The 72,089-nt window shown below is 43.3% G+C and overlaps 2 protein-coding genes and 2 long non-coding RNA genes across 4 annotated transcripts; 1 reads left to right on the top strand and 3 right to left on the bottom strand.

Annotated features, from left to right (window-relative positions):
- Positions 1-17,194: 17,194 nt before the first annotated feature.
- Positions 17,195-17,828, top strand: LOC124688924. The gene is made up of 4 exons (XR_006998671.1): positions 17,195-17,244; positions 17,356-17,475; positions 17,560-17,679; positions 17,769-17,828. It is a non-coding gene; the product is annotated as an uncharacterized LOC124688924 (long non-coding RNA).
- A 1,814-nt stretch (positions 17,829-19,642) lies between these two features.
- LOC124691030 (wall-associated receptor kinase 2-like) lies at positions 19,643-22,560 on the bottom strand. The gene is made up of 3 exons (XM_047224318.1): positions 21,633-22,560; positions 21,364-21,537; positions 19,643-20,838 (listed from the first exon to the last, which is right to left on the bottom strand). The coding sequence occupies exons 1-3, from the start codon at positions 22,558-22,560 to the stop codon at positions 19,643-19,645; spliced, it is 2,298 nt and encodes a 765-aa protein (XP_047080274.1).
- Positions 22,561-24,103: 1,543 nt separating this feature from the next.
- On the bottom strand, positions 24,104-27,116 carry LOC124688925 (wall-associated receptor kinase 1-like). Its single transcript, XM_047222546.1, has 3 exons — positions 26,219-27,116; positions 25,898-26,065; positions 24,104-25,457 (listed from the first exon to the last, which is right to left on the bottom strand). The coding sequence occupies exons 1-3, from the start codon at positions 27,114-27,116 to the stop codon at positions 24,256-24,258; spliced, it is 2,268 nt and encodes a 755-aa protein (XP_047078502.1). The 3' UTR covers positions 24,104-24,255.
- Positions 27,117-65,446: 38,330 nt separating this feature from the next.
- On the bottom strand, positions 65,447-66,855 carry LOC124693546. Its single transcript, XR_007000076.1, has 3 exons — positions 66,722-66,855; positions 65,840-65,914; positions 65,447-65,694 (listed from the first exon to the last, which is right to left on the bottom strand). It is a non-coding gene; the product is annotated as an uncharacterized LOC124693546 (long non-coding RNA).
- Positions 66,856-72,089: the final 5,234 nt, after the last annotated feature.

Below are 72,089 nucleotides of genomic sequence, written 5' to 3' on the forward strand. Positions count from 1 at the left end.
TAGCTGGCTTCCTAGATGAATCGATCGGAACAGGCGAGGGCTGAGGCCAGGTCGCGTAGCTCCGTGAGGCCAGGTCGCGAGGACGGTTCGATTGCTGCTGGCTGTCTCGTGCCTCGTGCGATTGAATTAGTGGCGAAGGACGGAAAAAAATTTGAGGTAGGGCAAACTAAAAAAATAATGCAAGTACCAAAATAGTCGTAAGACATGAACGTTATATATGACTCTAACGAAATAATTTAGTACGATAAAAACAAAGACATATTTGATATACATAGAACCAAAAAACATAACAATGATGCCACCTCAATGCAAAAGCTTTACTTTTTTTTGTAAAAAAGAATAATTTTATCGATTAAGACTTTTAAATATCCATCGTGATCAATTAGGTCTTAATAATCGTTGTCGCCAAGAAACCCTTTCAATTCACCACCTCAATGAGGTGATAATGTCTTTGATGAAATCATGATGTGTCTTTCAAATATCAAGAAATCTCTAAATTTTCAATTTATACACGTGCATATACTAAGATTCATGATAAATCTCTACAATAGAAATATACTAAGATTCATGATAAATCTCTATAATAGAAATATAGAATCATTATTATTTACATTGAACCTAGAATATGAGTCTATGTTTCCGGTTCGTAGTCGATTTTACATAATGTTCACTAAAATACGCATAACTTTCTCATATGGAGTCTGTTTTCGACGCACAACCACTCAAAATATTCAAAAAAAAACATGTGTAACTAAATGTATTCACCAAAAATCAAGATAGGGCGGCTGCCCTGCCTTGCCCTAAGGGGAGCTTCGCCCCTGGATTGAATCACGAAGAGTCTCTGTGTGCGCGCATTGAGCTAGCGTTCCAAAGCAGCGAGACCCATGAAAGTTTCCTTCCTATTCTCTTTTTTTTCCTATGTAAGTACATCGGCCAATACAGGAATCTGGGGCCCCTAAAATCGTGGGGCCCTGTGCAGCTCGCACATGCGGCACATGCGGCCGCCCGGGCCTGGTAACTTTTTCTTGGAGCGGAATACGTATTTGCTTGGGAATTATATAACGGTACCGTATTTGATGTCACGAATAACGGTCAACTGAGTTGCGATTTGTAAACCATTCATGTGGACACATGGCTGGAGTGTGTCATGGAAATTGTATGTGTGGTTTTTTTTTTGCGGGGGAAATAATTCGAGATTTTATTACTCAGTTATAGAATTACAATCAGCTAGTTGTGACACACACTCTGGAGCAGAACGTACGCAACAAGCAGTACAATCTCCACCTCTACCCAAGTTTGCTAGGCTATGTGCAACTCTATTTCGATCACGATCTAATTTCACGAGTATAATTTCTCGAAGATTCATGAGACGTTTCAGTTCATCAAACAACTGACCATATACTGTTCTGTTGCATCCACTCTCCTTCAAAGCCGAAAGGACCACATCACAGTCCATTGTGCACGCAATTTAAGTTGGATTTTGGATAGTAAGAAATTACATAGGATTATCTTAAGCGCCCATCGAGTGCAAGATCAACGTCATGAGAGTGAGAGAGCTGTGGCTATGACACTATGTTGCACTCATTGGGTGAACAATAATGCGTTGTTAAGAGGGGGCTAGCTAGCACCCGGCCGGGCTACGCATGCACACAAGGCAAGCTCTCGGTCATTTAAACTTTAAATCCGTGCAGCTAGAAAATTTCGTTCAATCTCTCGTTTAGCTCCATGCAGATTGGAAATGAGTGAACAGAAAAACACAGTATTACGACCAACTACTATAAATTACAATAACTATAAGTTTGTGACTCTTAGTTTCAGCTTTAGATTAATGTTGTACATATAATATTTTCTTCTATCTACAATTCGAACTATACATTTAAAATTGTGACTCATTTAGGAGAATGGCTACTAGTTATTTTAATAAACTACAAATGCCTGCACCTTGTCCAGATTTATCAGCATTAAAGTCACTGTAGAATTGTTAGAGTCAATCGCAAAACCGGCAGGTGGATTGTCCATCTCCAATCTTATTCGTTATCTACCTTAAAACTGCAAATCTACGATGCGCTAATTGACATAAATTTCATAATATTTTCATGGATTATGACATGCATTAATTTATTTTTGAAGACTGAAAATTTTACTAAATCCCAAAAAATGGTTGACCCAATTCATCAAAGTTAAAATTAATGTTTCTAGTTATTTATATTGAACATTTTAACTTCTTGTTAACATGTTATACCACTAAACATGCATATATTAAATTTGATAAATGAATGATTGCACTGCTTCATTCTTTATTATAAATATATACTATTAAACATGATGTCCACTAATGAAAACCAATATATCATATTATTTCTTGTATGTTTCTTGTATTTATCATTACAAATATTTTCACATTAAATTGATATTCTATTTTTAAATAATAACTAATCATATATATTTTAAAATCACCAAATATAATGAATGAAATCAAATTTACATTCATCTCTAAATTAATGTGTCCCACCTAATGATATATAGCATTCTATATATGCCGGTATCCATAGTATTCTTACATATATTGGTATAATGTTTTAAAATACATGAGTAACCCCACATGAAAACATGAGTAACAATCTTGATGGATACTTCTAGAGTATAAGATTGTTAAGATTGTTGGCCGTAAGTAGGGAGTTTACTAGTTATAAGTTGTCAATATGTACACTTGCGGCTCTTGTATGAAAATGAAGTGAAGCTAACGTAAAATTTTACGAAGCTATTCTAGGTCGTCATTGTAAGAGCTTTCTTAAGTCTTAACAATGTAATTTCCAATATATTGGAAGGTCCAATGCCCTTACCCCGTTATGGCATGTGGGTATCCTCGAACCAGTTCCTATTGCCCTCTTTTAATTGGAAGTGCCTATTTCTTGGTAAGAAAAATCTTCCGTGTTATTATGGACTCAATAGTTGGCCAAATGTCGCATGTGTGTCATTATTATGTTAGACCACGTTGAATTACCAATGGAAGGTTTGTCGGGACAAGATAATGCGGAGGCAGATGCAAACATGGGAGGAACTTTTGCGTTGGTTGGGCTATGCAGTATGCAAGTGACACTAGCTGGAGGCTGATTGACGAGGATGTCGCAGCCGTACGGCGTCGCCACATCTGAAAATTGGTATGGAGTTGGCATCTGGCTAACAAAAACCAGGCTCGTGATCGATGAAACAAAACGTACGTGCATCTTCAGGAATCACCCGTGGGGCCGCACTATGTTCTGGACTTCCGCTGTGTACGTACCTCTGAACTTCCGCTGTGTAGGTACGCTCCAGCTGAAGCGGCTGCCGTCACGAAAGGCGAAACTCACCGCGCAGCACACGGCAACAACGTGCGGAAATCATAGTCCAAGACAACATCTGGAATCCTGAATCCGGTGCTGGTTGACAAAGCCGGCGGCGGCGACTTTTGCCGGGATCGCCACACGGCTTCACGTTTCCAGATACTACTACTGCCCTGAGCGCAGGCATATTCTCTGCCTGTGGAATTTGCATCTGGATATTCTGGGATCTCTGCCTCTGACGTGTGCCGATGGATGCAGAGGCGAGACCTGACTGACCGAACACCATCGAGAGCGACACAAGGCCATAGTTTTGGAACAACGAGAGGTGTGCATCCATGATTTCTAGAGTTGATTATTTTGGAAATGGAATCGTGGGTTGGACAAGGAGTATATACCAGTACTGAATATGCTTTTACGTGGGACCCGAGAGAAGGAAAATAATACGTATTCCTGCTAGTTGAATGCTAAAATGGTCCGCCTCCTCTCTGTCAGGCATCACGATTAGAAGAACGCAACGAAATGTCTCTTCAGACAAATACAGGGTTAATTATATTACACTGGCCGGTGCATTACTCTATCAGCTAGCTCAGTTTGGTCCAATAATCCATCCAGTTTAATTTTTCGGGTGATTACAGGTTGCAAATACCTCCATTCCATATAACAATACATATAAATTTAGCTAAAAATAAACATTCTGCAAGTTAGACTAAGTTTAGACACGAAAATACAAACGCTTGCAATATAAAATCTATATCAGTAGGTTCATCATAAGATGTGTTTCATTAGTATATTTATCAACTGTTATAAACATTATTGTTCTGTGTATATTTTTAGTCAAACATAGTATTAATAGACAATTATGCAGAGGAGAGAATCAGATAAGAGAATACGGTTAACAACCCGGTCGTCGGCCGATAATTCGAGGAAACAAATCTAGCATGTTGCTGTCGCGCGTGCTTATGTAGATACGTGTTGCCAAGTTAGCTAGCATAACACCGGCATGCTCCATGACGCCACCACAGCCGGATTTTATATATTTATTAGTGGATGCTTAGGCTCGACGCCGGTTATACTCAGTCTACGCTATATTTGTCGTGCAATACGTATGACACTTCTATTCAAATCCGCTGTCATGATCAGTAGAGCTGAGAATCATCTAGACAGGGCAGAAGCGGGGCAGTGATCATCTGTCTCGTCTCTGCCCCTGACTCCATTTTATATCCAAGTTTCGTCTTGAAACGAGAATAATCCAAGGAGAATATTTGATGGCTCATTGTCAAGTGAGAGGGCCATGCGTGTGCTGCACAACTTGTGTTGCTCTCATTGGAGGAGCGGCCGGGTTTAAGCGGCGGATAGCACGCCGCAGGGCCGGTCATGAGATTTCAGGGGTCCGGGGCGAAACGAAAATCTAGGGCCCTAGATCAAATAATTATTTATACACATATACATGAAATGAAACCAATTAACATTTAGAATCTACACAAGCAATATTGATATCAAATATTATACTTGTTATTTTAAGAATATCCAATATTTCTAGATATAAAGTCACTAATGAGATGGTATGTTAATAATTTACGTACTCCCTCTATTTAAAAAAATATCAAAAATTTATCTAAATTTGGATATATCTAAATTTTGATAACTCTTAGACAACCTTCCATGAGTAGAGGAAATAAAATACATGATATTGATAATAATTAGACAACCGTAGTGGTTGAGTTGGCTTTGAACAACTAATTATTAACATGTTGTCCCCTTATATTTTGGGCAACTATTTTATTCACGCGGATTTCCTGATCATTGGTTCATGTGGATGTTTCATGGATCGATAGTAAAATAATAAACGTTCTAGATAAAACTAAAAATACCACATAAATTATGTGTGTGTACAACATATATATGTCATGTTTACAGTTAAAATTAAAAAAGCGTATAACTTGTACTCCCTACGTCCATGTGATGGTACATGAGCCATATTCTTACCGTGCAAGAAAATGTAACGTTCCATTTTCTCGTTCTTTTGTAGGCCACATGCCATCATACTTATTTAAAAAAATCACGAGACAATATTAGTGTAATATGTACAAGTTTGATTTTAAAAATATATATTTAAAACATTAAGATATGACCTATGATTTAAAAAAAAATGAAATCAGGTCGACCTAGGTCCATGTTCCCATGTGTATTATTTGCCTTCTTCACTCAATCAATTAATTAATTAACTACTTGCTTGTCGCACTCCTTAAATCAAGATCAAGCACAGTTGTTGCCATGATTTCCTCCGTCCTAAATTAGTTGATTTAGATTTATCTAAGTACACATGTATAAAGATTAAAAACATGTTTTAATGTATAGGTAAATGTGAATCTAGACAACCCACATCAACGTCTCTTCGAGTATATGCGCATAAGCGCATTTACATAAATATAAGTCAACTAATTTGAGACGAAGGCATCAAAATAAGTTCGTGTGCATGAACCTCCCGTTCCACTGTGAAGTCTCGTCCTAGACCGCTGGTACCCGAGCGACCCCATCGAAGTGACGCATACGAACAGTACTCGCGGAAACGCACAACCGACGACTGTAGATGAATGAAACAGTAGGAATGTTGTACTACATATTCCAGTTGAGCTTGAGCCGACCGCCCACCCACTGAGACCTTGTGGCTTTTGGAATTCAACGGGCCAACCTTCTGTTGCACCGTTGAACATAGGCCCAGCCGCCCAGGAATGTACGTGCCAGCTTTGCAAAATCGTGCGCGCTATCACAATCGCACACACATTTCAGCATGCGGCTGATCGACGGATACGGCAACAACCATGTGCCGGGACGTTGCCGATCTAGTGTTTTGTTCGGCTGACCGCGCGTGAGCAGCAGGTTGCTTTGCGTGACACGAAATCATAGTCCGGCAAAGTCCATCTTCTCAAAATCCTCAAATCTCAGCTTCTAACCCTATGGCTAGCTTCTCAAAATGGATATGATGAGCTCGAAATGTTCGGTGCAGCTTCTTGGGCCAAAAGCCTAAAAGCAAAGAGATTTGGCTCAGGTGCAGATGAAGAATCTCATCCCACTTGTCGTAAGTGTGGTCATCTGTTAGGCTGGTTACTAGATTAATTTATAAGCTTAAATAAGTTTGGGAGATGAGCTTCTTGGAGAACCCAAGGAGGGTAGTAGCTTATGGAAGAAGCCATTCTATTAGCCGAAAAAGTGGGCCTAATACAAGCTCTCTTTGGAGTACACATATGCACACACATTTATTCATGTTTATCTGAACACCCCTATATATGAACACAACTAGTACAAGATCAAAGAAGCAGGGGTATGTTTTTCCTCATCGATAGACCTCGAGCCTCGTACATAACGTGGCAATAATGTACATAGATATCTACGCAGCCTACTCACATGATTCACCTCTCTTAGAGTAATTCCAATAGTGTAGCCAGCTGTTGGTTATAAGTCAAGTGACATGTCATCTATAGCCAACTTAGAGTCAACATATACAATAGTAAGCTATAAAAATGTAGTACTTTATTAATGTATGGTCCACCTTTCACTCTCACAAACTGCCTAGGAGCACGTGCTAGAGCTGGCTCTTGCATGAGAGCCCACTCTTCTTCTCTCTCCTCCTCTCTCTCTTCCAACTAAGCAATAATATACTATTTTAATCCTTATAGCCAGCTGATTAGGACTTATTGTACTTGCTCTTAGCCATCACACATGGGGCTGATGTTGGGAAAAACCCCACAACACCCTTCTTCCTTAATCTTCTTTTGTACTAGCCATTAAGAGAATTATTTATGTATACTGAATCTGGGCATACGTTGATCAATTTAGACCTGTGTAGTTTCTTGGCTTCACTCGGGACATACGAATTCAGTGTGTTACTTATGTGTCCATTGATAATCTCGATTCTAATAAACATCGATCAACCACAGCATAGAATATTACTTATGTGTTCATTTTAGTTTTCATACAATGTAAACTTATGTGTTAATTTTAGTTTTCATAAAATGTAAATTTTATAAAATATACATATTTTTTTGTAATCAAAATTATGTGAGTTGATTCTTATTTATGCATTGGATCTCAAGTTTATTAATTCAAGTTCACTAGATATGAGAAAAAGGGTGAACGAAATGTCTTTCCTGATCAATGTTTGTCCCGTAAATGAATGGTAGCGTTCATGCATGTGTTATAGTCAATTTTAATAAGTATGACACATATATTAGCATGTAGTTCTCAAACTAATGTACATGTACATCTGCACATATTTCCATAGTATATAGTGTATGATTGTCTATCTTATGTGCAAATAGAAAATTCTATAGCGCACAAGTTTCTAAAAAGGGACTTGTCGCCCAATCTTCGGTGTTGCTCACTTATGATTTTTTTCATCGTCATATATGTCTTTCATGTTCTCGCGGGTTAAACATAAATCGCTAGCTATCCAACAATAGTTTTTGTTTTTGTTTTTGAGAAACCGATTTATTTATTTTGTATATGGGTTGTGTTAACGGGTAAATAATAGAAGTACGGGCTTCATAAGGTTAGAGAAACCTTGCTCCTAAATTCGGACTTTATTGATATGAAGATCACAAGTACAAGGTTACAAGTATCATGGCGAGTTATCCAAGTAACTCGACGATATGAAAAATGTTGGGTGTAAGGCAATATGGTGTACTGCGATGATGGATAGATTTGTCATGGCGAAGTTTAGATTCCTTTCGGGGTATTTCTTTCCGTCGTGGAATTCTTCTTTATATAGGCGTAGCTTTTAAAAAATCTCACCTCGAAAAATTGAAAAATCTAGCATGTGCTATACAAAAATAACAAAATATGTTATCTAAAATAGTTAACTGTGCAATAATGAACCTCCAAAATTTATCAAATTCTTTTTTATGATCAGAATATAAATTATTTTAAACTAAAATTTTATATGTTGGTACAGCACATAATTATCTATAGCTAGACAAAAATAAAGTATGCGGTCGTGTTGGCCTCTCGGTTCCAGGTTCGGCTCAAGCAATACTAGTAACACGTTTGAATAAGGGAGATAAATGAGTTTTCTAGGTGAGACCATGGAATAAATACAGGTTGTTTCAGTACCATCGCAACATAGGAGTACTTGCAGCATAAACTTTGACGAGCAACCTTCAACAGTGCGTCAATTGAAAAAGTTTTCCCTCTCTCTGTGAAACATGGTAGGTTACACTATGGGGATAGTTCATTGCACTAGGAGATTTGCAGATGTGACAGGACATTATACTTTGCCTAGCTACGGGGGGAGTGAATCTATATGCTTAATTGAACGGCTGGGAGAAGGGGGCACTACCCACCGGTGATAACACCATATTTACCTTCCACGTTACTTGATTGGTTTTTGCAATTATTAGGTTGATCCATGTCTATTACACTTACCAAAATTAAACTCATAGTGCTGATAAATATTAGGATATAATTTTAATTTTTAGAAAATATAAATTTTATTTTTAGTAAATTTTATAAAATATACATTTTTTGCAATCAAAATTTATGTGAGTTGATTCTTATTTATGCACCGGATCTGAAGTTCATTAATTCATGTTTGCTACATATGAGAAAAAAGGGTGAAAGATAATGTCTTTGCGGATCAACTTTTGTCCCGTAAATGAATGGCATCGTTCATGTATTTGTTATAGTCAATTTTAATATGTATGAATGTACGATACATATATTAGCATGTAGTTCTCAAGCTAATGTATATGTACATCTACACATATTTCCATAGTATATAGTGTATGATTGTCTATCTTATCTGCAAATAGAAAATTCTAGAGCACACAAGTTTCTAAAAAGGACTTGTCGCGCAATCTTCGGTGTTGCTCACTTATTGATTTTTTCATCGTCATATATGTCTTTCACTTTCTCGTGGGTTAAACATAAATTGCTAGCTATCCAACAATTGTTTTTAGTTTTTGAGAACCAGTTTATTGCTTTTGTATATGGGCTGTGTTGACGGGTAAATAATAGAAGTACGGGCTTCATAAGATTAGAGAAACCTTGCTCCTAACTTGGCACTTAATTGATATGAAGATCACAAGTACAAGGTTACAAGGATCACGACGAGTTATCCAACGAACTCGACGAGATGAGAAATCTTGGGTGTAAGGCAATATGGTGTACTGCGATGATGGATAGGTTTATCACATGTCAATGTTTTGATTGTTTTCGGGATATCCTTTTATGTAGTAGCATTCTTCTTTATATAGGTGTAGCTTTTGAGAGTCCACCTGATGCACGTTGAGAAATTCATGTCTTGTACGAATAAGCCTTGGTGTAATCTCCCACATCTTTTCGGCAGGCGTGCGGCATGGACCATTTGGCTCCCAGTGGGCCTAAGGGAGTTGCATGTGTGGCTCCTCTCCATTAATGAGGTAGAAACTGAATCTTTATAGGACAAATATGTTAGATTGAACTAATATGTTACAACAAAATTATATTTGTAGCATCTTCTCTGTACAAATTATTTACACAAGATTTTGACATATAGGATATATCTAGAACTTTTTTTTTTACGATGTATGCCTCTAGGCATACGAACATACTGAAGTCACGCATATGAACAGTCCTCGCTCAAACGCATGACCGACGATCGTACAAACCGTACAAAGGTGGTGAGCTCCAAGCCCCCCCCCCCCCCGCGGAGACCTCGTTGCTTTTCGAACTCGCCGGCAAGGCGAACACAAGTTCAGGCATGTAGGTGCCGCGCGCGCGTGCACGTTATCGCAATCGCACGCATTGCTGAGCACGCGGCGCACCAAACTTGTGTGGGAATGACGACAGGTTACCGCAGTCGCGAAACCATAGTTTAGAGCATCTCCAGCCGTTTGAGGCCCCCGCGCAAAAATCCGGATATAAAGAACGCCGGATTGGATGTAAAAAGGGTGTGGGGGCCAATATTTTCCCAGTCGCACCCCCGACATTCGCCCATCAGCGGCGATAGTTTTAAAAAATCGTCTTCCCGCTACACAAAAGCATCGCCAAAGTCCGGCGATCGGATAAGCCACATTCCAGCGATCGAAACATAAACTAGAGAATTACAGGCTCATCGGCGGACCCGTCCTGAGCCTCATGTGGCGCGGCATCGGGCGGCGAAGCATCGGCGTCTGCAGTTATCGCAGCGGAGGGAGTTGACGTCGAAGCGCAGGACGAAGCAGCCGACGGGGGACGGAGGATTTCTTGGCGATGGGCGTCGTACCAAACCCTCGTCTCCTCGTCCATGTTGGCGTCGTTGCCACCGATCAGAAACGCTAGGTCGGTGTTCCTCTTCTTCGCCGCGGAGGTTTCCTTGAGCAAGGCAATCCAGACGCCCTGGTTGGCGAGTATCTCCTTCCACCACATGTCGTGCTTGTCTTCCCTCCCGGTGGCGCGCGCCCTCGCGTCAGCCCAGCACTTGTCGAAGGACGCATGCAACGTGTCGGCTGGATGGCCGGCCTTCTTCTGTTTTTTTAGCTTCTTCTGGCCGAGCTCGGGGCGGCCCGCCGACGCGGCAGGGGCTGGATCGTCGGGGTTGTACTGCTCGCCCTTGTTATTGGTGAGATTCTTGCGTACCTCCTTCCACTTCTCGCACTCCTCGAAGCAGGCGAAGACGTTGAGGTACTTGAACATCTGGCCGTCGTTATCGTTCGCGTAGATGATGAACGACCGCTGCACCTGAAACAATTCAAGATTAAACCTTGGCGATGTAGAGTCAACGGAGGAGCCACGGCAAGTGAGCATACCTTGGCTTCAAAGTCCTCGCCGCTCACCGGCCGTTTGTCGATCTCCTCCTGTATGCCGTCGCCTCTCATTGCGCGTTTGTCAAGCCCGACGGCCTCTCTTTAGATCTCTAGTAATCGCACACATTTTGGAGGGAAAACGAAATAAATGGATGGAACAAGCCGTTCTGTCGCCGACAACACGGGCCCGCTCGACGCTTCAACCATTTTTTTCGTTCGGAGTCCCCGACCGGGCAGCGGCTGAACCGAATAACACCGTCCGGATGTAAAAAACGGCTGCCGGAACTTCGTCGGGGAGACTGCTGAAGATGCTCTTAGCAACAGCGAAATGGTGTTGTGGTCCGTGGTTGTGCCGCTTAACTTTTTCTTGGACTACCTACGTGAGGACCGTCGATCGATTCTGCAGTGCGTTGGCCTGATCACGCGACGAAGCAAACGCCGACGTGCTCTGTGGAATCTATGCTCTCCACTCTCCAGAACTGTGGAAGCCATGTTCAATTGCTCATGTCATGGATCACACGAGCGCTCCAGCTGCCTTGTTAAGCACAGAGGAAAAACCGGAAGAAACCCCCAGACGAAAGAAACCGAAAAAAGGAAAGGAAAACGCTTTCCATCCGGTGACCGATCGCTCGCCAGCGATCGGTAGTCATCCCTCGCTCCCGCGCGGTCTTATGTGGGCCTGGTTTTTCGGCCCAAACTGGAGTGTTGCTTTTTTTTTTTAAGAATTGTACCGTGTTGTTTCCAGATTTGTAACAATTAGATAAAAAAATTATTGTAAACTCACATGACATAATTTGTAAGATTTTTCTAAGTGATATGTTACGAAAATGTGTGTTTCTTGATACGTTGTAAACGGATGACTTTTTTGTTGTAATTATTTGTGATTTTTGGTGTAATTGTTTTAGTCATGGACACTTTTTTCGTAGAGATGTTGTATATGTTCGTTAGTTTTGTAACAAATGCGTATAAAAGTTATAGAGAAAGCATATCAGATATTGTAATGTTTAGTTGTAAATTATTTCTTAACAACTTTTGAATTATTTGCAAAAATATATTTTTTAGTTGTAAATAGTCTGTGGTTTTTGTGGATGATGTTTGCGACTTTTGTTGTAAACACCCACATTATTTGTGGCATGTGTTGCTAATTATTGTTGTAAATATTTTACTAGTTTGTTCTAAAGATATTTTTGGAATGAAAGCAGACTTTTATTGTAAACATTCAAATAAAATAATGTTGGTTTTTGTTATTAATTATTGTTGTAAGTATGTTTCCGATTTGTTGTAAAGATATTATTGCATGGAAACTGACTATTATTGTAAACACCCAAATAAAAAATATTGTTTTTGTTGTTAATTATTATTGTAAATATATTGATAATTTGTTGTACATATATGTGAAGATTTACTGTGAAAATTTTGTTGTAATACTTTTTATTTTTTGTACACAAAGCGGCGGGTTATTGTTGCTATACTAAACAACGGGTTTTGTTGTAAATATCTGAAAGTTTGGGGGCAAAGGGAAACACGTGCGATTTAACTGATAGGTTTAGGACCGTGGGTTGATTTTCCAAAAACCAGGGCAAAATGCAAAAATCGAAATGCTGCTAATTCTGGAGGCCGGATTACGATCGAACGGCGTTGATACGACCGATCCCCGCGCGCGGATCGGCCGACCGACGGCCAGCGCGCTCCAAAAGGAAAACAGCAAAAAAGGCCAAGTCTAGCTAGCGCCCGCATCGGGTGGTGAATAGGGTTCACCGCTTTACATCGCAATTGCTTGAAGCGAACACTGGATCGTGTTCTCTCATTTTTTCGGAGGTGCTCATAGGGGTAGGGTATGCGTGTGTGCGTTCATAGGGGTGAGTGTATGCGCGTGTATGTTAGCGCCTGCGTTTGTACTGTGTTTCTCAAAAAAAAAAAAAGATCACATCCAAAAAAACAAGAAAATCAATATCAGCTCTCGAGAAAAAAAGAGAATTCCCATGTCAGCTTCAGACAATTGCGGAACTGGTGGGCTGAAACAGAACGTTTACAGCGTGTTTGGTTGGGGGGAATTGAAGTTAAGGAATGGGAATTGGAGGGTTGTGGGAGTTAACAGCCCTTGTATGGTTAGAGGGAATGGGAGTTATCGAGGGAAGGGTCATGGGAATTGAGGAGGCCAACTCCCCCGTATTTCTTCCCTGGGGGGAGGTGGTAATTGAGGCGAGATTGGGAGTTCGCTTTTTTTTTCCTCTCCGTATCTCCCGCGATGGAAGGCAGCAAAAAACCCCGCGAAAATCTTCGCTACTTCGCGGGAAAATCCTGTACGTAAGAGCCCCAACCGCGTCCTATTTTTCTCGTGAATTCGCCAGACCTAACGACCTCCCGATCTGCGCAGAGGAGACGCCAGGTCCAAACAGCGCCAAGGTACGTTGTTCATCCTCTTGCAATCTCAATTTCTCGGAAAATTCCATGCAAATCAGTTGATCTAGTGGCCGATTTTACTCCTTCTGCACTGATCTAGCTATGTCTGATGCGAAGATACTCTGATGCTTTGTAGCTATTGCCTTCACATATCGATCTAGATCTGTTCCCCTTTCAATTTCCCTTTGCTTCCTTCACAAACTCACACTTCAGAGATCGATGGTGTCCCTAATTTCTGTCTTTTCTTTATAGATCACAAGCAAGAGGCACGAAAGGCCAGAGGTGTGTAGCGATGCACTGTTTTTTTTTCCTCCCTTTGTTTTCTAAAAAATTGTGTGCCTCTCTCGCTTTGGTATCTGTTTCCCTTTTGGCACATAGTTCTGAGACATAGATCTGAATAAGTAGTGGATGATCTCTTGTATAAATTTATTAGTTATAGAAATTGTAGTATTAGGCTGCAAATGTTGAATTGCTCTGGTTTGCTGCTGCGCCCAGTACTGCTTGTTGACTGCACATAGGTGACTGCATATATAGAGAACCAGCTGTCTGTTACTTGCTTCCATATTGCATCAGATTGTTTTTTACAAATAGATTGATCAGATTACGATCTCCTTTGAGAATATGTTGACACACTTTAAACAAGCAGCTAGCTGGCATGTACATTTTGTTCGACATGTATTTTGTATATCAATAAATCATGGTAGTGCAGGTCTGCTCATAACAAGGATAATTATTTCTATAATAAATATTGCATTTGATTCATGTATCTAAGTGAGTATATATACAGCATGGAGGGCGACTTAATGAATATCAAAATGCATCACGGAGGTTCTTTTTCAATGGAAGGTCCACTTACTTATGATGGAGGCGAAGTATCTATTTTTCGAGACTGTGATAGTGAGCGCGTATCATACTTTCGGCTAGTTCGCATGGCTAAAGACGTAGGTTTCCAGGATGGTGATGAGTTATACTATACCATCCCTGAGTGTAGCCTTGATGTCGGAATTGATCTACTTCATGATGATAATTCTGTTCTTAAGATGTTGAACTTCGCAAAGAAAAACAACTTTGCTGAGATATATATTAAGCATAAAGGTCATCAAAGCATTCCTGTTAATCAAGGATCTGGTCGAGGCAACAAGGAGAAAATGGCAGAGGAGGTACTTTACTTGAAATTGTTCTTTTGTACCCAGATGATGAAGCAGCTGAGTTAGGACTTGTAAGTGTATCTAATACACTTGCAAAGTTCTTAGAAGCGGAGCAGGAGAATGCAAAAACCATGAGTGGTTTACAGAAGGCATTGTTTCATGAAGCCGAAGTTCATGAGCAAACGTCAGCCAACAGAACCAAGTTACTTGATGTTCTGCAGAATCTGAAAGGATCTCACAGACGACGAAGTCGTCATGGCTGTTCGTGTCATTGGTCGTGACGCTGGACAAACAGAACTTTTCTTAAAGATGCGTGAGAAGTACCAAGTGGTGTTTGTTCGTCAGGAGCTCGAGGCGGCAAAGAAATAAATTATTCATGATTAGATTTAGAATACTTCACTATTGTTTGTTTGCTTATTTTAATTCTACAATGGTACTAGTTTTGTGCTTTTTAGAACTCATCAATGGAGGTTATTTTCATATGTTGATCGAGTGTATTGTTCTCCTGTTATGTCTTATTTTGTCTCATTTCTATCTGCCCAGGATTGTACCGTGGTCAATTTATTGTGGTATGACAACATGTCGGTTTATTTTGCTGTATGAACTTTTCTTATTTTTCTTTGAGATCAACTTTTCTTGTTGGCAACACCAAATGTTGCTGAGTGGTCACAGGTTTCATGTGTCTTGATTTAATGGGTTAGTATACTGTCTCTTCACTTGTTTGATTGACCGAGAGGCTTGCAAAAATTGAGTTTGCTACATTCTGCACTTTTAATTTCTGATACTACACTTTGCTCTGTGGCTGCTGCAGTGTCGGTTGGGCAAAAGAGAAAGAAATCAATCTGATGGGTCCATACAACAGAAGAGAAAAACGATTGGGCAAATCCCCATACAATTCCCATCAAATAACAAACAGTGGAATGGGAGTAAATGACAACTTCCTGCCCAGTACCCATCCGAACTCCCTGCCTCTAACTCCCATTCCCTTGCCCTCCATTTACCAAACACGCCTGCTAACTAACCGCCAGGCCCGAATTCCACGGCGCGCCAAATCTGCCGCTTGATACCAAATACAATACCTGACGCGGCCGTGCAGTTCTCCTTCTTCATCCTCCGCTTCTCCTCTTCTCCTCCCAGAAAATTACGGAGAATCAAATGCCGCTCCTATCTCGCCCGGCGACTCGTCGGAGGTTTTGTCATGCAGCCCCCGCGACCCATCCTCGCGAGCTCGCCGACGCGGCGCAGCCCCGGCCCGCTGACTCCGCCAGACGCGAAACGTCGCCACTCCTTCTCGCGCTCGCGCGACGGCCCTCGAATCTTGCTTCTCGCCCGGTGATCCTGTTCCAGGTACCGACGGCTCCTTCCATTCCATCACGCCGCGCGCGCGCGAGGCTTGCTCGGTGTTTGACTGCGTGTCACTGTTCGCTCGTCACGTCCCGCCAAGTGTTTGCGTGTTTGCCGCTGTGGCTTCTTATTCGGTTCGATCACTCAATCTGTGTGTCATCACCCGTCATGCCATCAGGGACGGGGAAGGCGCGCGACGCCCGTGTGGGGATTTGTTCCAGGCTCGACGTCCACGAAACGGAGATCAGGTCTGAAATGGTAACCTGACAATGTCAAATCTGCATTTGCAAGCTCGTCTAGCCAGGCCGACAAGGGGGTTCTGAATTTCGTGTGTCTGCTGTTGCAGGTAACCGACCTGGCTCTGGCTGGTGAACAGTCCAAGGGTGGCATATCTGGGAGCTCTTCGGCGAGGCCCATCGGAGTAAGTAATTAGCTAATCTCTCCTTGTTTTTAATCAAATTTAGTGTCATGTCTGGGCTACAAGCTCACGATACTGCCTGTTACGACTCAATGTGTTTTGGTTTGTGCTATGATGTGTCGATCAATTTTAGTAACAGTGGTGTATTCCCATAGCTTTGTTCTTCAGTAATGACGAGTTGGGGTATCTGTATTGGTGGCTTGTGTCTTGCACATGTCCTGTATCTTCACAAACAGTGGCTTGCAGGCTGTGCCCATGGAGGAGCTGAAGAAATTGCAAGATGAAAATAAGCAATTCTGTTGGAAAGGCAAGCGGTGAAAAACCCTATGTTGGCAAAAAGAGAATGAAGAAACTATTGTAGGAACTGGAATGTCTGGCCTAAAAAGGGAACCTGAAAGTGAAATTGCATGATTTTAGCACTTCAATTCTGATTGGTATTGCTATATTTAGATGAAAAAAATATAGCGCACTACCTAAAATGGTATCCCATTCGCCTTTCTCTTCCCTTTATATATTTGTTGCTCTCATCATCTCTTGGGACCCCTTTGCATGGTCATCATAAATGACTGTGGTCGACATTATCTTCTGCATCACTACTCCATACGACCATCAATACAACCGATGCAATCAAAACTTATGTCGCATCGGCAGTAGCTACATCAACATGGCATCTGTCTTAAGCTCTAGATGTCCTCTACTAAACCGCTTTTGATGACCTACTAGATGATACATTTCCAGGGAGGGATTGTTTACTCAAATAGAGTTGCGTTGATGGCCTCAATCCATTCGAGGGGTGTGCTTATCCAAGGTTTGGGACATGGATTGGAAGTAACATTAATTACGCATAGGTAATCATTCTTGTTTAGCTTTCTACATGAATTTCATTGTTGCAGGCTAAGAAGTCTCCAATCACAGCTAGGAATTGTTTGTTTCTTACATGCACTTACTTTGCTATCCAGAGAGAAGGTATTGGTTGCTTCGCATGGTTTGGCTGGCGAACTTTGGGATCCATCCATAGACATTTATCTTCCTCGGCGGTATTCTCTTAATGATATTGAAGGGAAATCACTTTGCAAAAGGTACTTCAGCAATGCCTTGGATTCCATAGTTGTTCGTCTGATGTGGTATGTAACTCACCGCTTTGCAATGAATCCATTTTTTAGCTGTTTCAGTGAAATCTCACGAAGCACAAGCCATTTTTAGGTAGGATGTATCCGGAAGTTGATTCAGTTATTGACAATCTTAAGAAAGCAGTTCATATTGCTCAGGGCAGAGGATCCCAGGTTTGTGTTATTAACCTGCACTTGCATTCTGTATGACCTTAACAGTCAGGTCTTCTATTAGCATATTTACCAGAGCTTATCCTCTACAGGTAATGGGAAACAATGTGTCTGCCGTGAACTCAACTGTGCGCACATCGAATGAATTATAGGTAAAAACATGTTATGTCTAACATAAGAAACTTGTTTAAGATTGACATCTCATGTCATACAATATATATAGGATCATTCAATTTATTTATCATTTGGTCCAGTCTACCAAGTAGGGAGAGGGAATAGCATTTATCGATACATACGGTGAGGCACTGGCACATTTAACATTTGCAGATTCTGATATCATATTTGTTCTACCTTTGATGATACAGTGCTGCAAATGGCGGTATGCAAAACAAGTTTGTTTTCCAGTTTCTGTTAGCAAGCTAAGGCTCAATTCATAAGTGTGCCCGGGATTCAGAAAAGTCAGTATCAAACGATTGTGATAGAACAAGGGAATAATCAAAACAGTCTATAGCTGTTTCAGTATCTTCACCTGCTTAGGTAGATCAAAATGATATATGCGCACCATGACCAGCACTCTCTCATACATTTAAGATGGCATACTCATATGTAATATCAATTGATAAACATATCATCGATGGCCATTATTTTTATGTGCATACAGTGGTTTATTCCGCTTCTGCTAATATGCTCTTTGTGCATATTATAATCATCTTACATAAAACACAATGTTGCTGTCATATGTTTCCACCCACCGCTATGTCTCTTTGCAGGCATATGAAGGCAATAAAGTATGGATCTGCCCCCCAATACAGATAAATTTTCCCAGTGATGGTTACAGGTAACAGCTAACAACCACACAATATTTACTTGGGCAGTTCCCTCCCTCCCTTGGATATAATTTACATGAAATGGTTTATGTGTCAATAGGAAGTCAAAAGGGCATGGCTACAACAGAAGGTCATTTTATGGATCAATGTAAGCTTTTACATCAGTTGATTAGCATTTATATGTTGTAACATATGGTTTAGAGCTTTAATTTACTTGTGACCAGAAAATCTGGCCGTCATGCACTACCAAAACTAGCAATGTCTCAGTACATCATCTCTACATTTTGAGCGATGTCTTTTTCTCAAGCTCTTGATGGCATCGTAAGTTCACAATCTCCTTGGCACTAGCTCTTTTTTAGAGAACATGGCACTAGCTCTCATGTCACAGTATTGTAAGTTTCTGATTTATGTACAACTAATCATCTCTGGATAAATCAATTAAGGGAAGTTTTGAACCATCAGTGTAAACCAAGTTTGCAGTTAATCAGTCAGAAACCGAAATCTATCCGAATAAGCTATACTCTGAACATTGTTGCTTTGAACATAGCTAACATAAATTTCTCTCCATTATGCAGAAGAATGACCGTTCTTGGTGGGATTTGCGCATTAAGGATGCGATGGCAAAAGGTTTAGCATGGGACGCTCAGTGCTATGACATACATTGGGAAGCTTATTTCTCTGCTAGGAAGCACTGTCAGAGAAGTTCATGGGACACCAGTTCCCCAGTTGAAAAGGTACAACTTCTTATAGGCAAAGTTTGGATTTAGCCCGCAAATAAAGTTAAGAGTTTTATTTGTGTACTGGTCACCTAATCAAGAAATGCTGAAAAATGATTTGCAATTCCCTTCTGTAAAATGTGTAAAGTTTCCATCCTAATAAGTGATTGCAAGTTCTCTTTGCATCCTGTTGCTTGTAACGTCGTTTAAACAGAAAAAGGGGTGGCAAATTAACGGGCATAGTTGCATATTATTGGTTTAGATCATTTCTACAATTTCACTGAATTGTACAACCAGTATGAGGTTTAAATCTTTGCTTGTGTTCAGTTTTCTGCAACTGTCATATGTGCATTTCTTTTCTTGCATTGAAAAGAATTCATATCTGAAAGGATATGCAGAATGAATGCCAAAATATATTTCCATCTATGAGCTAAAGCTGTATGTACTGCCTCCTTCAAAATCAAGGACGCAATCCTGTGTGAACCTGTATTCCACATTCCGTTGTTCCATGTCGAGCAAGCTCTGTGTCTCATCCGTGTTGGCATCTGCTTGATCCCACGGGTGTAGCTGGTATCTCCTCAGCATCTCTAGCCTCTCTGCAACCTCCTTCATTGTCGGCCTTTCCTGTCCACACATGTTCAAGCATCTCATGATGAGGTGCGTGATCACTTCGAGCGTTTCAATTCTCATCTCATTCCTCACTTGGCTGTCCAGAAGCTCTTGGTGCTGGCCTACCTGAACTGCCATCATGAAGCATAAAACAAGGCTTCTATCTTCCTCTGGCCCGTCGAAGTACAGTGCCTTCTTCTTTGTCAGAAGCTCCAACAGGACGACACCAAAGCTGTACACATCACTCTTCTCAGTCAGCCGGCATGTCATTAGGTATTCTGGATCAAGGTAACCACATGTTCCCTGCACCAATGTCGCCATCTTGGCCTCATCAGTTGGTGCCAGTTTTGATGCTCCGAAATCTGAAACTTTAGCTGTGAGCTTGTCGTCCAACAAAATGTTTGCCGTCTTGACGTCTCCATGGAGAATAGGAGGTGAGGCCGAAGAATGCATGTATGCTAGTGCCTCGGCTGACTCCACTGCTATCCGAAGACAGGTTTCAAAGGATGCGCCAGAGTCGCTGCTCTTACTGCCATGGATGTAGTGGTATAGGGTACCGTTTGAGACATACTCATAGACCAATATGGGCACTTCTACTTCAAGGCAGCATCCGAGCAGCTTGACGACATTTTTGTGGTTGATCTGGGAGAGGATGAACATCTCCATCGCGAATTCCTTGGTCAGGGCTTCCTCTATCATCTTTGACTTCTTGATTGCCACCACTGTATTGTCCTCAAGGACACCCTTGTAGACAATGCCGTGCCCGCCGCGACCAAGAACACAGTCAGAAGCAAAGTGGTTGGTAGCCTTCTCGAGGTCTTCCTTAGAAAAGATCTTGAACCCACCGGCGCAGTTGCCTGTGCCATTGTAGGAGCTCATCTGCTGCTGCAGGAAGACGCCTCCATTTAGTTCGAAGAACTTGTGCTTTGCCCTGATAAACTTCCTCTTCTGGATCCCCAGGTAGAGCCAGAAGCACATGAACACTGGCAAGAACACTCCAACACTGACTCCTGAGTACGACATTGGATACCTATAAGTTTTCCGACAACAAGGTTGCAGGAGCAACTAAAGGGAAAGAAGTTTCGCTTCAGTGACTTGATGCTTTCAAGTCTCACCGTGACTTGGTGATAGCATCCATCATCTATCTCAGATTCAACGTTTCAGATTGCGTCTGATTTTGAACTAAAATACTTAAAATTATTCAGAAACTTTTGAAAATATTCCAGTAAATTGTAGATGCCTCGTTCTAAAATCTGTGAATATTTCATCCCATTTGGATGCCTATCTTGTGATTAAATAGCTTTTTACGTATTTGAGCACTAGTTTAAACTAAATACATATTTAACCACAAACCTTTAATTCAAATGAAATAAAACTCCACCGGAATATTAATCTTGATTTACTAGAATTTTTTCTGGGAAGCTTTAATTATTTAGATCAAATTCTAAATCAATCGGGTACGTTGGATGAGAGATAGATGGTAGATAATGGCACCAAGTCACGGTGAGATTTGAAGCTGTGTCCTGTCTGTTTACCTGTAACTACTTTCAGTGCGAAGGTGAAACTGTCCTTTGGCCGGCAACCATTCTTCCAGGTGGCATCTCCATTAGTCCCAGGAGGACATTGGCAAGTGTAGCTTCCCGGAGTATTTGTGCAGAGACCGTAGCATGGTTCCTCTTGCTTTTCTATGCGTTCGCACTCGTCGATGTCTTCCGTTTGGCAAAACAATTCATCAGACAGCGTGTTAAACATGGCAGCAGTTGAGTAGTGTTGAAATTCCAGTAAGATATATCTGTGTACATACCTCTGCATCCATCTTCTAGATAGGGGTTGCCCTCATACCCCTTGGAGCAGTTGCACTGATACCCAGCGCCGTTTATGGATTTGACGCAATGGCTGGCCGCGCTCCGGCATGCGTAATCGGTTCTGTTGAGCTTGGCGGTGCTGCAGTTGCCGACGTTCCGGATCGCCCAGTCGAGGATGATGGGCACGGTAAGGTTGTCGGTCCGGTTGAGGTGCTTGTCGACGTTGTTGTACCTGGTACTCAACCACTCGGTATCCACCAGGAACACGTAGCGGCAGGTCGTGGTGGTTGTATACAAGATTGGGTCTCCGTCCTTCTTTTGCACGTCGAGCAGGTATGGCTCGAAGTACCCAACAGCGCTGGGTATGGCGCTCTGGCAGCAGGCGACACCCGTGCATGACCCTGGCATGGCGTACTGCAACGGTCTGCATATGGACATGCAGCCACTGACGTAGTAACCGGCGGTGTCGACGAAGTAGCCGTGGCTGGGGCAGCCGAGCGCGACGAGGCGGTTCCTTGTTGCGGAGAAGAGATAGTGGCTGCTGGTGAGCGGCATAGCTCCATCACCGCTCCGGTTGACGCTGACACCTTCGTTGTCGTAGCAGTAGCGCGTCGCTTTGAGCTTTGCCTGGACCTCCCCAGTGGCGATGGACAGGTTCGTGATCCGGATGTCATAGCCAACCGCGGTGAGCCGCGGGGTGGCATGGGAGTCGTCGCACTTGAGCTGGAAGCCACCTTTGCCATCATCACGGTAGCAACCGTCGCCGATGCCAAAGGGGTAGGGGATTGTGATGTTGCCGCACTTTTCGCGGCAGCCCGGCCGCACGACTTGGGGATGTGGTGGCGGCTGCTGCTGCTCTTGAGCCGAGACTTCCGTCAGTGGCAGGAGTAACAGCAGCAAGAGATGCACCACAGGTGCGATCGCCATTTTTGCTCTGCTAGTCTGCTCTGTCAATCAGACTGCTCGGAGGGAGTGGGAAGTGTGAGATGCTGAAGCATGGAACGTTCATGTACGCGTGCAGGTTCTGCAAACTAATAACCTGTCACTAGCTAGGACCGGGTCAGTTGTACTACACAACACTAATGAATGGTATTTTTGTTAGGTGCTATATCTGGAGCACTGACTGGTGACGAGGCGACACCTACAGCAATCTTTGCCGTTTAGCCTATGGCAGAACTTGTTTAACAAGACCGCACCTGGCAGAGCCATTGATGTCGACACATGTCAATACAAGAGTTCTGCTGGTTATTCTGGAACTTTGGCATGTATACCTGATGAAAAGAGAAGTTTTGGCTTGTAAATGCTGGTGGAGAGTGAGCCGATCGTGTGACTGACGAGGCTACTCCCCCTGCCACCTCTAGTGTGGGTTCATTGTGATCGGGGCATGATTTCTTCAGTGGCTTGTCTTCTTCGGCATCAAGATCCTGCACATGCTTCACATTCAATCGGCGACTGCTTCAGTTGATGAGGTATTGGGCATTTTCAAGCGGCGTGTCTCGTGTATTTCTCTGTTTGTTTGTTCCTGTTCTTTCCCTTGTGAGCTGATATCTTCTGCTTCTTGTACCTCATTGGTGGTTTAGGACTTTACCAACATAAAGCTGTGCCTATGGCCTTCTATCTAGTAAGCAAAATGCTAGTGGAGCAGTGGTTAACCGAACTGCCGGCCCTCATTGGCCCCCTTCCATTATAAAAGGAACTTTGACCAAGCTATAATATATCTTCGTACTCCAGTCCAGCACGTCAGACAAATTAGTGTGCTCGCTTACAAGTGACGGCCAGCAACATATTTTTAGTTGGCAATCTTGGGAGTATATTTTCTTTTGGAACTTCTGGTTGGGAGTATCTCTGCGGGCAGGGCAGCAATCCTGTCGAACCTATCAGTCATGTCTAGCTGTCGTCTCGTGTTATATGAAACCCTTCATGTCATCACCACTCGTGGCGCTTTACCTCATATGACCACGTCAACGATATCCCAAGAAAGATTACTGTACTAGAGAAACCCTTGATGCCTGGCGACTTTTTCATGAGTCGCGCCCAGCAGGGGATGTGCACACACAATTTGCCCTCATCTCTTCACACACCCTACATGTTCCATCTCCTCCCATTTTAGCAGTTTTTAAGTAAAATTTCAGCAACATTTTGATAATATTTCAGCGGTTCGTCAACATTTTGATCACATCAGTTTAGCAACATTTTAACATGATTTCAGCAACAAGGAGGATGATTTGACCTTTTAGATTCAGGAAACGGACACGGGAAGTCGGGAAGAAGTCATTTAACGGATAAAGATCAATGCTTTGAAGCCTGGATTTATATGTTATGCTTCTTTGCCTCATCTCCCATACTCCTGACGGAGTTACTGTGCTGGTTATAGAGGGCCTTCATCATCCTGGTGCTGGCATATCACGGTAATTGCTTTTATAGACTTTCTTTTCCTTTTTGTCGTTGCCTTTTTAATGCCATTCTAATGTGTTTTACCCCCAAAAGTTAGAACGCCTGCTATTCCCGGTCAAATAAAAGCTTCAACTTTTTTAAAGAAAGTTTTTACATAAAAATTACTTTATACTACCTCATCTGAGTCGACTTTGTAAAAGAGTGACACAAACTATTAGAACGACCGACCTACGAGCTAAATGTGTATGTACTGCCCCCCTCTAAGTCAAGCACATCGTGGGGTCTGAACTTGTAATCTTGCTTTCTCTCAAGCAAGCTCTTCTCCTCATCCTCGTCCTCCAAAGCACCACCACCTGCCTGACCCCATGGACGCCGCTGGAATCTCCTCAATGCCTCCAGCCTCTCTGCGACCTCCTTCATCCCGGGCCGCTCCTCACCGTTCATGCTCACGCACCGCATCACAAGGTTGGTGATCTCTTCCAGCGCCTCGGGCCCCATCTCCTTTCTCACCTGGCAATCCATGAGCTCGTCGTGTCGGCCAGCCTTCACCGCCATCATGAAGCGTGACACGAGGCTTCTATTTTCTTCCGGGCCATCGAAACAGAGCGCTTTTTTCCTAGTCAGCAGCTCCAACAGCACGACGCCAAAGCTGTAGACGTCGCTCTTGTCGGTCAGCTGGCATGTCATAAGGTACTCCGGGTCCAGGTACCCGCAGGTGCCTTGCACTAGCGTGGCGATCTCGGCCTCGTCATTTGGAGCTAGCTTCGACGCCCCAAAGTCGGTTACTTTTGCGGTGAGGTTGCCGTCGAGCAGGATGTTGGCCGTCTTGACGTCTCCGTGGAGGATCGGTGGCGATGCTGACGAGTGCATGTACGCAAGCGCTTCTGCCGATTCTGCGGCAATCCGAAGACGAGTGTCCAAGGCCGTGTCACTGTCGAGGCCCTTGCCGCCATGGACGTACTGGTAGAGAGTGCCGTTTGAAACATACTCGTACACCAACATCGGCACCTCCACCTCGAGGCAGCAACCAAGCAGCTTGACGACGTTCCGGTGATTGATTTGGGAGAGGATGAGCATCTCCCTCGCGAACTCCTTGGTCTCGGCCTCCTCCATCATCTTGGACTTCTTGATGGCCACCACCGAATTGTCCACCAGGGCACCTCTGTAGACAATGCCGTGGCCACCACGACCAAGGATCTGATCGGCAGCGAAGTTGTTCGTTGCCTTCTTTAGCTCTTCGCTGGAGAATATCTTGAATCCGCTAGTGGATCCACCGGTGCTGCCATTGTATGACCTTATTTGCTGCTGCAAGATGATGCCTCCGTTGTGCTCGAAGAATTTCTGCTTTCTTCTCATGAGCTTGCTCTTCTGCAGCGTCAGGCAGAGGCAGCAGCACATGGACCCTAACAAGATCACTCCCGCGCCGACTCCTGAATTGACGTTTATTTTTTTTTTCGATAAAGGGAATATATTAATATCAAGAGATACCAATTACACCCAGCCTCTGCAACAACGCACCACCCTAATGGCACTACGGATGCACACAGCCAAAAAATGGAAAAGAAAACTAAAAAACAAAGTCCCGCTACAGTATCTCGGGCCTAACAACAGCAATACATCCACCGCCATGAAAACACCTGAATTACAGACTCTCCAAAAAACGACGCCTCCAAAAAGGGAACAGTGCTCAAACACTGTCGTCGTCCGATCAAAGATCTTAGGTTTTCACCCTGAAGATAGTCCCCGCTATCAAAACAATGCCTCCAACAAGGTCACTGCCAGGCACAACCAGTTAAGGCCAATTGACGTTTATTAGCTTGCATTACTCATAAGAAGAAATTGAGATGAGTAGAACATGGTGTAAATGTACCTGTAAGTACTTTGAGAGCTAAGGTGAACTTGTCGTTTGGTCGGCAACCATTCTTCACGGTGGGATCTCCACTTGTCTCCGGGTGGCACTGGCATGTGTAGTTTCCCAGCGTGTTTGTGCAGACTCCGTAGCACGGGTAGTCGTCTTTCAGTTGGCACTCGTCGATGTCTAACGTTTGCAAAACAATTTCAGCACTTGGTCAAGAAAAAATTATCAACAACACAGTAGCCTCTTTATAGAAAAAACAATTCAGCAGCGTCTTTATGGGAGAAAGACAATTCAGCAGCGTGGTCGACTTCGTGTTAGTGTCACGATGTGTACCTGTGCAACCACCATCAAGGTAGGGGTTGCCGTGAAAACCTGCTGAGCAGTTGCAACGGTACCCTGGCCCATTGGTGGAATCAAAGCACTCGCTGCGCATGCTCCGGCAGGCGAAGTCGGTGGCGTTGCGCCTGGCGGCGCTGCAGTTGCCGACGTTCCGGACGGCCCAGTCGAGCACGACTGGCACATCAAAATCATCGGCTCGGTCGAGGAAAACGCGGTCGCTGTAGGTGAACCACTCGGTGTCGACGAGGAAGACGTAGTGGCAGGAGGTGGCGTTTGTGGTGAAGGCGGACGAGTCGTTCTGCCCCTTGGGGAAGTTGCGCTGGTGCGGCTCGAAGAAGTCGATCCCGGGCGGTATCGCGCTCTGGCAGCACCCGACGCCGGTGCACGGGCCCGGCATGGCATACTGCGATGGCCGGCACACGGACATGCAGCCGCTGACGTAGTATCCGGCAGCGTCGACAAAGTAGCCGAGGTTGGGGCAGCCGAGCGCGACGAGGCGGTTCTTGGCGTCGGAGAAGCGGTACACACTGAAGACTAGGGCCATGGACGTGTCTCTACTCCTGCCGCCGACGAGCCCACCCGTGGAGTTGAAGCACTCCCGCGTCGCGTTGAGGTAGGCCCGGGCCTCGCCGGCCGCGAGGGACAGTGTGGCGAGGCGGTGGTTGTAGCCTTCCACGGTGAGGCGTGGCGGTGAACTGCCGGAGTCGTCGCACTCGAGCGCGTAGCCACCTTGGCCGTCGTCGCGGTAGCAGCCAGCGCCGATGCCGAATGGGTACGGGACGGTGATGTTGCCGCACGTGTCGCGGCACCCCGGACGCACCACAGGCGGCTGCTGCTGCTGAGCCGACGACGGTGCCACCACAAGCACATGTAGCAGCATCAGCAGCAACATCGCGGCCTCTATCTGGAGTCAGGGCTCCGGTTGATCTGCTTGGATATACTAGCTTAAGTGGGTTGCGGATGCAAGATATGAATGCCATGTCCTGTCTCGACCGGGATTGGTTTTGCTGACACTTAATGTCATCGGAAGAAATATGAGAGGGACGGGACAGGGAGACGCAGCATCGATCGTTGAGAAATCAAACCGTTCTGACCTGGTTCGGGTGGCGGGGGATGAGTGCACGTCATGCATCAAGAAATATGAGGTGAGAGCAGAGAGTGTCTGGTGGCTAGACCGTGTCTGACCTCGTCGGCGGCGAGACCCCCACGCCATCACGCGAAATAATCAGCGCTTACTGCCAGTTAGATCGTGCGCATTGACTTGTAAATAATCGTGTTTACCTTTCCCTCGTCTGAGAACTAACAAAAGCGTAAAGGCAAAATGCTCACTGTTTCGTTTTCTTCCATGCCTGCCTTACAGTTATTGAACGAAAATGGCATCGTGCGTACGCATACAAGCATACATGAACCATGAATTGTTCCCAAGGTGTCAGTGAACTTGGACCGAGGCACTGACGGTTCAGGTTTGATGTGATTTAATCAGGGAGCGCTTGGAGGACGGGGCACCGGGCGGTTGAAAGACGGCACGGGAGCGATGAACTTGCCTTCCTCCTCGCCTGATCCAATACGCAACAAAAAACAACATGAAGGCATGGAAATATGTGCATCAGGGAACGAGAAATAGCTATGATAATTAGTTACCAATCATGGTAGGACGTTCAGGAATGGTGGCAGTAGTAACCGATGGCTGCATACCCGAAGGCGGCCCTCCCTTCATGCCGTTCATCCAGCTAAGGCTCTGCTCGGCGCGGTGGAGCGCCGCGTGGCCGCTCTCACTGGAGGCCATGGCAACGGCAACAAGCGCGACCAAAACCAGAGCCACGAGAACCACTTTGGATGCCATTTCACTTCTTCTTTGTTGTGTGCCTCCATCAGCATACATTGCCTCATATATATACTCCAGGACTGGAAGAACGATGCTGCGTGGGTTGGCCAGTGTAGTGTGGTGCTCAACTGCTCATGCATGAATGTGCTATTTGCTAGAGTTCCTAAGCGGTTAGGCAAAAAGGCCTAATAAATCCCTGTTCTCAACAGCACATGAGTAATAATTGCTGGCTGGATAGATATGAGTTTAGACAAAAGAGGGAGGAATCGATATCTAAAAAAAAAGACAAAAGAGGGAGGAATCGATATCTTATAGTGTTGTAGACTTGAACATGCACAATCGAAATGAAAACAATCTCACCATGTGCTATCTAGTTTAATTGTTCTGGTGATGTTATGTTGCCACATGGTTTCCATTAGTGGGCGCAAGAGTGTCACCTATTCGAAGCATTTTACTTTAAATTTTTAATAAACATGCAGAACTAAGGTTCCAAAGTGCCCATCTGAAGGAATTAGTTGCAGGCCAGGACGGAGGAACTACTAGTGTAAGGAGGAAGATGAAAAACACATACATCATGAACATGGAAAGTTGTTGCAGCAGCTTTGTTGATGACGTTGGCCGTGGTGTTGTCGAGGTCGCTGAATCTATATATTTTGGTGAGGAAGAAGCAAGCGAACGATGAAGAACTCAAACAGAGGCGAGGATTCATGTTGAGACGTTTTCTAAAAACCTTATCGCCCGTCTCCATGTGCATGATCTCAATGGAGGTCCACCATGAATGCAATTGCTAGGATGGGAAAGCTTAGGATAAAGAAAATCTACAAATCTCATTGAAAACTAGATCTTGAATTTAAATTGTCCCTTGATGATCTTTAGCAATTTTTCCTACTACCTTGAATATTTTCTTTCATTCATAAGGATATCGGGAGGTTTAGGAACACCCAAGACATGTTGGAAACAACTTGTTACGTCAATAGTCTCAAGGCCTCTTTGATTTGTAGTATTATGAAAATACGTAGATTGGAAGGAAAGAAGGTGGGAATATGAAAGGATTGAATGTGCAAACAGAGGATTGTGAAGAAAAAAACAAATTGATAAATTTGGTGTTTTATTCATAGGAATAGAAAAACTACTCAAATCCCACATCACATAAGCAAATCAAGTTTAAAAGATATGCAGATGTCCGATTAGGTCATGCCTATGCAACTAATGGGTCTTTGCCTTCTTTTATGCATAGGAATGTAAAATGAGGTTTAAGTAGATTGTAGAATTATTTTGTTTTTTATTCATCTCCAAAACACAAAGGTCTGAGTAGATTGTAAATGAGGTTTACAAACATGGCATGGAACAGAGGCATATGGATTACAACACAATATGAAGTATCATATCTCCATCAAATAAAGACAAGTTGCCAATCTGCAAATAGCACCTAAACGATATCCGGGGTTCAATCAATCACAAACTATGAGGGTAATAAGGTGGATCTTAAAGATGGAGGTGGTGATGATGATGGTGCTGATCGAGATGTTGATGGAGAGGCTCCGCCCCCACGCCAAGGAGAAGTAGTGATGAAAACTACTCAAACCTCACAGAGCTAATGTTTTGAGTAAATTGCATGTAAAGTAGACCATAAACAAAATTCATATGGTTTCGAATCATACAAACCATGAGAAAAGTTCATCAAGGAATGGAATTCTCCAAAACGTCTATGGAATTCTTTTGAACCAAATAGATAAATAGGGTCCTCATAGTATACTGGACATCGTTAGTTCGTTATATTCCCCTTTTATCCAACTGACAGGAACAGAGTTACCCTGCTACCAGTACAAACTTCCAACAATTTATTCGTTCTTAGGGATTCATGGTTCTTCCCACATAATCTAGCCTTATGCTGGCCAGCTCGGCCGACGACTAGTTGGCGGTAGGCGCAACAGGAACCGGGCGAGCGCGGTCGTGTGCCGGCACGCTGTTGATCATGATGGCCTTCTCCTCCTCCACGGCCGGAACCCTTCCCGTCGCATCATACCCTGATAAGCAAACAGGAATCAGAACCGCAGACAAGCTAACACATGTCCTTGTTTTAATTGAATAGTTAACACATGTTATGACAGGCAAAATGGAACAGTTTATATGGCACAAGATTATACGTGGACGCAGAAAATCATGAGAGATGGATTGCAGCTAGTGTCAATTACCAGATGTCGAGGGGCCAACAGCAGTGTAGTTCGGTGGCTCTGTTCGGACAGGAGACCTTCCCCTGGCGTAGGGCAGTGGCCGCATTCCGGCCGGTGACGGTGCCCTGGTGCCGCCGATGTACGTCTGGGCGTTGCCGGCGATCACGAGCTCGCCGCAGACGATGGCGAGGAGAACCAGAGCTGGGAGTAGTGCTTTGGACGCCATTTTTTTCCTTCGTATCTTGCTTTGGTCTGCTCTTCTGCTCAGTGTTGTTCCAGGCCAGCTCGGGGACTATATGTACACAGCACCAAGCATCGGTACACGTGCTAAGCTAGATAGGTTAGTAGCTAGTACTACAAGTTAGGCTGAGGTCTTTGATTATCACTGACAGTTGGGAGATATGATGAATGCGTAGCAAGAGAGGAATCGATATCTTGTAGCTAGCTCTGCAGGCAAAGATTCTTAGCTGCTGCAATCCATCCCAACGGTGTGCTTTAGAGAAGAACACGTATGCTTCTGAAAAGGACACTATCCAGCATATGAGCCGTACGTACATATGATATATTTCCGGGTAAATAGTAGTTTTTCTTAATATAACAGGAGACAGTATATTGAACCAGTTCTGGGAGTGCTTTCGACGCCATTCCTTCTTCGATCGTCCCCTACTTCAGGTCTGCTCCTCTGCTCAGTGTTGTTGCAGCCTTGCAGGTAAACTAAGCTTGGGAGATATATATACATCACAAGTATCGGTGCAGGAACTAAGGTAGTAGATAGTGGATATTGCTGTATGCTTGGGGGGTATATATACAGCGCAAGTATTGGTGCAGAAACTAAGCTAGATAGATTTCTGAATAGTGGTAGTTAGGCCTTCTGCCCTTTCTTCTTGATTCCGATACGTCTTTCCATGACGTATCCTTAAAAAAAGTGGTAGTTAGGCCGAGGTCTCTGATTATCAATGACAGCCGGGAGAGACGATAATTGTTTTTAACTGGGGCAAAAGGTTTGCTCCAATCTACTAATTAAGAAGAAGATAATATGTGCTATTTGCTATATAAGAGATAAAAGTTCCTAGGCAGGTAGGCAAAAGGCCTAATAAGCTTGTGAGCTATAATTGATGACTGAGGGGAGAAGACGAGTTCTAGACAAAAAATATATAAGGGAGGAATGGATATCTTATAGTGTTGTAGACTTGGACATGCACAATCGAAATGAAAACAATCTCAGCATGTGCTCCTCAGTTTAATTTACATATCGTTAGTGGGCGCAAGCGACCAAGAGAGCCTAGCTCCTAAAGTAACGATATTCGAAGCATTTTACTTATACTAAACTGGAAGAACTAAGGTCCAAAAGTGCCCATCTGAAGGAACTAGTTGCAGCCCAAGATGGTTGGTTACGCGAAGATCAATTCACACTAATTTTGTAAATGTTTGATCCTTGGCAAGATCTCTTGGGAGGAAACACGACAAGATCCATGAGTTACAACTTATTCCGCTGTGTTGTCAGACTTCATTAGTGAGCAAGATGTTGATTTCTTGGGTTTGCAAGAGACTATCAAGAAAGATTATTCTCAACATGGATACTTTGACTGGAAATGGATTAGTTCCATTGGTAGAAGTGGTGGAATTCTGGGTGGTTTTAGGCTATCCAGATTTTCCATTACTGATACTGTTGTTGGTAAATTATTCATCAAAGTTTCTCTGTTGGATTTGAAACTTAATCTGAACTGGTGCTTGGTGATAGTATATGGTGCTGCTCAGTTGTGTGACAAGGAAGAGTTTCTGACAGAGCTTGCCATGGTTTGCAGTGACCAGAGACTTCCTTTACTCATTGGTGGAGATTTCAATATCATAAGATTTTCATCTGAGAAAAATAAAGGGATGAGAAGCAACATGTGGTCAGATATGTTCAATTCCATCATTAATACTTATGCTCTTAGGGAGATTCACATGCCTGGTGGCCAATACACCTGGACAAATAGTCAAACTGTTCCCACACTTGAGAAACTGGACAGATTTCTTATGAGTAGTGACTAGGAAGACCTTTTCCCCTGTGCATAAATTGAACAGGGAAATATTTGATCACAACCCTCTTATTCTTGACACTATGGAGAACAAGCCCAAGAATAAATGTGATTTCAGATTTGAAAAGAGTTGGATAAAATAAGAAGATTTCCTTGCTAGGGTTGATAGAGCCTGGCAGCAAAATGTTAGGGCCAACAACAGTCTTGACAGATTACAACAAAGCTGAAGAATGTCAAGAACAATTTGAAAGGTTGGGGCCAAATTTGAGAGGAAAGAATAAAAAAATAAAAAGTGATATATCTCATTCTCTGGCTGATTTGGAATTGAGGGAGGAACATTCTCCTTTGCCTCCTGCAGATATTCAGAAGAGGGCAGAGTTACAGCAAGAGCTACTTGATATTCTTGACAGGGAAGAAAGCTTTTGGAGACAGAGGGCAAGAGACAATTGGTTGCTGCAGGGAGATTGTAATACTACTTATTTTCACAGAATGGCCAATGGCTACAAGGGGAAATCTACTATTTTTTCTTTGAAGCATGGAGACTCTGTGATACAAGGTGATGAAGATTTGTTACAACATGCTACAGATTTTTACAAATTCCTCTTTGGCCCTGTGGAGGACATAGGAGTTAGATTGAGTGAGGATGTATGGGACAATGAAGAGAAGCTGGATGACAATGACAGAGAAAATCTGGGCAGAAGATTTACAGTGGAGGAAGTTAAAAAAATTGTTGATCAGATGGAAAAAAAACAAGGCTCTTGATGGGATCCCCATTTAATTCTATCAAGTGTGTTGGGAGATAATCAAATCTGATATTATGGCTATGTTTGATGACTTGTATGATCACAAGATTGATCTTGCTAGATTTCAAAAAAAAAAGATTGATCTTGCTAGAATCAATTATGGTATTATTACCTTGATTCCAAAAGGAGGTGATGCCGATAGAATCCAAAAATTCAGACCTATCTGCCTATTGCAAGTATTGTTCAAGATTTTTACCAATACTCTTACTGTCAGGGCTGCTCCAGTAATGGAAAAGTTGTTGTCTCAGTGTCAAACTACTTTCATCAAAGGGAGGTATATCACTGATGGAGTTATGTTGCTACAAGAAGTTCTGAGAGAGAGCAAATTCAATAAACAACAGGGTGTGGTGCTGAAAATTGACTTTGAAAAAACATATGATAAAATCAATTGGAATTTCTTGTTTGATTATTGTTCCTAGAAGGTTTTCAGTGCTAGCTGGTTGGTTTGGATAAAAAATGTGGTGACTAATGGCACTTTGAGTGTGAAAGTAAATGATAAAAATGGTCCTTACTTTGCTAGCTACAAAGGTGTCAGGCAAGGTGATCCCTTTGCCCCTTTTCTGTTTAATATGGCTGCCAATAGTTTATCCAAGATGGTAACCCTGGCACAACAAAATGGGCTCATCACAGGTTTGGCCAGTAACTTGGTAGAAAACTGTATTGCTATCCTTCAGTATGCTGATGACACTATTCTCCTCATTCAAGACAGTGAGGAACAAGCTGTGAATTTGAAACTTATCCTTTATATTTTTGAGTCTATGTCTGGCTTGAAAATTAATTTTGAGAAAAGTGAGGTTATGATGATTTTAGATGATGAAGTGAAAGCACACAATTTTGCTTCTTTATTTAACTGTCAGCAAGGGAGCTGGCCTATAAATACCTATGCACTCCTGTTTGTGCAAGGAAACCAACAGTTGCTGAAATGAGTTTCCTTGGGGAGAAAACAAAGAAAAAATGGGTGGCTGGATGGGAAATATAATGTCTATTGGTGGGAGAGTGGTAAAGATTGATGCCTGTATGTCAAGTGTAGCTGTATATCAGATGTCTATGAGACTGCTCCATAAATCAAATATTGAACAGATGGATAAGCCTATCAGATCTTTCTTTTGGGCTGGAAGTGCTGATAAAAGGAAATACCATTTTGTGAAATGGAAATGGATCTGTAAGCCCAAGAAGAAGGGTGGTTTGGGTATCCAAAATTTGCACAAGTTTAATATCAGTTTGATGTGCAAGTGGTGGTGGAAATTGGAGAATGGAACAGGTCCTTGGCAAAATTTAATGAGACAGAAATATATGAGATATGGTGGTGTGTTCTATACAATGAAGAGACCTGGAGGCTCTCCTTTGTGGACTGACATGTTACATGTTAAACATATCTATTTGTGTGGCAGAAGGATGAAGGTGGGGAATGGCAGGGACACAAGCTTCTGGTGTGATGGTTGGTGTGATCAGATTCCTTTGGAAGACAGATTCCCAGAGATATATGATATCTGTATCGAACAAAATGTGACTGTGGCTGAGGAAGCTGCCATGCACTGGAGTTTCTCTTTCAGAAGATGGATGACTCCTGATCTTGACTGGCAAATTCATGGTTTGAATCAAATCATGGCACAAACTATTCTCACAGCTGAGCAGGACAGCTTGTCTAGAAATGGACAAAAGGAGGGAAATTCTCTGTTAACTCAGGTTATAACCAGTTGTGTGGTGCAGGCCTAGACAGATCTTTCAAACACCTTTGGAAAAAGCAAAATTCCTCTGAAAATTAAATATGGCTATGGATGATCTGGCACACTGCCATTGCTACCAAAGACAATTTGTTGAAAAGGAACTGGCAAGGGACTGCCACTTGTCAGTTCTGTGATAGTGCTGAATCTATCTCTCACCTCTTCTTTTCTTGCCCAGCTGCCAAATTTGTGTGGAGTGGTGTTGGTAAAATGATTGGTGCCCAATCCAGACCTGGATCCTTCACACAATTTTTCTGGTGGTTTCCCCAATTCTTGCCTGCTAGCAGAAACACGCAGATTGCGGGGTTGGCTGCAATTTGCTGGGCCATTTGGAAGCTGAGAAACCGTGCTTGCTTTGAGCACAAGCTGAGTTATTCTACTGTTTTTATGAAACATTGGGCAGGGTTGCATGGAGAAAAGGATGCTGACGACCTACCTCAGGCGGGTGTAGATGGATTGCTGCGGCTTGCTAGTGCAACAAATTTCAGTGCTGCTGCTCACGATGGCTCTAGACAACTACAACGACCCTTGAAGACCAGGGATGCAAATGCAGATACTGCCAATGATGATATGGAGCTGGAAGATCAAGACTGATTTCCCCTGTCTGAAGAAAAAGTCCAATCCGTTTATGTTGGCTGTTTCGTTCTCATATGTTTAGACTGTCTCCTGTCTCGCTTTTGTTCTTGTTGTTTCTTTTCCTTTGGCAAAACTTCTATGTTTGTTCTCGCTAGCAGTAGGCGGCGAGTGTAATAGTTGCTTAGCTGTTACTTTGTCCCAAACACGCACGCGCGTGATACTCTGTCATTTCGTTATCCTTGGGTAATGAAATCCGATCCGTGGGATCGTTTGGAAAAAAAAAATCTCCAACCAGAGGTAATTTGTTTCCCCGACACAAATATGACGAGATGTGCTAACAACATACTGGCTCGGAAAACGAACTGATGAAACGGAAAGGATGAGACTTGAGAGTTTTCTATATTTGTCATGTTGGGGAATTGTCCTTTTATCTTATGAAATAGTTTGTTGGGTTCATAATACATATGGTAGAACACAATCTCCATAAATTGGCTCCTCGTGGATTTAGGCTTTTTAAGTGAACACGGATTCACAGCACCTTAAACTTTTCCTTTTTGCAATCACCCATAGAAATGCCCTCTTCTTTCTTACACTACTCTGTCAAAATTCTTGAACCCTTAAGTACAATTTACTATCCCCAAGCATAACATGCATGATCAAGACATTTCTGACCATCGATTATACATATATATTTGACATGTATTCACCTTAATGTACAAAAACACCCTAAAGTTTTCACCTATGATAAAGCGTAAATAATGTTTGTTATGCAATTACCTTGTCATACCAGGAATATGCTGAAAGGACACGGATGTCGCCTAGAGGGGGGGTGAATAGGCGATTTAAAACTTTTACGAGATGAGCTTAACAAATGCGGAATAAAACTAGCGTTTACTTTGTCAAGCCCAAAGCCTATATACTATGGTTCACCTATGTGCACCAACAACTTATTCTAAGCAATGGTTTCCTCTATGTGCACCAACAACTTATGCTAAGCAATACAAGCAAGTACGTGATAGCAAGATATATATAACTTCAAGCACGATGGCTATCACAAGGTAAAGTGCATAAGTAAAGAGCTCGGGTATAGAGATAACCGAGGCACGCGGGAGACGATGATTTATCCCGGAGTTCACACTCTTGCGAGTGCTAATCTCCGGTGGAGAGGTGCGGTGGCTTAGTGCTCCCGAACGCCACAAGAGGCTCACCTTGAGGTGTGTTTGCTCGATGCACACCAACGCCACAAAGGCCTCACCCCAAGATGCGGTACTCACACCACACACCGAACGCCACGAAGGCGCCTCACCTAAATCTCCGGTGACCCTCGCCACAAAGGCCTAGGTCACGGTTTCACTAAGGGATTTCCTTCGAGGCGGAAACCGGGCCTTACACAAAGGTTGGGGCACACATCCACAACTTAATTGGAAGCTCCCAACAAATCACCACAAAGGTCTAGAATCCGTCTAGGGTTCCAAGAACCCAAGAGTAACAACCTTCTTGCTTTCACCACTACGAATCACCGTGGAGAACTCAAACCGATGCACCAAATGCAATGGCAAGAACACCACAAAGATGCTCAAGTCCTTCTCTCTCAAATTCCAACAAAGCTACAAAAGCTATTGGGGGAATAAGAGAGGAAGAACAAAAAGGAGGACACAAAGAACTCCAAGTTTCTCCAAGATCTAGATCTAGGTGGTTCCTCTCACAAAGAGATGGATTTGATTGGTGAAGATGTAGATCTAGATCTCCTCTCTCTTTTCCCTCAAGAATATGCAAGAATCATTGGAGGAATCAAGAACTAGGGCAAGCTTTGAAGGACAACAATGGAGGGGAGAGAGAGAGAGTGAACCAACCAGCCCAAGGAGGAAGAAGGGGGTCTTATATACCCCCTCCCAACGAAATATGACCGTTTGGGACCTTCCAGGCTGAAAAATCCGCCCCCGGGCTGGATTATCCGCCCCCCCCCCGAAAATCGTCCCTGGCTCGGGCCGGATATTTGGCCGGATAATTGCCCAGAATTGGCCTTCGGGCCGGATTATCCGCCCCCCAGAAAACTGCAGAATCACCAAAACTAAAACGGGCATAACTTTAGCATCCGGACTCCGATTTTGATGATCTTGGGCTTGTTTTAAAGCTAGGAACAAGCTCTACAAGATCATGCAGGAAACCATCATAGTCTAACAAGGGAGGATAGAAACAAATGATGAAAGGTTTCACCTATCTAAAAAAGACATACCGGTAAAACTTCCAAACTCGAAAATGCAACAAGTTGCCCATGCAAAAACCGTTCTCAATGAACTAGATCTTGTCATGAGAATAAGCACAATCTCTAAAACATCACATGGATAAGATCCAAATAAAACCAAGAAAGATGATGAACCATACTCGAAAACGCAATAAGTGATCTATGCGAAATTTGTTTTCGATGAACTAGAGCTTGTCATGAGAATAAGCACAAGCTCTAAAACATCACATGGATAAGGTCCAAATAACAACCAAGAAAGATGCTGCAAGGATGCAAAGGTTTGAGCTCTCTCCGAACGATACGATCGAGTTACTCACTCGAGAGCCCTCTTGATAGTACGACAACTAAACTATAAACCGGTCTCCAACTACACTATGAGACCGGTGAGAAAGAAACTCTATCAAGATCAAACCTTATACTTGCGCAATCCACTTGAGCTCGATGACGAAGATCTTGACCTCAACAAGATGGAACGCTGATGACCCACAAGTATAGGGGATCGCAACAGTCTTCGAGGGAAGTAAAACCCAAATTTATTGATTCGACACAAGGGGAGGTAAATAATACTTATAAGCCTTAACAGCGGAGTTGTCAATTCAGCTGCACCTGGAAAAACACTAGCAACAGGGGTGATGTGAAAGTAGCAGTAATATGAGAGCAGTAGTAACAGTAACACAGCAGCAGTAATAGCAATATGAGAGCAATAGCACCAGAAAATAGTTGACATGTAGAACGAGTATATGATGATAAAAGATGGACCGGGGTTCCCAGCTATCTACACTAGTGGTAACTCTCCAATAACAAATGTTGGGTGAACAAATTACAGTCGGGCAATTGATAGGATTGAAATAGCATTAAGACAGAATATCAATTCATTAATCATGTAGGCATGTTTTCCATATTTAGTCGTACGTGCTCGCAGTGAGAAACTTGCACAACATCTATTGTCCTACCAGCCGGTGGCAGCTGGGCCTCAAGGGAATCTACTGGATATTAAGGTACTCCTTTTAATAGAGCACCGGAGCAAAGCATTAACACTCCGTGAAAACATGTGTCCCTCACATCACCGCCATCCCCTCCGGTTGTCCCGATTTCTGTCACTTAGGGGCCTTTGGTTCCGGACAGTGACATGTGCATACAACTTGTAGATACAATCTAAGCAATAATTATAGAGCTCAAATCTAAGATCATGCCACTCGGGCCCTAGTGACAAGCATTAAGCATAACAAGATTGCAGCAACAATAACTTCATAAACTTTGTAGATAGACAATCATAATGTAACAATCCATCGGATCCCGACAAACACAACACCGATTACATCAGATGAATCTCAATCATGTAAGGCAGCTCATGAGATCATTGTATTGAAGTACATGGGGGAGAGAATACCAACTAGCTACAGCTAGAACCCGTAGTCCATGGGGGAACTACTCACGGAGCATGATGGAGGCGATGGCGTTGATGGAGATGGCTTCCGGGGCACTTCCCCGTCCCGGCAGGGTGCCGGGACGGAGACTCTCGTCCCCGAATTGGAGTTTCGCGATGGTGGCGGCGCCCCGGAGTCTTTCCGGAGTTTCGTCAAGTGGTACGGTGTTTTTAGGTCGAAAGGGATTTTATAGGCGAAGAGGCGGCGCGAGGGGGCACACGGGGCGCCACACCCTAGGCCGGCGCGGCCGGGGTCCGGCCCGCGCCGCCATGTGGTGTGGTGGCCCCCTGGCCCCTCTCCGACTCTTCTTCGGTGTTCGGAGCCTTCCGGGAAAAATAGGAGGTTTGGCGTTGATTTCGTCCAATTCCGAGAATATTGTCCGAACAGCCTTTCCGGAACCAAAAACAGCAGAAAACGAGAACCGGCATCGTGGCATCTTGTTAATAGGTTAGTTCCGGAAAACGCATAAAAACATTATAAAGTGCAAGCAAAACATGTAAGTATTGTCATAAAACAAGCATGGAACGATAGAAATTATGGATACGTCGGGGACGTATCAGCATCCCCAAGCTTAGTTCCTGCTCGTCCCGAGCAGGTAAACGATAAAAAGAATAATTTCTGTAGTGACATGCTACTTACATAACCTTGATCATACTATTACAAAGCATATGAAATGAATGAAGTGACTCAAGGCAATGATCTATATTTGCTAACAAATAGATAACATATAGCAAAACTTTTCATGAATAGTACTTTCAAGAGAAGCATCAAAAGTCTTGCACAAGAGTTAACTCATAAAGCAATAAGTTCATAGTAAAGGCATCGAAGCAACACAAAGGAGGATATAAGTTTCAGCGATTGCTTTCAACTTTCAACATGTATATCTCATGGATATTTGTCAACACAAAGTAATATGATGAATGCAAATAAGCAAGTATGTAAGAATCAATGCACAGTTGACACAAGTGTTTGCTTCTAAGATGGAAAGAAGTAGGTAAACTGACTCAACATAAAGTAAAAGAATGGCCCTTCAAAGAGGAAAGCATCGATTGCTATATTTGTGCTAGAGCTTTGGTTTTGAAAACATAAAGAGAGCATAAAAGTAAAAGTTTTGAGAGGTGTTTGTTGTTGTCAACGAATGGTAGTGGGCACTCTAACCCCCTTGCTAGACAAACCTTCAAGAGCGGCTCCCATGAATTATTTTTATTTTTGGGTGGCACTCCTTCCAACCTTTCTTTCACAAACCATGGCTAACCGAATCCTCGGGTGCACGCCAACAATCTCATACCATGAAGGAGTGCCTTTTTATTTTAGTTTTATTATGATGACACTCCTCCCCACCTTTGCTTACACAAGCCATGGCTAACCGAATCCTCGGGTGCCGTCCAACAATCACATACCATGGAGGAGTGTCTATTTTGGTTAATTAATTTGGGACTCGGGAATCCCATTGCCGGCTCTTTTTGCAAAATTATTGGATAAGCGGATGAAGCCACTAGTCCATTGGTGAAAGTTGCCCAACAAGATTGAAAGATAAACACCACATACTTCCTCATGAGCTATAAAACATTGACACAAATTGAGAAGCATTTTGAATTGTTTAAAGGTAGCACTCAAGCAATTTACTTTGGAATGGCAGGAAATACCACATAGTAGGTAGGTATGGTGGACACAAATGGCATAGTGGTTGGCTCAAGTATTTTGGATGCATGAGAAGTAATCCCTCTCGATACAAGGTTTAGGCTAGCAAGGTTGTTTGAAGCAAACACAAGTATGAACTGGTACATCAAAACTTACATAAGAACATATTGCAAGCATTATAATACTCTACACTGTCTTCCTTGTTGCTCAAACACTTTTACCGAGAAAATATCTAGACCTTAAGAGAGATCAATTATGCAAACCAATTTTAACAAGCTCTACGATAGTTCTCCACTAATAGGTTTAAACTACATGAAAAAACTTAATCATGATCTACTTGAGAGCTCAAAACAATTGCCAAGTGTCAAATTATTCAAGACATTATGAGGCATTTTCTATTTCCAACCATATACCAATAAGTATTGTAGCTTCCAACTTTTATCATTGAACATTAAAAGTAAAACGAAGAACAAGTGTTCATATGAAAAAGCGGAGCGTGTATCTCTCCCACACAAGGATAGCTAGGATCCGAATTTATTCAAACAAAACAAAAATAAAAGCACACAGACGCTCCAAGTAAAGCACATATGATGTGACCGAATAAAAATATAGTTTCAATAGAAGAAACCCGATAAGTTGATGAAGAAGGGGATGCCTTGGGCATCCCCAAGCTTAGACGCTTGAGTCTTCTTGAAATATGCGGGGATGAACCACGGGGGCATCCCCAAGCTTAGACTTTTCACTCTTCTTGATCATATATCATCCTCCTCTCTTGACCCTTGAAAACTTCCTTCACACCAAACTTCTCATAAACTTCATTAGAGGGGTTAGTACTCAAAAAATTTGAATCCACCTTGGTCCTTTAGTGGCACATTGCAAGAACTCAATAAAACATTAGCTACAGCTCTCCACGTCTAGAAAACCTCGCTTAAAGTCCACAAGAGACAATGCAAAAAACAGAGACATAATCTGCCAAAACAGAACAGCCAGTAAAGACGAATTTTAAATAAATACTTCCGTTGCTCAAATCAGAAAACTCAAATCTAATGAAAGTTGCGTACATATCTGAGGATCACGCACGTAAATTGGCAGATTTTTCTGAGTTTCCTACAGAGAAATAAGCCCAGATTCGTGACAGATAGAAATCTGTTTCGCGCGAGAAATCCAAATCTAGTATCAACCTTCGATTAGAGACTTCACTTGGCACAACAAAACACAAAACTAAGATAAGGAGAGGTTGCTACAGTAGTAAACAACTTCCAAGACACAAATATAAAACAAATTACTGTAGCAAAATAACACATGGGTTATCTCCCAAGAAGTTCTTTTCTTTATAGCCATTAAGATGGGCTCAATGAGTTTTAATGATGCACTCGCAAGAAATAGTATTTGAAGCAAAAGAGAGCATCAAGAAGCAAATTCAAAACACATTCAAGTCTCACATGCTTCCTATGCAAAGGAATCTTGTACACAAATAAATTCATGAAGAACAAAGTGACAAGCATAAGAAGATAAAACAAGAATAACTTCAAAAATTTCAGCATATAGAGAGGTGTATTAGTACCATGAAAATTTCTACAACCATATTTTCCTCTCTCATAATAATTTTCAGTAGCTTCATGAACAAACTCAACAATATAACTATCACATGCAGCATACTTTTCATGATTTCCAAACACATAATTTTTATCAAATTCAAGAATAGTGGAATTAAAACTTTCAAACTTACTTTTATTAATAATATAACAAGGTAGGTGATCAATCTCAATAGATATGGGACTCATAGAATAAGTCAAGAACTCTCCAATCCCATTTTCATTAGTAGTACAATTAACATTATCAAGTAACATAGGACCATCATCTAGAGCTTTATCATAGACATTTGCCAAACAAAATTCTTTAGTACCATGCATTTCGACATCAGGCACAAACAAAGCATTATCATAAGATTTATCAAAGTAGCATGGATTATCATAGATAACAGTAGCATAATCATTCTCACAAGTATTACTCATAGGTACTTTTTCAAGAGAATCCACAGGAACATAACATTCAACCTCTTCCGGTAAGCATGGAGGACAATCAAATAGTGTAAGAGATAAAGAGTTACTCTCATTAGAAGGTTGACATGGGTAGCTAATCCATTCTTCCTCCTTTTGTTCATCACTCTCCTCTTCTTTTTCATCCAATGAGCTTTCAGGTTCATCAATTTCCTCCTCTTTTTCATCCAATGATCTTTCAGGTTCATCAATTTCTTCTTCCACCGGTTCCTGCAAATTGTGAGTGCATTCTTGTGCATTAATGTGTCTCTCTTTATAATCAAGGATATAAGGATTCCTACTGTAGCATTCTATGCAAGAATTAAGGATAGTAGAGACATAATCTTTAAGGCCCTTACAAACAACACAAGTTTCATAATTCTCAACCATGAAGGATTCTATCTCGGAGGCTCCCATAAATAAGACAAATTGTTCTACCTCTTCGAACCCATAATGAATATAGCAATTCCGATTATAGTTCTTAATTAAAAATTCCTCACTAAAGCCACATTGAAATTTAAGATGTTTAGTATCCTCGTTGAGAGCAACAGTTTATATTATGGCGTTCAAGCAAGATTTCAGCAATTGTATTCAATTTTTCTATCATAGCACTCATTATTTTACCAGTTCTTGATTCTCTATAATTATTATAACATTCTATAAGCTCCAAGTAGGTTGTAGGTTCTCCCATAACAGCAGTTTTTAATTTTTAGATTTTTCAATTTTTTATGGATTTTTGGGTATATGAGGAAAAATAAAACAAGACAAAAATAAACTAGACAAAAGTAAACTAAGCAAAGTAAAACTAGACAGAAATAAACTAAGCACAAATAAACTAGACAGAAATAAACTAGCAAGACAAAATAAGATAAAAGCAGAGAGAGAGGTAGAGTGTACTCCCAGTGTGAACTTATGAGTAGAGCTATGCCTCCCCGGCAACGGCGCCGTGAAAATAGTCTTGATGACCCACAAGTATAGGGGATCGCAACGGTCTTCGAGGGAAGTAAAACCCAAATTTATTGATTCGACACAAGGGGAGGTAAAGAATACTTATAAGCCTTAACGATGGAGTTGTCAATTCAGCTGCACCTGAAAAACACTAGCAACAGGGGTGATGTGAAAGTAGCGAGTAATATGAGAGCGAGTAGTAAGATAACACAGCAGCGAGTAATAGCAATATGAGAGCAATAGCACCAGAAAATAGTTGACATGTAGAACGAGTATATGATGATAAAAGATGGACCGGGGTTCCCGACTATCTACACTAGTGGTAACTCTCCAATAACAAATGTTGGGTGAACAAATTACAGTCGGGCAATTGATAGGATTGAAATAGCATTAAGACAGAATATCAATTCATTAATCATGTAGGCATGTTTTCCATATTTAGTCGTACGTGCTCGCAGTGAGAAACTTGCACAACATCTATTGTCCTACCAGCCGGTGGCAGCCGGGCCTCAAGGGAATCTACTTGGATATTAAGGTACTCCTTTTAATAGAGCACCGGAGCAAAGCATTAACACTCCGTGAAAACATGTGTCCCTCACATCACCGCCATCCCCTCCGGTTGTCCCGATTTCGTCACTTCGGGGCCTTTGGTTCCGGACAGTGACATGTGCATACAACTTGTAGATACAATCTAAGCAATAATTATAGAGCTCAAATCTAAGATCATGCCACTCGGGCCCTAGTGACAAGCATTAAGCATAACAAGATTGCAGCAACAATAACTTCATAAACTTTGTAGATAGACAATCATAATGTAACAATCCATCGGATCCCGACAAACACAACACCGATTACATCGGATGAATCTCAATCATGTAAGGCAGCTCATGAGATCATTGTATTGAAGTACATGGGGAGAGAATACCAACTAGCTACAGCTAGAACCCGTAGTCCATGGGGGAACTACTCACGGAGCATGATGGAGGCGATGGCGTTGATGGAGATGGCTTCCGGGCACTTCCCCGTCCCGGCAGGTGCCGGGACGAGACTTCGTCCCCCGAATTGGAGTTTCGCGATGGTGGCGGCGCCCCGGAGTCTTTCTCGGAGTTTCGTCAAGTGGTACGGTGTTTTTAGGTCGAAAGGGATTTTATAGGCGAAGAGGCGGCGCAGGGGGCACTCGGGGGCGCCACACCCTAGGCCGGCGCGGCCGGGGTCCGGCCCGCGCCGCCATGTGGTGTGGTGGCCTCCCGGCCCCTCTCCGACTCTTCTTCGGTGTTCTGGAGCCTTCCGGGAAAAATAGGAGGTTTGGCGTTGATTTCGTCCAATTCCGAGAATATTGTCCGAACAGCCTTTCTGGAACCAAAAACAGCAGAAAACAGGAACTGGCACTGTGGCATCTTGTTAATAGGTTAGTTCCGGAAAACGCATAAAAACATTATAAAGTGCGAGCAAAACATGTAAGTATTGTCATAAAACAAGCATGGAACGATAGAAATTATGGATACGTCGGGGACGTATCAAACGCCTTTCTTGATTGTGCTTGCTTGACGAAGTCTTGTGGATTGCTCCCCCATAATCCACCATGGGAGAGCTTCTTCTTCGGCGTATCTTCACATATCCATGATCACCATAAGAATGGCAAGACTCAAGCAAAGGATCTCTTCGAGATGGCTCATCTTGAACTTGCACTTAATTTCGTTGATGTCTTGAAGTTAACCTTGAGAGCTCACTTCATCTTCATCTTCAAGACATACTTGAGACTTGATCTTCTTCATTTGGATGGCAAGACTCAAGCAAAGGATCTCTTCGAGATGGTGTTGGAGATATGCCCAAGAGGCAATAATAAAAGTGGTTATTATATATCTTTATGTTTATGATAAATGTTTATATACCATGCTATAATTGTATTAACCGAAACATTGATACATGTGTGATATGTAAACAACAAAGAGTCCCTAATAAGCTTCTTAACTAGCTTGTTGATTAATAGATGATTAGTTTCATAATCATGAACATTGGATGTTATTAATAACAAGACTATATCATTATATGAATGATGTAATGGACACACCCAATTAAGCGTAGCATAAGATCACGTCATTAAGTTATTTGCTATAAGCTTTCGTTACATAGTTACCTAGTCCTTATGACCATGAGATCATGTAAATCACTTATACCGGAAAGGTACTTTGATTACATCAAACGCCACTGCGTAAATGGGTGGTTATAAAGGTGGGATTAAGTATCCGGAAAGTATGAGTTGAGGCATATGGATCAACGATGGGATTTGTCCATCCCGATGACGGATAGATATACTCCGGGCCCTCTCGGTGGAATGTCGTCTAATGTCTTGCAAGCATATGAATAAGTTCATAAGAGACCACATACCACGGTACGAGTAAAGAGTACTTGTCGGGAGACGGGGTTGAACAAGGTATAGTGTGATACCGATGATCAAACCTCGGACAAGTAAAATATCGCGTGACAAAGGGAATTGGTATCGTATGTGAATGGTTCATTCGATCACTAAAGTCATCGTTGAATATGTGGGAGCCATTATGGATCTCTAGATCCCGCTATTGGTTATTGGTCGGAGTGAGTACTCAACCATGTCCGCATAGTTCGCGAACCGTAGGGTGACACACTTAAAGTTGGATGTTGAAATGGTAGAACTTGAATATGGAATGGAGTTCGAATATTTGTTCGGAGTCCCGGATGAGATCCCGGACATCACGAGGAGTTCCGAAATGGTCCGGAGAATAAGATTCATATATAGGATGTCATTTTATGTGAATTAAAATGATGCGGAAGGTTCTATGGAAGGTTCTAGAAGGTTCTAGAAAAGTCCGGAAGAACCCACCTAGAAAGGTGGAGTCCACATGGGACTCCACCTCCATGGCCGGCCAACCCTAGTGGGGTGGAGTCCCAAGTGGACTCCCCCTTAGGGGGCCGGCCACCCCCCCATATGGAAGGTGAAACTCCCACCTCTAGTGGGAGTCCTAGCTTGGGAAGGTTTCCCACCATATGGAAGGTTTTTGGGTTCGGGTCTTATTCGGAGACTTGTAGTCCAACACTTGGGGCTTCCACCTATATAATGAGGGGCCAAGGGGAGGGGGCCGGATACACTACGACCACAACCTGGCTGCCCCCCTTGAGTGGCCGGCCACCCCCTCCCAAACCCTAGCCGCCCCCTTCTCCTCCATAGCTCCCGCGTGCTTTAGCGAAGCTCCGCCGGAGTTCTCCACCACCACCGACACCACGCCGTCGTGCTGTCGGATACAAGAGGAGCTACTACTTCCGCTGCCCGCTGGAACGGGGAGGTGGACGTCGTCTTCATCAACAACCGAACGTGTGACCGAGTACGGAGGTGCTGCCCGTTCGTGGCGCCGTGATCAAGATCTTCTACGCGCTTTTGCAAGCGGCAAGTGATCATCTACCGCAGCAACAAGAGCCTCATCTTGTAGGCTTTGGAATCTCTTCAAGGGTAAGACTCGATAATCCCCTCGTTGCTACCGTCTTCTAGATTGCATCTTGGCTTGGATTGCGTGTTTGCGGTAGGAAAATTTTTGTTTTCTATGATACGTTCTCATACAGTGGTATCAGAGCCGTGTCTATGCATAGATGGTTGCACGAGTAGAACACAATGGTTTTGTGGGCGTTGATGCTTATGTTGTCTTTAGCTTGAGTACTTTGCATCTTTGTGGCATAGTGGGATGAAGCGGCTAGGGCTAACTTTACATGACCGCGTTCATGAGATTTGCTCCACGCTTGACATGCAACTTGTATTGCATAAGTGGCTTTGCGGGTGTCCTGTCTCTCCTACTATAGTGAAGATTCAATTTACTCTTCTATTGACAACACTAGTATCACCGTTGTGTTTCATGTTCGTAGGTAGATTAGATCTCACTCGAAAACCCTAAACCACGTAAAATATGCAAACCAAATTAGAGAACGTCTAACTTGTTTTTGCAGGGTTTGGTGATGTGATATGGCCATAATGTAATGATGACTATGTATGAGATGATCATTATTGTATTGTGGCAACCGGCAGGAGCCTTATGGTTGTCTTTAAATTTCATGTTGAGTAGTATTTCAAGGTAGTTGTAATAGTTGCTACATGGAGGACGATCATGAAGACGGTGCCATTGACCTTGGTGATTCGCCGACGATGATGAAGATCATGCCCGTTGATGATGGAGATCATGTTCGTGCTTTGGAGATGAAGATCAAAGGCGCAAAGACAAAAGGGCCATATCATATCACATATGAACTGCATGTGATGTTAATCCTTTTATGCATCTTATTTTGCTTAGATCGCGACGGTAGCATTATAAGATGATCCCTCTCACTAAAATATCAAGATAATAAAGTGTTCATCCTTAGTAGCACCGTTGCCAAGACTTGTCGTTTCGAAGCATCTCGTGATGATCGGGTGTGATAGAATCAACAAGTGCATACAACGGGTGCAAGTCAGTTTTGCACATGCGGATACTAAGGTGGCCTTGACGAGCCTAGCATGTATAGACATGGTCTCGGAACACGTGATACCGAAAGGTAGAGCATGAATCATATGATTGATATGATGAACACTTTGAGTGTTCGCCATTGAAATTACATCTTGTCTCGTGATGATCGGGCATAGGTGTGATGGATTTGGTTCGTGTGATCACTAAAACAATGCGAGGGATATTGTTTTGAGTGGGAGTTCACCTAGTTTTTAATTTTGTTAAATTAAAATTTGAACTCAATTTGTCATAAACATTAGTCTAAACTATTGCAAATATGTTGTAGATATGGCGTCCTCAATCAATTTTAACTAGTTCCTAGAGAAAGAAAAGCTTAAGAGCAACGGTAGAAACTTCACCGACTGGTTCCGTCATGTGAGGATCTTCCTCAATGGCGGAAACCTGCAATATGTGCTTGATGCACCGCTAGGTGACCCTCCTGCAGAAACTGAAACCGATGAAGTAAAGAATGTTTACGCGACTCGGAAAACTCTGTACTCTCAAGTTCAGTGTGCCATCTTGTGTAGCCTGGAAGCCAATCTTCAAAAACGTTCTGAGCACCACGATCCACATGAGTCAATCAATGAGTTGAAGACTATCTTTGAGACTCATGCGGCCGTGGAATGCTATGAAGCATCGAAACACTTCTTCAGCTGCATGATGGAAGAAGGCAGCTCCGTTAGTGAGCACATGCTCGCCATGACCGGGCATGCGAAGAAACTCGGTGACTTGGGAATAGTGATTCCTAACAGATCGGGGATTAATCGTGTCCTTCAATCATCGCCACCTAGTTATAAGAACTTTGTGATGAATTACAATATGCAGAACATGAACAAAGAGTTACTCGAACTCTTCGCCATGCTAAAATCTGCTGAGATTGAAATTAAGAAAGAGCACCAAGTGTTGATGGTCAATAAGACCACCAGCTTCAAGAAACAGGGCAAGTCTAAAGGCAAGAACAAGAAGAGTGGCAAGAAAGCTGCCACGCCTCCTGTGAAACCTAAGGCTGGCCCTAAGCCTGATGCTGAGTGCTATTACTGCAAGGAGAAGGGACACTGGAAGCGTAATTGCTCCAAGTATTTGGCGGATCTGAAGAGCGGCCTTGTCAAGAAGAAGAAAGAAGGTATATCTGATATACATGTTATAGATGTTTATCTCACTAGTTTCTCGTACTAGTACCGGGTATTTGATACTGGTTCGGTTGCTCATATTTGTAACTCGAAACATGAACTAAAGAATAAACGAAGACTACCGAAGGATGAAGTGACGATGCGCGTTGAAATGGATCCAAAGTCGATGTGATCGTTGTCGGCACACTTCCTCTACATCTACCTTCGGGATTAGTTTTAAGCCTAAATAATTGCTATTTTGTACCCGCGTTGAGCATGAACATTATATCTGGATCTTGTTTAATGCAAGACGGTTATTCATTCAAGTCTGAGAATAATGGTTGTTCTATTTTTATGAATAATATCTTTTATGGTCGAGCACCTGAAAAGAATGGCTTATTTCGTTAGATCTCGATAGTAGTGATACACATATACATAACATTGATGCTAAGCGAATTAAATTGAATGATAATTCTACTTATATGTAGCACTCGTCGTCTTGGTCATATTGGAGTGAAACGCATGAAGAAACTCCATACCGATGGATTACTTGAATCACTTGACTTTGAGTCACTTGATAGATGTGAAGCATGTCCGATGGGAAAAATGACTAAGACTCCATTCTCGGGTATGATGGAGCGAGCTACGACTTATTGGAAATCATACATACGAGATGTGTGTGGACCAATGAGTGTAGCATCACGCGGTGGTTATCGTTATGTTCTAACCTTCACGGATGATTTGAGTAGATATGGGTATATCTATTTAATGAAACATAAATCCGAAACTTTCGAGAAGTTTAAGGAATTCCAAAGTGAAGTAGAAAATCAACGTAACAAGAAGATTAAATTTCTACGATCTGATAGCGGAGGTGAATATCTGAGTTATGAGTTTGGCATGCATTTAAAGAAATGCGGAATACTTTCACAATTGACACCGTCGGGAACACCACAACTCAATGGTGTGTCTGAACATCGTAATCGAACTCTCTTAGATATGGTTCGTTCTATGATGTCTCTTACTGATTTACCGTTATCATTTTGGAGTTATGCATTAGAGACAGCCGCATTCACTTTAAATAGAGCACCATCAAAATCCGTTGAAACGACACCATATGAATTATGGTTTAATAAGAAACCTAAGCTGTCGTTCCTAAAAGTTTGGGGTTGCGAAGCCTATGTAAAAAAGTTACAACCGGACAAGCTAGAACCCAAAGCGGAGAAATGCGTCTTCATAGGATACCATAAAGAAACTATAGGGTACACTTTCTATCACAGATCCGAAGGCAAGATTTTTGTTGCTAAGAACGGAACCTTTCTTCAGAAAGAATTTCTCACTAAAGAAGTGACTGGAAGAAAAGTAGAACTCGATGAGATTGAAGAATCTCTAATCGTTGATCAGAGTAGCGCAGTGCCGGAAGATGTTCCTGTGCTGCCTACACCGACAACAGAGGAAGCTAATGATAATGATCATGAAACTTCAAATGAGATAGCTACTGAACCTCGCAGATCGACAAGGGAACGTGCCACTCCAGATTGGTATGATCCTTGTCTAAATGTCATGATTGTGGATAACAATGATGAAGACCTCGCGACGTATGAAGAAGCGATGATGAGCCCAGATTCCAACAAATGGCAAGAAGCCATGAAATCCGAAATGGGATCCATGTATGATAACAAAGTATGGACTTTGGTAGACTTACCTGATAGCCGAAAGGCTGTCGAGAATAAATGGATCTTCAAGAGAAAATCAGATGCTGATGGTAATATTACTGTCTATAAAGCTCGACTTGTCGCAAAGGGTTTCCGACAAATTCAAGGTTTTGACTACGATGAGACTTTCTCACCTGTAGCGAAGCTAAAATCTGTGAGGATATTGTTTGCAATAGCTGCATTTTTCGATTATGAGATTTGGCAGATGGATGTAAAAAACGGCGTTCCTTAATGGAGACATTGAGGAAGAGTTGTATATGGTACAACCCAAAGGTTTTGTCGATCCTAAAAATGCTGACAAAGTATGCAAACTTCAGCGTTCAATCTATGGACCGAAGCAAGCATCAAGAAGTTGGAACCGACGTTTTGATAAGGTGATCAAAGACTTCGGGTTTATACGAGTGTCATGGAGAGGCCTGTATTTACAAGAAAGTGAGTGGGAGCTCTGTAGCGTTCCTGATATTATATGTAGATGACATATTATTGATTGGGAATGATATAGAACTATTAAGCAGTGTAAAGGGTTATTTGAATAATAGTTTTTCAATGAAAGACCTTAGTGAAGCATCATATATATTAGGCATCAATATTTATAGAGATAGATCAAGAAGTCTAATAGGGCTATCACAGAGTACATACCTGGACAAGATTCTAAAGAAGTTTAGAATGGACGAAAGTAAGAAAGGATTCTTACCTATGTTACCAGGCAAGGTCTTGAGTAAGACTCAAGGACCGGCTACGGCGAGAAGAAAGAGAAAGGATGAGTCGGATCCCCTATGCCTCGGCGAGTAGGCTCTATCATGTATGCCATGCTATGTACTAGACCGGATATAGCACATGTTGTTAGTTTGACTAGCGGATATCAAAGTGATCCAGGAATGGAACACTCGGACAGCGGTCAAGAATATCCTGAAGTACTTGAAAAGAACTAAGGATATGTTTCTTTGTTATGGAGGTGACCAAGAGCTCGTTGTAACAAGTTACACCGATGCAAGTTGGAACACTGATCCTGATGACTCTAAGTCTCAGTCTGGGTACGTGTTTATATTGAATGGTGCTGCAGTAAGCTGGGCAAGCTCGAAGCAGTGCACGGTGGCGAAATCCTCAACAGAATCGGAACGGCTTCGGAGGCTTCATCAGAAGCGGTATGGATGAAGAGGTTCATTGTAGAGCTCGGTGTGGTTCCTAGTGCATTGGACCCACTAGTCATCTACTGTGACAACATGGGTGCCATCGCCAATGCACATGAACCAAGGTCACACAAGAGGCTGAAGCATATCAAGCTGCGTTATCATTCGATTCGCGAGTACATTGAAGATGGAGAAGTAAAGATTTGCAAAGTACACACTGATCTGAATGTAGCAGATCCGTTGACTAAAGCTCTCCCTAGGGCAAAGCATGACCAACACCAGAATGCCATGGGTGTTAGGTACCTTACAATGTAATCTAGATTATTGACTCTAGTGCAAGTGGGAGATCTGTTGGAGATATGCCCAAGAGGCAATAATAAAAGTTGTTATTATATATCTTTATGTTTATGATAAATGTTTATATACCATGCTATAATTGTATTAACCGAAACATTGATACATGTGTGATATGTAAACAACAAAGAGTCCCTAGTAAGCTTCTTAACTAGCTTGTTGATTAATAGATGATTAGTTTCATAATCATGAACATTGGATGTTATTAATAACAAGACTATATCATTATATGAATGATGTAATGGACACACCCAATTAAGCGTAGCATAAGATCACGTCATTAAGTTATTTGCTATAAGCTTTCGTTACATAGTTACCTAGTCCTTATGACCATGAGATCATGTAAATCACTTATACCGGAAAGGTACTTTGATTACATCAAACGCCACTCTGCGTAAATGGGTGGTTATAAAGGTGGGATTAAGTATCCGGAAAGTATGAGTTGAGGCATATGGATCAACAGTGGGATTTGTCCATCCCGATGACGGATAGATATACTCTGGGCCCTCTCGGTGGAATGTCGTCTAATGTCTTGCAAGCATATGAATAAGTTCATAAGAGACCACATACCACGGTACGAGTAAAGAGTACTTGTCAGGAGATGAGGTTGAACAAGGTATAGTGTGATACCGATGATCAAACCTCGGACAAGTAAAATATCGCGTGACAAAGGGAATTGGTATCGTATGTGAATGGTTCATTCGATCACTAAAGTCATCGTTGAATATGTGGGAGCCATTATGGATCTCCAGATCCCGCTATTGGTTATTGGTCGGAGTGAGTACTCAACCATGTCCGCATAGTTCGCGAACCGTAGGGTGACACACTTAAAGTTGGATGTTGAAATGGTAGAACTTGAATATGGAATGGAGTTCGAATATTTGTTCGGAGTCCCGGATGAGATCCCGGACATCACGAGGAGTTCCGGAATGGTCCGGAGAATAAGATTCATATATAGGATGTCATTTTATGTGAATTAAAATGATGCGGAAGGTTCTATGGAAGGTTCTAGAAGGTTCTATAAAAGTCCGGAAGAACCCACCTAGGAAGGTGGAGTCCACATGGGACTCCACCTCCATGGCCGGCCAACCCTAGTGGGGTGGAGTCCCAAGTGGACTCCCCCTTAGGGGGCCGGCCACCCCCCCATATGGAAGGTGGAACTCCCACCTCTAGTGGGAGTCCTAGCTTGGGAAGGTTTCCCACCATATGGAAGGTTTTTGGGTTCGGGTCTTATTCGGAGACTTGTAGTCCAACACTTGGGGCTTCCACCTATATAATGAGGGGCCAAGGGGAGGGGTCCGGATACACTAAGACCACAACCTGGCCGCCCCCCTTGAGTGGCCGGCCACCCCCTCCCAAACCCTAGCCGCCCCCTTCTCCTCCATAGGTCCCGCGTGCTTTAGCGAAGCTCCGCCGGAGTTCTCCACCACCACCGACACCACGCCGTCGTGCTGTCGGATACAAGAGGAGCTACTACTTCCGCTGCCCGCTGGAACGGGGAGGTGGACGTCGTCTTCATCAACAACCGAACGTGTGACCGAGTACGGAGGTGCTGCCCGTTCGTGGCGCCGTGATCAAGATCTTCTACGCGCTTTTGCAAGCGGCAAGTGATCGTCTACCGCAGCAACAAGAGCCTCATCTTGTAGGCTTTGGAATCTCTTCAAGGGTAAGACTCGATAATCCCCTCGTTGCTACCGTCTTCTAGATTGCATCTTGGCTTGGATTGCGTGTTTGCGGTAGGAAATATTTTGTTTTCTATGCTACGTTCTCCTACAGATGGCTCATCTTGAACTTGTTCATTTCTTCATTCTTCATCATGTTGATGTCTTGAAGTAACTTGAGGGCTCACTTCATCTTCATCTTCAAGACATACTTGACACTTGATATCCTTCATCAATTTCTTCTTATTACAACCTTGAAGCCAACAAATGGTTCAAGCATTGCCTATGGACAACACCTACAAATTATAACTCAATGCAAACATTAGTCCATAGGGATTGTCATTAATTACTAAAACCACACATGGGGGCTCCATGCACTTTCATATGATATTCAAGAATGCATATCTAGCAACCACCTCGCCTTCATTTAGTGATGCCGCTTTGGTCCTCACTCCTCAGCAAATAACCACACTGATTATTTATAATAACCTTGTCTTTATTCCTAGATTGAGGAACCAAAACATTTAGCAAGTGTTGAATATCTGTGCAGTATTATAACAGCTGGAAATCTATTACCGAAGGTAGGGTCCAAATATTCCAAACTAAGGGCATGTGCAAGGGAGACATTATCGGAAGACGTTAGGCTAGATTTCCTGGCCATTTTGCCTAAATAGCTAAATCGGATCCGATGTCGGGAATATGGTTTGCCTCGACGCAAAAACAAGCACCGATTCTACATCTGACTTTTATCTCCCGACCCAATTTGACTGGAGGTCGGCGCTTATCCAGAACACTAAAAAAGGAGCCAACAATGCATTTCCTAAACTAACACAACACCTATCTCGTACAGGCACTTGGTTTTACGCTATGGAGAGAGAGGGCGCTATCTTGCCGATTTTGTTCAAATCTTGTAGCGCGTATACATTGCTACCAGTATTGGAGACGAGGACTGTTAGCTGATAATATAATTTCATGGTCTTTTTTATTTGTTCGCTCAAGTGTCTAGCCAGTGACGGGCACAAGTGTAATCATGGGTATTCACGTAAATACCCATTATCTTCGGACAAAAAAATCACCTAGCATTCCGCCTTCCTTATTTTTAGGGGGGAATTTCGCCTTCCTAGCTGAACCAATTGAGTTGTCCTCCTGACCCATAACATGTCAACTAAACCTTCTGCACGAACAGTAGCAGTAGATTGCTCCTTCTCACTAGGTTTGCTAGCTCGCTCCAGCGACACAAAGAGGACGAGGTTACGATTGATTTTCTTTCTTAAATTTAAATGCCCATTGCACATATCTTGTGCCCGCCCATGTGTCTAGCTAAGCGCTCATGGTTGTGCATGCCCTAAGAAACAACATTATCCCTGACAAAAGTATCCTCACGAAAAAGATAGCTGAGGGATGATGGCGGAAATATCCTTAGCATTAGCAGGAATTTCATGGACCGAATGTCACCTGCACTCGATATGGCAACCAATAAAAAGCCAGCCATCGTGTGAAGGTGGGACCTGCAGGAAAAGTCAACGTATTTTCAAAATCGTATTTCTGAACTTAAGAATAAAATATTTGTACGTAGTTAGTAAAAACATGTAGGTGTGTACGAATCTAAAACTTAAAAATGTGTATTTGTCCTCCTCCTTTTTCTGGCGTGATCGATGGAGATTAGGTTTTCGCGTTGCGATTGTGGTGCGGGTTTTCTTGCCCTCTCTTCTATGTGATTAGTACACCTTTCAGGGTATATTCTCAAAAAAGTGTATTTCTACGACCTGTATAAAACGACAGGATTAAGTAGATTTTGCAAGGTAGGTTTCAAAAAAAAAATATTATTTGACATAATAACTTAGGGATTAGCTAGGTGAGAATTATGCTCGGCTCACTCATCCCCGGTGGGGCCGGGCCGGTGAATTCCTAGGCCCTTGTGCCAAACTGTGAATGGATCCTATCTCACTAGAGCAATATAACTAATGAATAATTATAGTGTACTACATGTTTTAGATGGGCGCTCAAACTAAAGCACTACTTTTAGCCCTCGTAGATTCTAAACTGCACCGACGGTTCAATGAAAAAAATACCCTACATCTAATATGGTTTTGATGTATTTAAAATGTTTTAGATTTTAAAACTAAGAAAGTAAAATTGTCCTAACGAGTACATTTTTTTCCGTAAATGGGCGCTTTATTACTTCAAGCAATAGACCCGTCCTCTACATAGCTAGGATGCACGCAACCATACAAATATCTGTTACAAACACCAATAAATCTAACGGCAAGAATCCAAAGAACTCGATAAACAAAACTAGCTAGGTGGATCTAGGCAGAGATCACGCTGCCATCCATGCTGGGGAAAAATATCCCTCGCCGTATCCTCCAACCGTGAAGACACCTCCGTAAAGAGGCCTCGATGCTCCATCCGCTGAAGTGCCACCCATGAGCGAAGCGTAGCTGTGCACCGGTATATGACCTGCATAAGAGAGGAAGAAATATTATTGAAAATCTTGTCATTTCTACATAGCCAGAGCAACCAAATAATGGCAATCGCTCTCATCCTAGTAAGACGCTTAAACCTAACAGCCACACCATTGAGCCAATTACCAAATATATTGACAACACTATGCGGTGGGTATAAGGTAGATCCTATTTGGACAATTGACCATATAAACCTAGCAAACTTACACTGAAAGAACAACTATTTAATAGTCTCATCTTAGTAATAGAAGACACACTTTTTACTTCCATGCCAGTTGCGTTTGGCAAGATTATCTTTAGTGAGGATGACCCCGCGTTGAAGATACCATGCAAATTACTTTTGTTTTGAGCGGTATCTTCATCTTCCAAATTTTCAAATTATTATCGACTGGAATATCAAGCTGAATCAAAGCATTGTACATGGAAGCCACCGAGAATGAACCATTTCCGGTGAGGTTCCACCGAAACTCATCTGACCCCTGCGTCAATTGAACTATCTCAAGACGCTGCAGCAATTCATGCCAGGAGGTTTGTCTAGGTCCGATGAGACTTCTTCTAAACATCACATTCGGTGGGAAAGTTTCCAACACCATAGCGATAGTATCACTTTTGTGTCGCACAATATTGTACAATGCCGGGTATTGTTCTCGGAGTGTGGCATTACCAAGCCATTTGTCCTCCCAGAAACGAATTTCCGACCCATCCTTAATAGAGAAAGATCCATATGAAAAGAAATACTTCTCTGTATCCATAAGGCCTGCCCAAAAATGTGAATCTCCTAGTTTCCAAAGAACCTGAGATAAAGCCTTTGAGCCAATATACTTTCTCTTGAGGAGTGTTTGCAAAACTCCCTCCTCGGTAAGTAGCTTAGAGAGTCATTTACCAAGTAAGGCCCTGTTCTTGACCTGGAGATCTTGGATGCCAAGTCCTCCATGGTCTTTGGGGCGGCAAAGCACACTCCACTTAGCCAATCGATATTTACGCTTCTCACTATCCCCCTTCCAGAAGAATCTAGATCAGAAATAATCCAATCATTTTAAGACTTCTCTAGGAAGTTGGAAGAAAGATATCATATATAGTACCATGTTACTTAGTATCGCGTTTATGAGAACTAATCTTCCTTCCAAGGATAGTAATTTGTCTTTCCTACTGCTTAATCAAATTTGCAGTCTTTTCTCGACCATTTTCCATTCAGCATTTGTTAGCCTCTGATAATGAATCGGCATACCCAAGTATCTAATAGGAAATTGACCTTGCCCACAGCCGAAAAGCTCAGCATATTCTGCAACATTGTCTTGGGCCTCACCAAAGCAAAATAACTCACTTTTATGGAAATTGATTTTTAGATCCGAAAGCTGCTCAAATACTGCAAGAATTAACTTTAGATTTCGAGCCTTATCGATATCATGTTCCATAAAAAGGATTGTGTCATCGGCATATTGAAGAATAGACAATCCTCCATCAACAACTACATGTAAATAGATAAGCCTTATCCCCAATATAAGAATACACAATACTGCTATATCAAATTTAACTCAACCTCTATAAATTAAAATCGCAGTGATTAATTATTTAATTTGAACATGAGAAGTCAAGATATTGAAGTATAATAGTATGATTTATGAGCTAATTACGTTCTGGGTACAACAACTTGCACCTCATGTACAGATTAGTACACTAAGTTGCAAAACGTGAAACCGGAGTGCAAGAACTTGATTTTCGGAATCAATTAAGTTTAATTGACCAAAAACTGTGCCACGGTGGAGTTTTGCTCCCGAACTGCGGTCTTGCAAGCAGATCCCTGAGATTATTTGTTTCCCTTTTTTGTCCTCCCACGTCTATGGTCCATGGGAAATTTACGGAAACCACCGTGCTTTTACATATATTCTGTTTAGGTCCTTACCTTTTTGGCATAACTGAGCGAAACTATCGTGATTGGGATTCAGTTTCCCTTTCTTCTCGTTCACGAAGCCGGCGGCCACGGTTGGGCTCGGGCGTCGTCCGCGGCGACGATTCCAACGACATGCCGCCGCCGGACCTGCACTTCCGCGCGTGGAACGAGGACCCGCCGGAATACGGTAAGTCACTCGTCGCCAGGAGCCTTCCGCCCAGCACATTTTTCCTGTAATGTTTCGGCCGTGTGGTAGTCGCACTTTGATCGGCGGCGTTGTCCTCGATTTTGTGGCATGAGCAAGCAAAAGGGTGTCATTTTTTCACGTTTGTAGCAATAGGTGAGTGTTTTCGTGATGTTTGATGTCCAAATTGGGTGTGTTTCGGTGGCGTTGCCGTCGGGTGTTGCGCCGCCGACGCGGACAGATATGAAGTTCAGAGACATGTACGCTGTAGCTAGACATGTACGAGCTGTAGCAGTTTCAGACGTTCAGAGAATGTGTGCTACAGGCTGCCGGCCGGCCTGCACGATCAAGTTCAGATACGTCTGTTTCAGGCTTAGTTAGTTCAGAGATTGTTGATGTAGCTAGACATGTACGCATTGTCAAAAAAAAAAGCTAGACATGGACGCTGTAGCATCAACGTGGGTGTAGGTTTAGTTTGCATATGTATTTACAAGTTGAAATTTTCACTTACACACTCTGCTACTAAGTGCTCATCTGCTCATTCAACACTTACTGGGACCTCATGTGTTAGTTATTCAGCCAATGAAATTCATATTTACAGTATATGTTTGAGATATTCTTACTGTAAACAAATTTGGATGCAGGTGCTATTTCGAGATTGTTCACTGCTGAAGTTAACCACAATGGTTTTTTCTGTGGGTTAGGTGCCAATTTATCTTATGTGAGCGCAACATTGGATTTCATTGACTTTTGCAAATCTGAAAATTGGTCCATGAATGTGGTGGATGAAATCTTGAATATGGTTGGCTGTGAGAGGGATGGAAAATTGCATGTGTATTGGTGTTTGCCGGAGAAGGAAATATGTGATGGGCTACTTCCTTTGGAGACAGATGAAGACTGTGCTTCTATGCTCAATGTCATCAATACAGAGAAGTGTGTTGTTCTGTTCATAGATCATACGAATTTTCTGAAGACTTTGAGAATTGATGCCATTCTTAGGAACAGAAGGGTGACGACTATGCCATCGGTGATCAATCCAGAGGCAGCAATGCCCGAACCTACTGAAAATGGAGAATTTGAAGCATCAACTTCAGGTGTGGTTGTCTCAGATAAAAGGCAAGCAGAGGAAGGAGATCATGCGTTGGAGGACCATGAGACAGAGATTATGCAGTCAGAGGAGGAGGATGATGACAGTGATACTGAGTTCAAATTGTATGATAGTGATTGCAACGCAGAGTCAGGGGATGGTGATCTATTTGTCGTTAACATAGACAAAGATGTAAACGATAATAATGAGCAAGAAGTGACGGCAGGGACGGCGCGGGCTGGCGCGGTCGAGCGGCGGCGTTGGGCTGGCGTGGGGCGCGGCGGCGTGGTGGCGAGCACGGGTGGCGGCGTCGTCGTGCTGGGCGGCAGCGTGGAGGGCTTCGCGGCGGAGGGCCTGGAGTGGTGGCGGTGGTTGCTGCTCTGCTCCAAACCCTGCAGGCGGAGGTTGCTGGTGGGGAACAGGAGGTTCTCCTCGTGGCGGGCGACGGCGGGCGTTGAGGATGAGCAGGGATGTCCGGCGAGCGCAGAAGCGGGCGGCTACGACGCGCGTGCGTTGCACGGCCGGATGCTTGGAGGTCAGGTGAGCCTCCGGTATTCTTCTGGTTGCCGGCGGCGGGTGGCCAGACCGCCCTCTCCAGCTCCGGCGCGTCGTTGACGCGATGCAATCATCCCTGAGGGCGGCGGCAACGTTCAATTCTTTGAGCACATTGGCGGGGCGGTTGCAGGTTTGTCGAGGTGCTGCTGTCCGGACGAAAGTCCTACTCCTGTCGGAGTCGACGCCGGCGACACCCACGGGTGCCGCAACCTTCTTGAAGGCGGTGTTTCGGGGACTTCTAGTTCTTCCTTGGTCAGGCTCTGCATTTCTCTGGGGGGAAACCCTAAATCTCTTTGATCCGGCGATTGCGGCGCTACACGTTGCTTACCTCCATGGAGGCATCGTCTTCGGAGCTGCCACTCTATGTTGGTTGGTTGGCGTTGCTGGGAGACAAGTGGTTGTTTGGCTTGGTCGGAGCGTGGATGTGGCATTGGTTGACCTTCTCTCAGGGATGTTCGTGTCTACGGTGCAGTCTTGGTGATTTTCGTCCTTCGATAGCGTATGAGGTTCTCGTTGCCTCGTGTTGTGCCCAGGCTTGCTCATTCGGTGATGGCGGAGGCAAGAGGAAGTGCGGAGTTCGTCTCGGTGGAACTTTGCCCTTCGGTGATGTCGGCGGCTTTCGGTGTCGCGATGTAACCTCGGCAGTGGGATGCCCTTCGACGGCTGTTGTGACCTTCCTAGTTCGAGGCCAAGAGGATGTGCAGCGACTGTCTTGGTGGAACTCTGCCTTTCGGTGGTGTTTGCGGCTCTCGGCGTCGCGTCACGACCTCGGTAGTGGGATGCCTTTCGACAATGGCTGCGACGCTCCTAGTTCTTTCAAGGTGTAGAGTAATCGCTGGGCAAGCGAGTTTCGTTTCTTTCTGCTGCCTCGACTTCAAGATCCTTTCGGCTTATCCTTCAACACCCCATCCTGCTCTTCTCGGTCTGTTCCATTGTTGTTGGATGCTTAGTTGCTAGGCTTAGCGGTGTTATTTCTGTTTCTCCTTTCTCCTTCAAACTTGTAATTTGACTCTGTACTTGAGACTTGACTGAATATATGTTCAGGCTGGCTTATGCCTGCCGTAGTTACACTTAAAACAAAAAATCTGAGGTTTAAACTCCAGTGGGTTGGGCCTGCTACTACCCTCCTGACCACTCAACTACAGATTGATTCTCAGATGAGTTGTAATTTGTTTATGCACTGGGGGCCACGAAAGAGGAGGCCTAAAGGAACCCGTGACGAACTCAATATCCGACTCCGTCCCAGTTAAGTTGTCATCGGGTGGCTCCATCGCAATAAAAAAGAACAATCGAAAGTTCCCAGTCCAACAGACCTCGATAGGTAACCACCGATGGCTGCTAGGGAGGACGATGGGGCGTCCAAAGAGAAAGCAGAAGAGGAAGACTCGTCTCTGAAGGCCGAAGAGACGGCGGCGTTGGAGGACGCCGACGAGTGGTCCGAGGACGACGACGACCCGGTCATCCGGAACCTGAACCTAATCGCCAGACGTAACCTGATGACGCCGGAGTGGGTCGAGAACAGGAAGAAGCAGCACTACGAGCTCCACGCCCTCCTCAACAGCGTCTACGACGCCCTGGAGAATGGAGAAATCGAGTCCGACTCTGAGGACGAAGATGAGGCCGCCGCCGCCGCCACCGCCGAGCGGAGCAAACGGCTCTGGGCATCTGTCGACTGGAGCCGCATTAACACCGTCGATGGGGAGGACGCCGTTGCAGTGTACCCCGCCGGCGTGTACCCGCCGCAAGAAGAAAAATAAAAGGACCGCGATGCTCCCGCTGCGGAATCGTAAGACCACATGTTGGCTAGCTAGTTCTCTGATGTAACTTTTCCCATGTTATTACCAATCAATGTATCTTGAGGTTAATTGTTATGTCTGCCTTATCTTTGTGGAGTATCGCCGGCTGTTACTCCACAAGGCTGTCGCCGGCTATTGACCGTGGATCCATGAAAATGATCACATATACAATCTAAGAATTGCCGCTTGAGCTTGAGCAGACTAATCAATAACATACACACACCCGTTAGAAATTTAGATGGCCTTGCTTTGTCCATGCAATTCAGATTAGGAAAATGAAGAGGACGGGAAAATTACCACAGAAGGATCACAAATGAGAGTATGAGATTGAGGATGCAGAAAATCATGAGAGATGAAATAAAGAGAGTAGTACTCCCTCCGTCTCGTGAAACTTGTTCAAGATTTGTCTAAATTTAAATGTATCTAGACACCATTTAAATTTAATTAAATCTCAGCATCTTTTTATAGGATGTAGTATTAATTACCAGACGTGAAGGGGCGACGAGTAGTGTAGTTTGGTGGCTCCGTCCGGGCGGGTGATTCATGGCTGAAACCCAAATCGCTCGTGCACGATCGAGATAAACGCCATGCTCTGTTTTATTGGTCTATGCAAAACATCTTTGGGTGAACTTATGTTCCTTGATAGCACTTTAAGATTCCAACAGGTGCTACATTTATCATATCATTTCCTTCTCCATCTATGCCACCGACAGAAATAGGGTGACTACTATCCTGCAAGCAGTAGTATGAACTTTGCAGAGTTTATTTGTTCTTGCTACTAGGGATTCATGGCTCCCTTTATCCAGTCCTGGGTTGGTCCAGCTCGGCCACACTGCCTGGACTGCTAATTGGCGGTGGGCGGAACGGGAACGGGGCGCACGCGGTCGTGCACCGGCACGCGGTGTATCATGTACTCCTTGTCTTCTTTCACATTTGGAAGCCGTCCAGGTCCATCATTCGCTGAGAAGCAAGACCCCAAACAAGAGTCAAAACCACACTCAAATCAGTACATGTCATGACAGGAAAATGAAATACATTTATTCGAAGGCACCGCGTCGCGTGTAGATATCATACATGCATATGTAGGAATTCACGAGAGATTAATTACCAGACGCGGAGACGCGGCGAGCAGCGTACTGTGGTGGCGGTGGCGGTGGCTGCATTCCTCCCCTGCCGTAGGGTGGCGGCAGCATTCCTCCCTTGGGGAGGCCGATGTACGTCGTCTGGGCATGGCCGCCGATCACAAGCTCGCCGCAGACGAGGGCGAGGAGAACCAGAGCTGGGAGTGCTTTCGAGTCCATTCTTTTTTCCTTCCTATCTCGCTTTGGTCTGTTCAGTGTTGCTCGTGTAAACCCAGCTTGAGGTTGGGGAATATATATAGAGTCCTAAGTATGGGCGCACATGCTAAACTTCCTACTCCACTGGACCAGCTTATAGGCCCAGTTCTTTTGGCGGCTTCTCGAAGAAGCTGCCCTCCCCCCAGTTTCCTGGGGAAGCCGGTTCTAAAAATTTTCGAGGCTTCCGGAATGGCCAAGGCTAAACTAATTTAGAAGTCTCACAAAATTTTGTCACCGGCTTCCCCAGGAAGCTGGGGGGAGGGCAGCTTCTCGGAGAAGCCGCCAAAAGAACTGGGCTTATTACTCCACTGGAGTAGGTTGTAGTACGTGCTACTTAGGCTGAGGTCTTTGATTGTCCACGACAGCTGGGAGAGACGATGAATGCATGGCAAGAGATTAGGAGGAACCGGTATCTCGTAGCTGGGTTACCTAACTAGCAGGAATGGGCACGGCGGCACGCCGCGCCGACCGTGTAATGTGATGGTGTTAATAAATTTAATACCACGCTTGAATCGATAAAAGTAATTAATACTTGTTTTTAAACAATGGGTTTTAAGGTGGTTGAAACAAAATTTGATACTACCTCCATACCGGATTAATGGGCAATTACGCATTTCGAGAAACAAGTTTAACTACTAATTTGATCAACAAAATATGAGATATATGTCACAAAAATTATACCGTTGGATTCGTATTCAAAAAATGTTTTCAATAATATAATTTTTGTGATATATATCTCATATTTTATTGACCAAATTAGTAGTCAAACTTGTTTCTCGAAGTGCGTAATTGCCCATTAATCCGGTATGGAGGTAGTAGAACATACATCGAAATAATATGCATGAAAAGTTAATGATTCCGAGAATCAAAAAAATAAGCGAGCATCAGAAAGACACATAAATTAATTCTGGTAATAATAAGTCTCTTGTATATTGGTCACCGTACTGTATATAAGCACATATAAGCACGTGTACTGTACATAAGCACGCCACACCCATGAGGCAACATTGGTGGTTATGAGGAGTTTGTCACAACATTGGTGAGGGGTGACACATAGGAGGGAAATCCCACTTATAAAATAGAAGTTAGCCAGCCGTATTAATATATACTTGGAACTTCATTACATAGTTCATGAAATTGTCCTGTATAGACCGTAAATTCTATTTAGTATACATGACAACACTTTTCTAGCGAGAAAAGCTAAGCAGAGATGCTAAAGTGGCACCTATGGTGGGTCTTGTCAGTGTTCCCATGTCTTTGGGTCGTTAGTGCTCAGCGCCGTTAGCTTCATGGTTGGAGGAGGGGATGGTGAGCTCTTTCACTTGGTGCACCGTCTTCTTCTTTAGTAATGTGATAGGCACTTCTTAGGTAGACCAGTATGTGTGTTCCCATGTCTTTGGGTCGTTAGTGCTCAGCGCCGTTAGCTTCATGGTTGGAGGAGGGGATGGTGAGCTCTTTCACTTGGTGCACCGTCTTCTTCTTTAGTAATGTGATAAGCACTTCTTTGGTAGACCAGTATGTGTCATATTGAGACCAATAAACAGACCAATTGATGCAAAAAAGTTCCTTCTCGGCTCCTAGTGCCTTTATGATATTTTCATCAGTAGACAAATGAATGGTCATATCACTGGAATAGATTGAATTACTGTATAAATTGAGAGGGGGAGTCGCCCACATAGCGTTCCTGACTCATAGCATCATACTTGGCCTGTACAAACACAAAAAATATAATACTCCATATGAAAATTTAGATTGTGTGTGAAATGGAAAAAGGTAGTCGAATTCGAAGAATTGAATAAGCACTAAAGAAAAAACTCTGGCGCAAACAATTTCAGGGCAGGGACATCAAAGTAGTAAAAATAATAATCTAGGCATATGACAAACATTTAAAAAGTATAAAGGAACAATTGTTCTTATGAGGGTGTGAAGGAAATCAAAGTAGTATGTACATGCGCTGAGTACAATTAAGAATAGAGTAAAAATGATGAAAGACACGGGTTACATATTAAGAAAAAGCGATAAAAGATGTAGGTTGCTTGCTGAATAACAGCACAATGTATACAAAAATACCTTGGCTCCTCTCTTGAATTTGGGCAAGTGATGTCTAAGGCCAACATATGCATGTGGCGTGCACAACGATGTGTTGTTTTGTCCTGTAGAGCATTGGACATGCTTCAGCTTGCCACTCCCAGGCGTTGAAGGTCACCATGGCTGCAGGCCTAGTCCTGGTGCTCTCCACATTTCTTCTTTCTTGTTCATTCCTGCAGTTGACTCAGATCATTTCAGCTCAGCTAGCTAATAATCAAGCTCCCATGGAAATGTTTCATCTGAGCAAGTGTCCTTTCCACAAAATGATTAATGAAGAAACATGGAACTATTAATTTTTGTATTTGTTGTTTTGACTACCTGTCAGCTCTCTCAAAACCATGCGCCGCACGGAGGAAGGAGCGGAGCGGCAACCGTAATCAGTGGGAATCATTTCTGGATTCACCACAACTCAGGATTTTATATTGAAACCACATATAAGTATACACACCAGTAGCATCGTCAATCACAACAGGAATCATGAAAGCGTCTACCTCAGTAGCAACCATAATGGTATTGGAGTTTGAGAAGATAAATCTAGGTTGTCACCCAGGAAAGAGTGCACGCACATCATGAAAAATTCAACAACTGATAGGACTGTTCAGGATATTCCCCATGGCTATACCAACAGATTTTGAACACAGAACAATGGCGAAGAACAGTTTTAAAAATCGTATACATTAGGTTCTCTTAAATTACCAAACTCATTGGATTAGCATATGCCGCAAGAGAGAAAAATTCCCTTGCGCAATTAGCCAATTTTAACATACAAAATTGCACCCATTGCGCACAATTGCTAAGGTTGGTCACACTTCTAGTGTATCAGTCCATCACAATATGACTGCAAATAATTAACTATTGCAGATGTACCAACTGAGGCTGAGCTCAGTTTGAAGCTATTGACGATTTTCTGACACAAATTCCCATAAGCTACACAAAAAAAATTAAAGGAGGCGGTGTTCAGCTAGGCATAAAAACAATATGTGCGTTCACATCGAATAACTCAGAATCGTTATAGTGATTAAATGTTACACCAAGAGAAAATCTAATGCATAGCCGCTGGAAATATATACAACGCTTGCAGACAAATGGATATAAGAGGAGCTATCGCACATGAAAACTTGGTTATATTAAAAAATTGAGTAAATAACAAAGTACATAGAAACCTGAGTGTGTTAACATGAATATAAGAGCATTGCATACCCAACTTTCAGAAGAAGAAACACTTCAGCCCTTATTTGCCAGGAAAATGGCTGAGCACACTATGGTTCTATCGACCAACAACTTATCTCCTCATGATGTAACTAATTAGTGAGATAGAGAAGTATAAAGCGTCAGTGGGAAATAACCTGGTGAAAAGTCATGTTAGTCAATCCGTGCATGTCTAAAAGCCAGTGTAAATTTATAATTTTTTACCTTGCCTTGTCATGCCATTAAAACACAAATGAACCTTACTGGAGAAAAAAATGTTCGGTCTTGACAGTTCTGAGATGTATATTATCATACGTTCAGAAAATAAGTTTGGCACAATCAAGACGGGATTTCATAATTTATCTGCATGCAGTACCAACATATGTAATGCCCCAATGGCCCCAAGAGCTAGTGTGATGACCAAAAAGAAATACCAGACGCCAACCCTATAAGTGCCAATATGACGACTTAGCACAATTTAACCCGGACACACATTGCTCAAATATTTTGTATCGAAATGACCAACCATTGGACTTGAAATTACGTACTTCTCTTGACAAACAATTAACACTGCAGGATTCCCCACAGATAGGGATTAAAAGGAAAATTACGTACTTCTCTTGACAAACAATTAACACTGCAGGATTCCCCACAGATAGGTATTAAAAGGAAGTAAAACCTGATATATATCTGAATCCCCTATGTTAATAATTGATTGAGCAAGCAGGAAATCCCTGCCAAATACCAATCATCACTAAATATAAAAACAGTTATATCCTCACGCTGCAAAAATCGCTGGTATTTGCAAATAATAATTTCAGACATGCACTATACCAATCCTTCTAGAGAAAAAAAAATGCTAAAAGAGCAAGTTGTATTGTTGTGCTAAGAGGGACTGCAAGCACATCCCAGCAAGCGTGGAGTGTCGTACTAAGAGCAACTGCAGCTCATACATCTCAGCGTATGTCAAGTTTGTGCCATCAATCAGGATGAAGAGCACAACCTAAAAAAATTGCACCTGATTTGAATAAAGGAACTGACACCGAATCTGATTCAAACTTAGGGGTAATTGAAATATACTATTGGTTTGTAAGCTTCATGTCATCACGTCGAACTGCCCACTGCTCCCGACTCTCTGAACATTGTATAATTTGACATGTAGCTGTGATTTTTGGGTGTACAAACCTGAACATGGTATAATTGTACATGCCGCTGTGATCTTTGGCTATATAATAATGTCTCGGATTTGACCATCAATCGGGATGAAGACCACAACCTGAAAAAATTGCACCTGATTTAAATGAAGGAACTGACCACAACTTTTTACTATCAAGAACTGTTGATGTGAATTTGCAAAATTAATGTAAAAGATCATCAGAAACTTGATCTAAGAGTTCAAGTAATAAATGGGATGAGCTTAGCTACCTTATGCAGATCTTCCAATTGCACAACCTCACTTCCCAACGCCTGGGTGGAGATGCTCTGCACCGGCTAGGATCTCTCACGGGAGCCCTAGCACGACCGGCGCGCGGTCTTCCGCCTCCGCGGTACGCTTCCTCGTTGGACGCTGAGTTCGTGCAGTACGTCCTGCTAGTGTCCCTGGCGCGCTCCTCGCCGCCGCCCTCGCGCGCATCCAGCACAGCCGCCGCCGCGTCCGTGGGCAGCTCGGAGAGAGGAGCTCGCGGCCAGGAGGGCTCGGCCGATGGGAGCTCGGGCAGGGGAATCGAGTAGGGAGGAGATCATGTGGGGGTGGGAGAGGCCGGTGGAGATGCATATCCGCCAGCTGGTGGCGATTGGCCGCTCCGCCGCTGACATCTTGGTGCCGCTGGGGATGCTCCCGGCTCCTACATCTCCCCTGCTTTCTCATGGAGGCGGCCGTTCGTCGGAAGGCTGAGTTGATCTATCGAGGAGGGAACTCGAGCATGGAGCAGGAGGCGCGGGCAGGTCGGAGATGAGCATGGCCAGACAACTCATCGCCGGCGACATCCACTCAAATCCTAGAAATTGCACGACTGTGGACATCTAGGCTGCCGAGGGTCACGCGCGTGGAGATTTCATTGGGCGATGGAAGATATGGTGGGGGATTTAGGAGAAGAAAGATGGCGACGATCTGTCTGGATTGTCCGACAGAAGATGCGAGACCGCTTTGACCAGTTCCCACAAAACAAGGATGTCCCACCACCGCTCAACCTATCTTTCAGCTACAGCCACCCAAGTGATATACCAGGACAGCCGACCATCAAAGAAACACTTTAGCCGAAATTGCTACACAACACAGAACTGCACACAGAAGAACCACCACAGTAATTCAGAGGAGGTCTCAAAATTCTGAGAAAAAAGATGTCTGTTGCCCTTTAATATAGTAGTTATTCGATCTATCACAACAGTGTGCTTCCGTGAAGAACACGTATGCTTCAGAAAACAACACTCTCCGTATCCGGCATATGAGCCGTCCCTAGCTACGTACAATATTTTAAGGGGAATAGAAATTGTCTTAATATACTACCTCTATGTGAATTTCACTTTTTACCTCGACTTTGTGCCACTTTTTACCTAATTTAACAAAAAATCCACAAAACTACCCCATTTAGCATACTTCCTTTCATTTTTTACCCTTTTCTATATTTGTTACTTGTTGGTATGCTAAATGGACTAAGATATGATTCACATTTCAGAGTGAGCTTGTTCCTTAATAATTAGCATTCAGAGACATTCAGAAACCATATATAGAGCCTGTAGGATTTTTTACATTCAAAAGCTAAGCTAGGCACATTTCGTGGCTTCACTAGAAAAAACACGATTGCAACCAGCAGAGCACAAAGCCATAGCTAGTAGTAGAAAGCCCAAATAACAACTCGCTCTCTTGATCTTTAGTTGCTCCAGAGCTATGGCCAACAGGCAGAATAACGTTCAGATTCAGCATTACAAGCCCAACAATAACCAGCACAATCGGAGTTGTGGATGCCAATACACCATGTTGTTGCTCTGCTTTCGCATTTTTTCGATAAAGCCACGCTGGAGCATGTTGCCTTAGCACCCATGACATAGCCGTCGTAAGCTGCAGCCATTGCCCGTACCAACTGGTCGCCGCCACCGGAGCTGCGCTGCAGCACAAAGTTCTCGCCCACCCTATCCAAGTTCTCGTCGTACAACCTCTCCGGCACCTCGGCTCCTTCGGCTTCGTGTACTCACTAGTAGGAAACTAGTTATTGGTGGGATGCTATTCTGTGGCCTACCGGTTTTACGTGCGCCACAGACATGGTGCGCCACAGAAATATCTTATTTTTGTGGCACACCTGACACGCATGTGCCACAGAAATTTGGTGGGGCCCACACCCGGCCAGCCCCAATCATTAGTTCCACTATTTCTGTGACGCACATGACCACGTGCGCCACAGAATTAAGGCGCACTAGCCCCGGTGCGGCACAAAATTAAGACATTCTATGACGCACTGGTTCTGGTCCGCCACATAATTAGCGAACCAGATCTAGAAAAGTGCCAACCCCCACCTACCACACTACCCAAGTCATTCTTCTTCCTCCTCCATCTAGCTCGTCTCCCCCTTTTTTCTCATCCTATTTTGGCCATACTTTTCACTTGCTTTGGTACTTATTGCACTTACTTTGGTTGATACATAATTGGTGGTGAGGAGAAGGCTCTCCATACTCTCTCCTCCTCTCCAACTCATCGATCGTGATCTCTTCTCGGTATTGAATCTACAAGATGAGTAGTTGGAGGGGACATGCATATGCATGTCAATCTTCTGTGGCCGTCAGTGTGTATGGATGCTTGTTGCAGGTGAAGCACTTGTGTGTGCTGGTGTGGTGCATGGATGTTTACCGAAACGTTGATTCATTTCCGTTTCGGCAAATTTTTGCACTACCCATACGTCCTACCTTTAGTAGAGGTCGTGCCGAATTTTTTCGCTCTATGTATACCTTTAGGAGAGGTCCATGCATGTGTGTGCATGTGTTGGGGTTCTAATTTTCTGCTCTATGTATACCATTGGCAGGCAACCATGGTCCTCATGATGAGTTCCGCTCGAATCTCTAGATACAAGAAAGACGTGAAGAAGGACATGATTTGGAACAATAGGCGCCAGATAAGATGTCCGTGTCGATCATGCAAACTCGTGCGCTGGATCAACCCTGATTCCGGACAATTGGAGGAGCACCTGCTGAGGCGCGGTTTCATGCGGGACAACCAGGCGCGGCCGGCCCAAACAAATGGTGCGCATGTAGACCATGGTGAGCGAGATGACAAAGCACCACATGTCGACGGAGAAGATCATGATGAAGAAGAAGTCGGCGAAGAAGATCATTGATAACCCACAAGTATAGGGGATCGCGTGTAGCCTTTTCGATAAGTAAGAGTGTCGAACCAAACGAGGAGCTAAAGGTAGGATAAGTACTCTCTCAAGTTCTATCAACCACTGATACAACTCTACGCGCACTAAGCGTTTGCTTCATCTAGGAAATAAAACTACAGTAGCAATACGGGTATGAGAGATAACTTTGCAAGATAATAAATACATGAAAGTAAATGTTAGTGCTGCAGCAATAAAGTACACTAAGTAACCATATACTAACAGTACCATGAGTGTGGAAAAGTGGTGGTAATTGTGGTGACTTTGTCCAAGATTAATTAGTGAAGACATTTAGTTCATTGTCTTTGATGTAGTTTTCAATGTGGGAGAGACTAAATATACAAGCGCTCCACTACTTGTAATTACAAGTACTATACGATTGGATTGTTAGCAAACATCCGTAAATACTAACAATGCATTAAGGTTTCCCCAACAATAGCCTTAAGTTTATGGTCCTCTTACTCCCATACATGCAACTAACCGGTTTGAGCCCTTAGGTTTCTGTCACTCCGGCAAGACTACCCCCCTTCTTTTGCACATACTACTAACCCTATGGTGTTGATCCATGCGCGCACAAGTATAATGGACACCGAAGGACAGTACCATATCAACATACAACTCTAATGAACCAGACATTCAACAAAGCAATCAAAAGACAAATATACTACATACACATGCCATAGATCATACGATAAATATTTAGCATCAAACACCATGTTTACATAGGACGGTACATAGGTTTATGAGAGGATGAACCACTGAACACAAGGAGGAGATGGTGATGGAGATGGCGGTGAAGACGTCGGAGAGGGGCATCGCGGCGGCGCAGGCGGTGCGGGGAACTCCTTTCCCCGCCGCCGGCAAGCTTGGGGAGCGCCGCCCCTTAGCCTCCCTCCTTCATGGCTTCTTGGGAGCCCTCCCCCATGGAGATGGGATCCATGGGGGAGGCAAAAACGTGGCTTTGGTGGCTGGAAATTCGTGGGTGGAGGAGTCCTCCACGAGTTAGGGTTTCC

The sequence above is a fragment of the Lolium rigidum genome, chromosome 2, assembly GCF_022539505.1.
Source record: "Lolium rigidum isolate FL_2022 chromosome 2, APGP_CSIRO_Lrig_0.1, whole genome shotgun sequence".
Classification (NCBI taxonomy): domain Eukaryota; kingdom Viridiplantae; phylum Streptophyta; class Magnoliopsida; order Poales; family Poaceae; genus Lolium; species Lolium rigidum.

Bases quoted from the DNA above. Each gene is read 5' to 3' on its own strand.
- LOC124691030 (XM_047224318.1), bottom strand. From the start codon at position 22,560: ATGGCGATCGCACCTGTGGTGCATCTCTTGCTGCTGTTACTCCTGCCA. The intron at 21,538-21,632 runs GTATGTACACAG...GCCAAACGGAAG, and splicing joins TCTAGAAGATGGATGCAGAG to ACATCGACGAGTGCGAACGC. The intron at 20,839-21,363 runs GTAAACAGACAG...TGTCGTACTCAG, and splicing joins CGCACTGAAAGTAGTTACAG to GAGTCAGTGTTGGAGTGTTC.
- LOC124688925 (XM_047222546.1), bottom strand. From the start codon at position 27,116: ATGTTGCTGCTGATGCTGCTACATGTGCTTGTGGTGGCACCGTCGTCG. The intron at 26,066-26,218 runs GTACACATCGTG...TGCAAACGTTAG, and splicing joins CCTTGATGGTGGTTGCACAG to ACATCGACGAGTGCCAACTG. The intron at 25,458-25,897 runs GTACATTTACAC...ACGTCAATTCAG, and splicing joins AGCTCTCAAAGTACTTACAG to GAGTCGGCGCGGGAGTGATC.